Source organism: Salvelinus namaycush, chromosome 10, assembly GCF_016432855.1.
Source record: "Salvelinus namaycush isolate Seneca chromosome 10, SaNama_1.0, whole genome shotgun sequence".
Taxonomy (NCBI): Eukaryota; Metazoa; Chordata; class Actinopteri; order Salmoniformes; family Salmonidae; genus Salvelinus; species Salvelinus namaycush.
In genome coordinates, this window is record NC_052316.1 from 1,764,141 (window position 1) to 1,829,389 (window position 65,249).

Below are 65,249 nucleotides of genomic sequence, written 5' to 3' on the forward strand. Positions count from 1 at the left end.
AACCACTTCTGTGCAAATAAATCAGATTTGATCGTTCAGACACAAGTCACATGGCCAGGAATCATATTTGTACCCAACTTCAAACTACCTACGAAGGTGGTATATATCTGATTCCATATGCTTTTTGGGTGCTCAGACTGCAGGAAAAAGAACAGATTCTAATCAGATATGCCCAAAAAATGGATGAATCATTTCAAACTGCCAATTTGAACAAGACTTACACAGAAAGACTTACAGCTGTATCACTGACTCAGGGGGTTGAATACTTATGTCATCAAGATACATGTGTTTTATTTGTAATTATATATATTTTTTTTACAAATGTTAGAATTTTTCCACTACATGGACAGAGTATTTTGTGTAGATCGTTGACAAAAAAAGTACTATTAAATACATTTTAATCCTACTTTGTAACACAACAAAATGTGGAAAAGTCAAGGGGTGTGAATACATTCTGAAGGCACTATATCTGATGTAAGCATGTATTGTTTCTGATTGAAACATTCCTTTTCTAGTAAAAAAAAAAAATGGACATAACTCTCAACATAATCTTGAGAACTATCAGAATTCTGATCCACGGGTTATCAAAGAAATATATATTTCTAAGGCAAATGCTTACAGGTTGATAATTGAAAGATATGACAACATTTGTCAACTGACAGTTACTTGCGTAACTGCTAAAATGACAACAGGTAAGACCACCCTCTTTACAAAATCCTCCATCATAGCCAAATTCCACTCTTGCTACAAACAAGGACACTACAGGACATCAGGAGACTGGAGGAGGCACAGACACCATGGCAACTACCTCAACTCAGGTACAGAACTTTTTATCTTTTAGGTTTGTATGTCTTAAGTCAAGTTTGCAATTCTTGTTGTCTTGTTAACATTGACCCATTAGATTTCTTCAGAACATAAATACTAAGTATTTGTTGTGTGGGGTCAATGACCATTGAGCCAAACCGCTTTCTCTGTCTGACAATAGGGTGGTTACTTTCAACATAAAAAAAACTATTTGTTAATCCCCAATTTTAAATCCATTCAACTTTTACCAAGCCTTAAATAATTGTCATAATTCATGGAATTTTTATTAAAGGTGCATTCCATAACATTTTCATGTGCAAATAGCTCTTACTGTCTATGATAGCTTTCTACTGTCTATACAAGCAACCCTGTCCCTGGAGGCTGCAGCTACTGCAGGATTTTGTTCCAACTGGGCACCACACCTGACCAACTGAGTTATTTGATCAGTTCAGTGATTGCCAAAATTAAACACACCTGGTCTTCCAGGTCGGCTAAATCAAGAGCATGAAGTGCCTGCAGCACTCCAGGACCAGCGTTGCCTACTCCTGGTCTATACAGTTTCTTTAGTCTATACTATACTATTTAGTAGTGTTAGGTTCTGAGAATATGAAATATAATTAGTTATGTCACTGAGGGAGAGAGGGTAAAGTATAATATTTACATGATATCAGGATATGTAATTGTTAGCCATCAGGGATACTCTGGGGGTTGAAGAGACACAGTCTGGTATCAATAACCATGACAGCCTTGAGTTGGGGAGGAGTGAGCACTTTGGGGTAGAGGTCAGGTCAGATGAAGTGAGGAAGAACAGATATCACTAAGGTTCTGTCTAGCAACAGAGATGCATTGGCTGTTCAGATGTGTAGGAGGAGACAGCATAGGAGAAAGGATAAATTTCAGTGCTTGTGTGAATATGTTTTTGTCTAATGCAGCTGTATTGACCCTCTGGGAAGAATAAACTTGGTTTTAGCTTTCATAGTGTCCGTTGAGTTTTTACTTTGAGAATTAGACCCTAACAGTAATGGAATAACATTTCTTGAGTGTCCGGCCCAATGTAACACAATACAGTATAACATGTTGATATGCCACAAATATCAGATTGGTTTTTATCTCTTAGAATGTAGGGTCTTCAGACAGATTGTAGATAAACATTAGTATGCATCCAACATATTTTCATAGTAATAAGGCAGAAATAGTACCATTACACAATAGATACACAGGTGAAAAGTTAATTGTAACACTGTTGATATGCTGCAATAGGTTACAATCAATGTTTCCTCTAAGTTGCGCAGTTCCCCTTGGACTGCCACACAGAAGAAATATCAGCAAGCACAAAGAAGCAAGAGCTTGAACTTCATTCAACTTTCTAGAGTTCTCCCCTTTCACTCTACTGTGGGAATGATGCTCGAATCAATGCAATATTAGCCACTTTCAATGTAACAAACCAAAACAAAATGACCTATGCACGAATTAGTATGCAAAACTAACTATGCAAGACATTTTCTTGTAGGCAGAGCGCATTGGAGTACAATTCTATTGCAATGACAGGCCCGACTCAGGCCCATACTCTACACAGACCAGCGCGCCATAACCAATCAGAGCTGCAGTAGGCCTATATGCAAATAGCCATTGCCATATATGGATCTGTGCCATTCACTTTGAACTGGACTGTGTTCATAGCACTTTGTAGCCACGTGTGCACATTTGTTCATATTCTTTGCTAGTTACTGAGTTATTAGCCCAGTTATAGCTAATTTCTAGTCAACAATGGGGGAGTGGTTTCTTCTTCTACAGTATCTTTGAAAAGCAAATCAGGTAAAGAGCTTTTTATGTCTTAAAGTGTTGTATTTTGAGACAGTCTTGAATAAGCTAAGTTGCCAATAAGCAGGGGGTAGCATAATTTGTCTGTTTCTCTCTAATAATGGTACGGTAATAATAATGATTTTTATTTCGTAAAGTGGTTTCTTGTATCAAACAACACAACATTTTCAGTCACCTTGTCTGTAGGACAAGTGGATAGACAGGTTAATGTCAAGCCCTGCATGTTTTTTTCAAAAGTCTTTGATGGTAGGCCACTGTGGTGGGTCTACATTATGATCAAATAGTCACAACAGCCTACTTGGCTGTGACCTAAAGCGAGTACAGCCTCAGTGTTCACAGTAAATGTGCGTCGGAAGTTGCACAGATTTTTACAATGTTCAAGTTTCCGCTCAGCAGACCTGAAATTTGCTCAGTGCCAAAAATGTTTTGAGTTAACATTGGTTACAATGTCTACTGAATATGAACTATCAACTTCATTTTTGTTTTAAAAGCATCTTTGAGATTCTTCTTGTAATGAAAAGCGGTATATCAATTAAATGTATAATTATCATTATCACTGTCACAGCACTTTGTGCAACCAACCCCAATGTTCTGACGTTTCTGTAGAATGTGGAGTTTGTGCGGACCGGCTATGGCAAGAATCTGGTCAAGGTGCTGTATATCAGACGAGAGGGAACTCACCACTACATCACTGAGCTGACGGCTAATGTGGAGCTCACCCTCAAGTCCCGCAAGGACTACTTGACCGGTGACAACTCGGACATCATCCCTACTGACACTGTCAAGAACACTGTCCATGCACTGGCTAAGCTGAAGGGAGTACGTGGTTGTGCACTCACACCAGATACATAGAAAGAGTTTAAAGGTTTGGGAAGACAGCTATGATCATCTGAAAAGTAGACGGCAGAATGCTGAATGAATGAAAGCACTGCAAATGGAATGGGTAGCCAAAATGTCTTAGTGATATAGTTCACTTCAATATCAGTTTGTTAGACACCCCTAAAGGGTGGTCTAATGTCAAGATGAGTGCATTTCTCTAACCTGGAACCAGCCTGATTGCAGCGCCAATCTTTCTAAGAGGTTCCACCATGCTAGCATTTGTCATACTCTGTTGTGTAAATTCAACAAAAATGCATCAGTCTCACTTGAAATGGAAAGATAGGCCAAATCTAATTTCATATATTTATGTCTTTCCAATTGACTTTAATACAGGACACCTCAGTGATACTAAGTCTGTGTTTTTGTTTAGGTTTTGACCATAGAGCAGTTCGCCATGGACATCAGCAAACATTTCCTGACAGCTTTCAATCATGTGACCAGGGTAAATGTGAAGATTGAGGAGGCACCATGGAGGAGACTGGAGAAGGTACAGTAGAGTAAGGCTGGATTCAAAATCCAAAACACAAAGCCTTTCTTTGACGACGTGCCCTCATATATCTTAAGGGTCTAGATAGGTGAAAGCAATAGGGTGCAATCAACATTTAGTCTATTGGGGTGTGAAATAGGTTGCGATATCACCATACCGCCAACACTTCAGTCCCTTCAGCTCTGCGGGGACACTTTTCGAGGGGAGATGGAAGTTGTCTATGTCTATGATATAGATACGCTTTTGGATGTGAGACCCGTGTATACTCTGTAAAAGTATACATGGCTTAAGTGACATTTAATAGTGATGCATTTAAATGAGGCTCGTCTTTCTTGCACAGAATGGTGTCGAGCATGCACATGCATTCATCTACAGCCCTGAATCCTGGCGCTTCTGTGAAGTCGAACAGAATCACAATGGTGAGCAAAACACACACAAAGTTGATATGTCACAGACATACTCAAGATTGAATGAAAATGTCACAGTACCGTAACGTCTTATTTCAAGCACATAGAACTAGTGAGCTAATAACATCACTTTACATACTAGAACACAGCTATGTGAAAGATATCATACCATCAGAATCTACCTTTAGCACATTAACAACTTATTATCAAATCTGTATGAAGCTAAAATGTATGAAGGTTTACTTTGAATGATGAGTGGTGAACCTAAAAGCAACGTCATATTCATTAGGCACCAAACCGAAGAAAATGCTCTGAAACTGAGTAAAACAGGGAGGTACAATCTATACTTGTCCAATTAAGCTAGCTAGCATGAATGCCAGCCAATACTAGCTAGGTAGCTGGCTGTACAACAACCACAATGCTGCTCTGGAGAGGTCACTGGATGGCAGTTCAAATATCACAGCTAGCTAGCTAGATATTTTGCTTGCAATTTTTTTTTGTGTAATCATGTGTGAAAGTAACTCTCAAGAACCCAAGCCCATACAACAGTCAGTAGGGGAAGGGTGAAATGCTATAGCTACTGTAACTAGCTTTCCTATTCTGTATGGACTTCCATGTGGTCATTGAGTGCTAGCTACCTGACTATTACTAGCTGTCTGTAAACAAAGCTACAGACTCATCGTCATGGCTGGAAGAGGCAGGGGTCACATGACCTTCAACCTGGAGGACTTGGGCATAGGAAGGGGAGACAGCATGCCCCCCACCACCTTTAAGCCCTCACCCCTCTTCCTTCCCATGCCAGTCCAGCCTGTGCCCCTGCAGACAGGAGAGGAGGTGGAGTACATGCTGGCTCTGAATCAGGAGCTGAGGGCCACCAACAAGACCCTGCCCTTCTACATCAGACGGGCTGCTCCCAAAAGAGATGTCGATCGCTACTCTGATAAATAAGCACCAGATCGGAGAGCCCAAGGACAGTGCCATTGAGTGGAGTTCAGACTGGAGCAGATTGCCTAAAGAGCTTTGCATTAAAGTGAAGAAAGCCTCTGGCTAAAAGACATCCACTCCAAGTTAAACGACCAAAGAAACCTCTTGTGGGAAAAGAGTGAGATTCTCACCAAGCTGGAGACTCTCGGAAAGAAAGAAGAGGCGGCGAACTCTGAGGAAGAGTAAGACGGGGAGAAAAAGAAGACGAACGAGGAAGAAGAACAGGCAGAGGAAGAGGACTACAAGGAAGACTTTGAAGAGGATACTGACTACATCACCAGAGAGGAGTTTGGAGGGGACAGCGATGACAACATGGACGAAGCTACTTACTGAGAGACCGTAAGAGTGCTGATAACACTAAATAGACTAGAAGAGGAGGCCTTATTTAATCCTCCCTGTGGACGCAATTACAGTATTTTAATTACTTGTGGAGTCATTGGCCATGATGACAGACATTGAAGGGTTGCTGCTATTCAGCCTTGACAGCTATAGTCTAAAACATGTAAAGAATGGTGGAAACAGTTGCTCAATGAAGATGTCTAGAGCGAATACTCAGGCTTGTTGTATGTGGTGGTTTAAAGTGCCAAATATACTAATTAGTCATGCTGACTGTTCCCCTTTCTTCAGCTATGTTGAGGTAGTAATGGGAGCTGATTTATTTACAGGCCATTGTTTCCTTTTATAACTTCAATACTAGATTTTATGGTTTTAATTAACAAATAATGCGCAATTGCAGTGATCTAGGGTTTTTAGAGTAAAGGCATGTTTTAGAGAAAGGTATTTTATCTTTTACAGTTCCTTGGTGTAACAATATTTTTTTAAAGTGTATACGACAAAGGTTTTGATTACAGTTTTCAATGTCTTAGGCTAATTGAAAAATGACCTTTGTTCATTTTAAATATTTTATTTCTGTAATGTGACATTTCTGTTATGCGATTTGAAAATGTGAAAGTGTTGAATTTGATTCTCTAAATACATTTTAAAGAACCTTAGCAAATAGTTGTGTTTTGTATCAGCCAACAGATGGCATATTACTCCAAGGTAAATCAAGGGGTGGTTTATGTTCACTGTGTGTAGTTCGTAGGTTATGCAGAAAACAAAAAAAAGTTATTCACCATTGCCAAGTAAAGGGCCATTTATAGTGGAATAGTGTGATCCTCCACGGCGAAAAGAAAACCCTTGAAATCCAAACCTAATCTAGGGGCAGAAAGTTTCCATTGCATGACTAGCATTAAAAAAAGGCATTGTTTATTTCTTTACTCCCAAGTCTTCTGCTCTCTTACCGTTGGACTTTGAGAAATTCTCATCCAAACAACATTAATAACACTTAAACGTGGCGGAAGGTAGCCTCAAGGTTAAAGCGTTGGGCCAGTAACTGAATGGTTGATACAATCCCAAAGCTGACAAGTTGAAAAATCTGTCGCTGTGCCCTTGTTCAAGGCACTTGCCACTAATTGTTCTAGGGACGCTAGACAATGGTGACCCTGGCTGTGACCCCACTTCCTGTGGGTGTCTCAGGGGGTGTTGGGATAAACAAACACATTTCTATTACATACTTGTGCATAACAGGACAAAAATAAGCCCTCGCCTCAAATAATAATAATAATTAATATAAAAAACACGGTGCACAGTTTGTTTACTACTCATTTAACCAGAATTCATAGATCGGCAGGTAAGGGTGCTCTCGAGCGTCTAGATGTTCTTTACCATTCTGCCATCAGATTTGCCACCAATGGTTGACGCTTATTTACAAAACCCTCTTAGGCCTCACGCCCCCTATCTGCGATATCTACTGCAGCCCTCATCCTCCACATACAACACCCGTTCTGCCAGTCACATTCTGTTAAAGCTCCCCAAAGCACACACATCCCTGGGTCGCTCCTCATTTCAGTTCGCTGCAGCTAGCGACTGGAACGAGCTGCAACAAACACTCAAACTGGACAGTTTTATCTCAATCTCTTCATTCAAAGACTCAATCATGGAAAATAAAATTAAAAACAGGGATTTTCATTTTCCATTGCAAAATGCTTTAAAACATTTTTCGTTGTTGTTTGCCCTAAACAACCCTGGTCTTTACCTCTGTAACATTCCCCCACAGAGAGCCCTATTCTTCACAGTGGCGTGAAAAACATGAAGGTGCTGAAGACCACTCAGTCTGGCTTCGAGGGCTTCTTCCGAGACCGCTTCACCACTCTACAGGAGGCCAAGGACAGGTGTTTCTGTACCTCTGTCTACGCCAGGTGGCGCTACAACAAGGTCCAGAATGTCGACTTTGATAGCACATGGTAATTCCCTGAGTTAATGACCTGTGTAAAAGAACAGTTCAGTTCATTAATACTGTACATAGTGCCCCATAATACTCTTGACCTAACACCTGTGATATGTAAAACAGATATCATTTACACGTTGGAAACAAAGCTGTCGATTAACCTTTTACTGCAGTGGGCTAAATCAGGGTCACACAGAGGGATTATTGGTACTCTTAAACAAATCTACTTTGAAACAACAGTAAGCTGCAAGGTGGCGCCGATAGACATGGCAGCTCTGCTTCTAGCTCCTAAGCACCTATTCAGTATTTAGTTTTTTTGTGTGTTATTTCTTACATTATTATCCCAGAAAGTTTTTTGCGTTATTACATGCAGCCGGAAATAACTTTTGGATATCAGAGCGGCGGTAACCAGCATTGCGACCAGGAATACAACTTTCCCGAATTGGATCCTTTGTTTGTACCCCCCAGGGCAATTGAACTTACCCCAGAGGCTGCTCCAAGGCGCCACCGGCGGAGAAGAGGTATTTGGAGTGGACTTCTAGTCCAATTCAGGAGGCGTGCACACCATCCACCGCTTCCGAGTATATTACTCGCTAATGTTCAGTCTCTGGACAATAAAGTAGACAAGCTCAGGGTGAGGATCTCCTTCCAGAAAGACATCAGGGACTGTAACATACTATGTTTCACGGAATCATAGAACTCTCGGGAAATACTGTCCCCGTCAATACAGCCAGCTGGGTTCTCAGTTCATCGTGCAGACAGGAAGAAGAAAGGGAAGAAGAAAGGCGATGGTGTATGTTTCATGATTTACTATTCATGGTGTGATTGTGATAACATACATAAACTCAATGTATTTTGTTCACCCAACCTAGAATACCTCACAATCAAATGCTGACCGTATTACCTCCCAAGAGAATTCTCTTCGGTTTTAGTCACAGCCGTGTTTATTCCTCCTCAAGCCGATACCACTACGGCCCTCAAGGAACTACATGGGACTTTATGCAAACTGGAAACCACATATCCTGATTTACTGTAGTTGGGGATTTTAACCAGAAAATGTGTTAATTTCTTCGCCCGCTTTGAGGATAAGACAGTCCACCTACGTGGCCCGCTCCCAAGGACTGTGGGCTCTCGTTCTCCGTGGCCGACGTAAGTAAGACATTTAAGCGTGTTAACCCTCGCAAGACTGCCGGCCCAGACGGCATCCCTAGCCACGTTTTCAGAGCATGCGCAGACTAGCTTGCTGGAGTTTTTACGGACATATTCAATCTCTCCCTTTCCCAGTTTGCTATCCGCACTTGCTCCAAGATGTCGACCATTGTTCCTGTACTCCCTAGACCCACTTTAATTTGCTTACCGCCCCAATAGATCCACACACGATGCAATCGCCATCGCACTGCACACTGCCCAATCCCATCTGGACAAGTGGAATACCTACGTCAGAATGCTGTTCATTGACTATAGCTCAGCCTTCAACACCATAGTACCCTCCAAGCTCATCATTAAGCTCGGGGCCCTGGGTTTAAACCCCGCCCTGAGCAACTGGGTCCTGGACTTCCTGCGGGCTGCCCCTGGGTGGTGAAGGTAGGAAACAGCACCTCCACTTTGCTGATCCTCAACACTGGGGCCCCACAGGGGTGTGTGCTCAGCCTTCTCCTGTACACCCATGACTGAGTGGCCATGCACGCCTCCAACTTGTGAAATAATGAACTGATAAGCTTGGGGAAATATTCAATATTCTACTGTTTTTTGCAGGAACTCTGTCAAGGAGACAATAATTGAGAAGTTTGCTGGCCCATACGATCGTGGAGAGTACTCTCCCTCGGTGCAGAAAACCCTCTACGACACACAGGTCATAGTCCTGGATAGGGTGCCTGAGGTAGGTTCACGCAGAATAAACAAGAAGTCACTTTATGTCCAACATGATGGACATTCCACTCCAAAATGAAAGTTTGTCAGATGTTTTCAAACCTTTAGAGTAGTAGTGTTCTGTTGAGAGAAATTCATGTCCTAGGCCATCTGTTTTATAGATCATAGCAATGTAAACGATATGCCACAATCAAAAATGGAATGGAAAATATAAGCACTGTGTAATTTGTAGATATAGGGGGCTTATCTTTTCCATTCATTTAGGAATATAGCTAGATCTACACAACTGATGTCGAGGGATCTGTCATCTTGACATTAGGCTACTTTTGAGGTCTGAAAACACTGTCAATTTTGTATTTGGGCTTGTAACGTCCCTTTAATCTGACGGAAGCTAGAGTGCAAACTGCATGCTGATAAAGCCTATCTGCCCTCTTCCTCTAGTTTAGGGACAGTATATAGCCTAACTCTCACACACTCACACACATGCATACACACTTTTAAACAAAACAAATAGTGTTTGTATTTTTTGTGATTACTGATCAATTAATTTATACATTTATAATTATTAGGTTTTCTTATTTGTTATTTGGCTTCCAACCACACCTGCACAAGTATTTAAAAAAAAAAATAGCGGTATTGTCAATCACTTGTTTTTCCTTGGTGCAAATAAATAAAACTATTCATAAAGAATCTCTGATGTGGGATCAGATTCTCCCCCTGTCCATGCTATATCAATCATTATGATCAAAAAGGGAAAACCTAGATCAGCAGTCCTACTCAGAGACGCTTTAAGAATATGGGCCCTTGTTTCAAAACACTAAGTGTTACTGTGTATGTCTGTTTCAGATTGAAGAGATTGAGATAGTCATGCCTAACCAACATTATTTCACCATTGACATGACGAAAATGGGTCTCACCAACAACAACGAAGTGAGTTGCAACCGGAGAGATACTCAGATGGCCTGTTGCTTCGAGTCAATGCTTCTCCTTGACCTACCTTTAAGGAAGAGATAGAAAATGATTTGTTATGCGTTCTTCCTCTATTTCAATTTTTTTTACACTAAATTGTATATCGGAAAAATTTGAAAAAAGTGTGCTGTTACAACTATTACGACAACAGTTGGCAGCATTTCTACGATTTAACAACTTCATCACCACTGGTTGCTCACTGTGGGTTGAATATTTAGTTAACGCAGTGCCTTTTCCTTCAAGGTTCTTCTGCCATTGGACAATCCTTCAGGGAACATCATGGGCACAGTACGCAGGAAGCCACAAGCAAAGCTATGAAAAGGAACACAAAGCTACCCAAAAAGACTTTAATCACAGTGAGAAGAAAACGATAATTAATGTACCATCGGTTAAGATCTCTCCAAACATAGCATACTGATCAATCTACAAGGCTGTGTTCATTAGGCACCAAACAGAAAGAAAAACAAACTGAAACAGGGAGGACTAACCTGTCCACTTTTTTCTCTGTTGCAAATGTATTTCCATTGCGTGCCCTAATGAACACTACCCAGGCACATGTTAAGTGAAGTAAAACATGTACAAAGCTGTATCCTTGCCAACAATATTACTTCCCTGAAATTGCAAACAGACAAGTTTGTTCATGTTCTCCAATTAAGAATTTCAAGTGTAGAAAGTGATTCACCCCACATGGTAAATCTTATCCTAAAGACGAGTCAAGGTGAAACTTTTGCTTTACACCAATTGCAATTGATCAAATAATTGAGTGTGCAATTACATATAATTCATATTTTATAAGACAACAAACATAAATATACAGTTGAAGTCAGAAGTTTACATACACCTTAGCGAAATACATTTAAACTCAGTTTTTCACAATTCCTGACATTTAATCCTCAAAAAAATTCCCTGTTTTAGGTCAGTTAGGATCACCACTTTATTTTAAGAATGTGAAATGTCAGAATAATAGTAGAGAGAATGATTTATTTCAGCTTTTATTTCTTTCATCACATTCCCAGTGGGTCAGAAGTTTACATACACTCAATTAGTATTTGGTGGCATTGCCTTTAAATTGTTTAACTTAGGTCAAACGTTTCGGGTAGCCTTCCACAATAAGTTGGGTGAATTTTGGCCCATTCCTCCTGACAGAGCTGGTGTAACTGAGTGAGGTTTGTAGGCCTCCTTGCTCCTTTTCAAATTGTCTAAAGGATTGAGGTCAGGGATTTGTGATGGCCACTCCAATACCTTGACTTTGTTGTCCTTAAGCCATTTTACCACAACTTTGGAAGTATGCTTGGGGTCATTGTCTATTTGGAAGACCCATTTACGACCAAGCTTTAACTTCCTGACTGATTCCTTGAGATGTTGCTTCAATTTATTTACATAATTTTACTTCCTCATGATTCCATCTATTTTGTGAAGCGCACAAGTCCCTCCTGCAGCAAAGCACCCCCACAACATGATGCTGCCACCACCGTGCTTCCCGGTTGGGATGGTGTTCTTGTTATGTTTGGAGGAAAAAGGGGGAGGCTTGCAAGCCGCAAGCCTCCCCCTTTTTCCTCCAAACATAACAATGGTCATTATGGCCAAACAGTTCTATTTTTGTGTCATCAAACCAGAGAACATTCTCCAAAAAGTACGATCTTTGTTCCCATGTGCACTTGCAAGCCATAGTTTGGCTTTTTTATGACGGTTTTGGAGCAGTGGCATCTTCCTTGCTGATCGGCCTTTCAAGTTATGTAGACATAGGACTCGTTTTACTGTGGATATAGATACTTTTGTACCCGTTTCCTCCAGCATCTTCACAAGGTCCTTTGCTGTTGTTCTGGGATTGATGTGCACTTTTCGCACCAAAGTACATTCATCTCTAGGAGACAGAACGCTACTCCTTCGTGAGGAAGGTAGTCCTTGGAATACATCCACAGGTACACCTCCAATTGACTCAAATGATGTCAATTAGTCTATCAGAAGCTTCTAAACCCATGACATAATTTTCTGGAATTTTCCAAGCTGTTTAAAGGCACAGTCAACTTAGTGTATGTACACTTCTGACCAACTGGAATTGTGATACAGTGAATTCTAAGTGAGGTAATCTGTCGGTAAACAATTGTTGAAAAAATTACTTGAGTCATAAACAAAGTAGATGTCCTAACCGACTTGACAAAACTATAGTTTGTTAACAAGAAATTTGTGGAGTGGTTGAAAAACGAGTTTTAATGACTCCAACCTAAGTGTATGTAAACTTCCGACTTCAACTGTATAACAAATGTATATAATTTCTGCTCTGTATGTAATTGTATCTCTTTAAACTGTTTGGATTGTTGTAACACAGGGCGCCATTGAAAAAGAGACCTTGTTCTCAATTGGGAGTTTCTGTATAAATAAATGTACAAAGGAAAAGGAGTGCACAATCATGGCAACACACTCTTTGAAATAAACATGTTTGATAAATATAATAAATCTATGTAGCAAAAATAAAGACCTGCAATAATTAGCAGGTGCAGAGCATTTACCCCTCTCTAACAATACCGCTACAACATATTTCAATTGGAGTTTAAATGGCAAAATCAAAGTAATGTAACTAACTACTACAGAAAAAATACAGCTGTTGAATAAACAAATCAACTACCACATTTTTACTGAGTAAAAGTAATGCTTTAGCAGGTCTAATCAATCTGCAAATACAATATAATCATTCAGGTCTGAACTGTGAGTTGAAAAGAAAGATCTGACTGTATAGGCTAACAAATAAGCTGGATTACGTTAACTCCCAACATGCTATGAAAACAACAATTGTGGATGCAATCACTGTTTTAAGAAACTTTAAAAAAGCATCTACTAATCTAATAAAGCTAGGCGATGAACAGACAACTATCACAACGTTGACTCTAGCCTATTGCATGCAATACCTGTGCAGCTCTGCCCACACTTTACGCAAAGAATCCAAAAGACAGGAAAAGGAAAATAATAGGTAGCGAACCTTTTGGGAACAGGATTCATTACTACACTGAACAAAAATACAAACGCAACATACAACAATTTCAACTGAGTTACAGTTCATATTAGGAAATCAGTCAATTGAAATAAATTCATTAGGCCCTAATCTATGGATTTCATATGACTGGGCAGGGGCAGGGAGCCAGGGAGCCAGGGAGCCAGGCCCAGCTAATCAGAATTAGTTTTTCCCCAAAAAAGGGTTTTATTCCAGACATAAATACTCCTCAGTTTCATCAGTTGTCCGGGTGGCTGGTCTCAAATGATCTTGCAGGTGAAGAAGCTGGATGTGGAGGTTCTGGGCTGGCGTGGTTACACATGGTCTGCGCTTGTGAGGCCGGTTGGACGTACTGACAAATACTCTAAAACAAAGTTGGAGGCGGCTTATGGTAAAGAAATTAAAATTAAATTCTCTGGCAACAACTCTGGTGGACATTCCTGCAGTCCGCATGCCAATTGCACGCTCCCTAAAAACTTGAGACAACTGTGGCATTGTGTTGTGTGACAAAAATGCACATTTTAGAGTGGCCTTTTATTGTCCCCAGCACAAGGTGCACCTGTGTAATGGGCATGCTGTTTAATCAGTTTCTTGATATGCCACACCTGTCAGGTGGATGGATTATCTTGGCAAAGGAGAAATGCTCACTAACAAGGGTGTAAACAAATTTCTGCACAAAACTTGAGAGAAATAAGCAATTTCTGGGATCTTTTATTGCAGCTCATGAAACACGGGACCAACACTTTACACGTTGCGTTCATATTTTTGTTCAGTATAATTAGAATAAAATTAAGATTTTTAAGACTATAAGATTACCATTAATCATGGTGAGACTGATTGGAAAACCATCATGCAAAAGGCAAAATGTGTTTGTACATACTTACTTAGTCCTCTTCGTCCCGGCGGATCATAAGACAGCAATATTCTTATTCTACTTAGTCAGTCTTTGGCCACAGCTTGGGCCCTGTCCCGTGAGAGACCGATCTCTTCCACCTCAGCCACCACTGTCCTTCGCCATGTAGTTTTTGGCCTGCCTTGCTTGCACTTTCTGGTTGGTGTCCATCTGAGGGCAACTTTGGGGATCCTTTCTGGTGACATCCTAAGCGCATGACCAAGCCAACGGAACCTGCGTACGTTGATATCCAGGGCAATGTTCTTGCAGCCCGTCGTCCAATACAGGTTCTCGTTGGAGATCTTATTTGGCCAAAATATGTTTGAGATCTTGCGGAGGCAGCCATTATGAAAGGCCTCAACCTTGCTCATCTCCGTTTTGACTACCCTCTAGCACTTCTAACCATACAGAAGCAGTGACTTTACATTGCTATTTTGAGCTCAAGATGGGACAGAGTCTACTGAATGCACCTCTGGCTTTGTTCAGCAGGGTGTTGATCTCTTTTGTTGGCTCTGTTGTCGATGCTGATGAGGCTTCCAAGGTAGGTGAATCTGTCGACATGTCAAGTGCCTCTCCATGGATGATAATTGGAGGTGTTGGTGGTGTATTAATGCACATGACTTTGGTGTCCATATCAACATACAGAATACCCATCTATTTAGCATACATGCTGCATCTGTTATACTTTTCCTGGAGGTGGATGTCCTATAGATGTGAAAAGAGGTTCTACTGGATTCCTCAGGCATGGTCCGATGTTATTTCATGTATTACCCAGTTGATGGTGACAAAACAAGGATTGGAGAGAGGATGCAGCCTTGTCTTACACCAGACTTAACCTAAAGTGACTCTGTAAGAGAATCATCAAGGATGACACTATGCTCGAAGTGTTCATAGAACTTCCCAATAAAGTCGACAATATTTGGGAGGTATTCCGAAGGCTCAGAGGATTTTCCACAAGTTCTCACGGTGAACACAACCGAATGGCTTCTTAAAATCAATAAAGCTGATGTAAAGGGGCACTGCTCAATGATTTTGCCTAGGTCGAAGATCTGGCCGATGCAGCCTCTTCCTTTGCGGAACCCTGCTTGTTCTTGCCTGAGTTTATCATCGACAGCCGTATCAATCCTTTTGAAGAAGATTCTGCTGTGGATGGAGAGGAGTGTTATACAGTATCTTGCCAGTTGTCACACTCGCTGAGGTTTCCTTTCTTTGGCAGCTTGAATTCAAGGCCATTACTCCAGTCTTGTGGTATGACGTTGTGCTCCCAGATCTTACAAAAGATGCCAGTCAGCACCTTGGTAGCTGTGTTGACAGCAGCTTTAAGAAGCTCAGCCTGCAGAGAGTTAATCCCTGGAGCTTTGCCGCTCTTCATAGCCTTTATGGCTGCTTTGACCTCTGCTTCATCTGGTGGACTGGTATTAATGCAATGGATGTCATCCAATGGTGGTGGATCTGCTGGGTCATTATGCTTTGGCCAGTTGAGGACCTCTTCAAAGTGCTGGACCCATCTTGTAGCGTGTTCCTTTTTAGTTTGTAAAATGTAATGTAATGTAAAATGTAATAAAATGTATGCACCCTACTGTAAGTCGCTCTGGATAAGAGCGTCTGCTAAATGACTAAAATGTAAATGTAAATGTAGTTGTTATCATTTTACCTTGTTTGTCTTTGACTGGCATTGTGTGGTTGTTACCTCTTATACAGTTCTCCTCTTGCTGCAGCTTGTTCTGTTTCGCTGACCAGTTCCTGGACAAAGGCTTTCTTATCTCTGAGCGCTTTTTTCTTCTTTGTCCTTGGTCTTATATTCCTGCTGTGCTTGCTCGATCAGTGTAGTTGTTTTTTTCGTTGAGGAATTGCTGAAGATAAAATGCTGAAATGTGTTTGTGGTGAGAGAGAAACAACATTGCAAATGTATCCACATTCCAATGTAATCTCAAATTGGTCAGATACTATGACAATTCCTCTAAACATCATTGGTAAGAAATCGACAATGACTGCATTTGCAAAAGGCTTGAAAGTTGAATTTGTGTCTTTACACCAGGGTCAATTCCATTTAAATTCCAGTCAATTAAAAAAGTAAACCAAATTCCAATTCCAAATTGTCCTTATTTAAAACTTCTTATGGATGAGATCCCGTTAACGGGATCGATATGACAACAGCCAGTGAAAGTGCAGGGCGCCAAATTCAAACAACAGAAATCTTATAATTAAAATTCCTCAAACATACAAGTATCTTATACCATTTTAAAGGTAATCTTGTTGTTAATCCCACCACAGTGTCCGGTTTCAAAAAGGCTTTACAGCGAAAGCACCACAAACAATTATGTTAGGCCACCGCCAAGTCACAGAAAAACACAGCCATTTTTCCAGCCAAAGACAGGAGTCACAAAAAGCAGAAATAGAGATACATTTAATCACTATACTATGATGACCTTCATCAGATGACACTCATAGGACTTCATGTTACACAATACATGTATGTTTTGTTCGATAAAGTTCATATTTATATCCCAAAATTTTAGTTTATATTGGCGCGTTATGTTCAGTAATGTTGTGCCTCGAAAACATCCGGTGATTTTGCAGAGCCACATCAATTTACAAAAATACTCATCATAAATGCTGATTAAAATACAAGTATTATACATGGAACTTTAGATAAACTTCTCCTTAATGCAACCGCTGTGTCAGATTTCAAAAAAACTTTACAGAAAAAGCAAACCATGCAATAATCTGAGTACGGCGTTCAGAGCCCAAAACAACCATAAAGATATCCGCCATGTTGTGTAGTCAACAGAAATCAGAAATAGCATTAAAAGTATTCACTTACCTTTGATGATCTTCATCAGAATGCACTCCCAGGAATCCCAGTTCCAGAATAAATGTTTGATTTGTTCGATAAAGTTCATCATTTATGTCCTTTTGTTAGCGCGTTCAGTTCACAAATCCAAATTCATGACGCGCGTTCACTAGGAGCAGACAAAAAGTCAAAAGGTTCCATTACAGTCCGTAGAAAAATGTCAAACGATGTATAGAATCAATCTTTAGGATGTTTTTAACATAAATCTTCAATAATGTTCCAACCGGAGAATTCCTTTGTCTGTAGAAATGCAATGGAACAGAGCTCGCTCTCACGTGAACGAGCGTCACAAGCTCATGGCACTCTGCCAGACACCTGGCTCAAACAGCCCTTATGAGCCCCCACTTCACAGTAGAAGCATCAATCAATGTTCTAAAGACTGTTGACATCTAGTGGAAGCCTTGGGAAGTGCAATATGACCAATATCCCACTGTGTATTCGATAGGCCAAGAGTTGAAAACCTACAAACCTCAGATTTCCCACTTCCTGGTTGGATTTTTTCTCAGGTTTTTGCCTGCCATATGAGTTCTGTTATACTCACAGACATCATTCAAACAGTTTTAGAAACTTCAAAGTGTTTTCTATCCAAATATACTGATAATATGTTAGCTTCTGGGACTGAGTAGCAGGCAGTTTATTCTGGGCACCTCTGGGCACCCTATTCATCCAAGCTACTCAATACTGCCCCCAGCCATAAGAAGTTAAAAACATTGAGGATAATTGGAATGTCAGTGTACTTCCTGAATTGACTGGAATTTAAATGGAATTAATCCCAACCCTGCTTTACACATTACTATCTAATTTTGATTATACATTTTGATCATCAATTGTTTTAATCAATTTTGATAGCTGCAGTTTAAAAATGTATAGCAACAGAATATTCTGACTAATGGAGGAACTGTTTGATTCTATGGGATCTCAGCATTAGGGCTGGAAATTGGGATCATATGATATTATTGTGATACATAGGTGCCGATACAATATGTATTGTATTCTCACGATTCTATATATATTGCGATTCGATACTGCGATTGTATTGCAATTTGATGTTCCAAACATGTAACAGTATCAATTTTTCCCCCTTATTCTGATTTTTTTCTCACATGTTCTTGAAAAATGATCACAATAGTGATTGACATAAAGGTGTCGGTTTCAATAATATCAAAGGTATCACATAGGTTTTGGCCTTTCTAGGGAGTTTTTCCTAGCCATTGTGCTTCTACACCTGCATTGCTTGCTGTTTGGGGTTTTAGGCTGGGTTTCTGTACAGCACTTTGATATATCAGCTGATGTAAGAAGGGCTATATAAATAAATTTGCCGGCAAAGGAACAGTGGGTTAACTGCCTAGTTCAGGGGCAGAACGACAGATTTTTAACCTTCCGGTTACAAGTCCAATGCTCTAACCACTAGGCTACCTGTTGCCCCGGCATTATGGCCAAACAGTTCTATTTTTGTTTCATCTGACCAGAGAACATTTCTACAAATAGTACGATCTTTGTCCCCATGTGCAGTTGCAAACCGTAGTCTGGCTTTTTTATGGCGGTTTTGGAGATGAGGCTTCTTCCTTGCTGAGAGGCCTTTCAGGTTATGTCAATATAGGACTCATTTTACTGTGGATATAGATACTTTTGTACCCGTTTCCTCCAGCATCTTCACAAGATCCTTTGCTGTTGTTCTGGGATTGATTTGCACTTTTCACACCAACGTGCGTTCATCTCTAAGAGACAGAACGTGTCTTCTTCCTGAGCAGTATGACGGCTGCGTGGTCCCATGGTTTTTATACTTGCGTACTATTGTTTGTACAGATGAACGTGGTACCTTCAGGCGTTTGGAACTTGCTCCCAAGGATGAACCAGACTTGGCTGATTTTTTTTGATTTTCCCATGACGTCAAGCAAAGAGGCACTGAGTTTGAAGGTAGGCTTTGAAATACATCCACAGGTTCACCTCCAATTAACTCAAATGATGTCAATTAGCCTATCAGAAGCTTCTAAAGCCAAAGACATAATTTTCTGTAATTTTCCTAGCTGTTTAAAGGCAGTCAACTTAGTGTTTGTAAACTTCTGACCCACTTGAATTGTGATACAGTGAATTATGTGAAATAATCTGTCTGTAAAAAATTGTTGGAAAAAATACTTGTGTCATGCACGAAGTAGATATCCTAACCGACTTGCCAAAAATATAGTTTGTTAACAAATTCGTGGAGTGGTTGAAAAATGAGTTTTAATGACTCCAACTTAAGTGTATGTAAACTTCCGACTTCAACTGTACATATGGACGAGCGATGTCAGAGCGGAACGGACTAAGATACAGTAGAATAGTATTGGAAAAAAACAGTATATACATATGAGATGAATAATGCAAGATATGTAACCATTAAGTGAATGAGATACCGTAGAATAGTATAGAAAACCGTGTATACACATGTGATGCCAGATATGCAAACATTATTAAAGTGACTAGTGTTCGATTCCTTAAAGTGGCCAGTGATTCCTAGTCTATGCCTATAGGCAGCAGCCTCTAATGTGCTAGTGATGGCTGTTTAACAGTCTGATGGCCTTGAGATAGACGCTGCTTTTCAGTCTCTCCATCCCAGCTTTGATGCACCTGTACTGATCTCGCCTTCTCGACTTCCGGCGCCGACCAAGATGGCCGCCTCGCTTCGCGTTCCTTGGAAAATATGCAGTATTTTGTTTTTTTATGTGTTATTCCTTACATTGGTACCCCAGGTAATCTTAGGTTTCATTACATACAGTCGGGAGGAACTACTGAATATAAGAGCAACGTCAACTCACCATCGTTCCAACCAGGAATATGACTTTCCCGAAACGGATCCAGTGTTTTGCCTTCCACCCAATACAATGGATCTGATCCCAGCCGGCGACCCTATGCGACGCCGTAAAAGGGGCAAACGTAGCGGTCTCCTGGTCATGCTTCGGAGACGGGCACATCGCGCTCCACTCCCTAGCATACTACTCGCCAATGTCCAGTCTCTTGACAATAAGGTTGATGAAATCCGAGCAAGGGTAACATTCCAGAGAGACATCAGAGATTGTAACGTTCTCTGCTTCACGGAAACATGGCTAACTCAAGAGACGCTAACGGAGTCGGTGCAGCCAGCTGGTTTCTTCACGCATCGCGCCGACAGAAACATACATCTTTCTGGTAAGAAGAGGGGCGGGGGGGTATGCCTTATGATTAACGAGACGTGGTGTGATCATAACAACATACAGGAACTCAAGTCATTCTGTTCACCTGATCTAGAACTCCTCACAATCAAATGTCGACCGCATTATCTACCAAGGGAATTCTCTTCGATTATAATCACAGCCGTATATATTCCCCCCCAAGCAGACACAACGATGGCCCTGAACGAACTTTATCTGACTCTTTGTAAACTGGAAACCACACACCCTGAGGCTGCATTCATCGTAGCTGGGGATTTTAACAAGGCCAATCTGAAAACAAAACTCACTAAATTCTATCAGCATATCGATTGTGCTACCAGGGCTGGTAAAACCTTGGATCATTGTTACACTAACTTCCGCGACGCATATAAGGCCCTCCCCCGCCCTCCTTTCGGAAAAGCTGACCACGACTCCATTTTGTTGCTTCCAGCCTACAAACAGAAACTAAAACAACAAGCTCCCTCGCTCAGGTCTGTTCAACGCTGGTCCGACCAATCTGATTCCACGCTTCAAGACTGCTTCGATCACGCGGATTGGAATATGTTCCGCATTGCGTCCAACAACAACATTGACGAATATGCTTATTCGGTGAGCGAGTTCATTAGAAAGTGCATTGACGATGTCGTACCCACAGCAACGATTAAAACATTCCCAAACCAGAAACCGTGGATTGACGGCAGCATTCGCGTGAAACTGAATGCGCGAACCACTGCTTTTAACCAGAGCAAGGTGACCGGAAACATGACCGAATACAAACAGTGTAGCTATTCTCTCCGCAAGGCAATCAAACTAGCTAAGTCCCAGTACAGAGACAAAATAGAGTCGCAATTCAACAGCTCAGACACAAGAGGTATGTGGCAGGGTCTACAGTCAATCACGGATTACAAAAAGAAAACCAGCCCCGTCGCGGACCAGGATGTCTTGCTCCCAGACAGGCTTAATAACTTTTTTGCTCGCTTTGAGGACAATACAGTGCCACTGACACGGCCCGCTACCAAAACCTGCGGGCTCTCCTTCACTGCAGCCGAGGTGAGTAAAACATTTAAACGTGTTAACCCTCGCAAGGCTGCAGGCCCAGACGGCATTCCCAGCCGCGTCCTCAGAGCATGCGCAGACCAGCTGGCTGGTGTGTTTACGGACATATTCAATCAATCCTTATCCCAGTCTGCTGTTCCCACATGCTTCAAGAGGGCAACCATTGTTCCTGTTCCCAAGAAAGCTAAGGTAACTGAGCTAAACGACTACCGCCCCGTAGCACTCACTTCCGTCATCATGAAGTGCTTTGAGAGACTAATCAAGGACCATATCACCTCCACCCTACCGGACACCCTAGACCCACTCCAATTTGCTTACCGACCCAATAGGTCCACAGACGACGCAATCGCAACCACACTGCACACTGCCCTAACCCATCTGGACAAGAGGAATACCTATGTGAGAATGCTGTTCATCGACTACAGCTCAGCATTTAACACCATAGTACCCTCCAAACTCGTCATCAAGCTCGAGACCCTGGGTCTCGACCCCGCCCTGTGCAACTGGGTCCTGGACTTCCTGACGGGCCGCCCCCAGGTGGTGAGGGTAGGTAACAACATCTCCACCCCGCTGATCCTCAACACTGGGGCCCCACAAGGGTGCGTTCTGAGCCCTCTCCTGTACTCCCTGTTCACCCACGACTGCGTGGCCATGCACGCCTCCAACTCAATCATCAAGTTTGCGGATGACACTACAGTGGTAGGCTTGATTACCAACAACGACGAGACGGCCTACAGGGAGGAGGTGAGGGCCCTCGGAGTGTGGTGTCAGGAAAATAACCTCACACTCAACGTCAACAAAACAAAGGAGATGATTGTGGACTTCAGGAAACAGCAGAGGGAGCACCCCCCTATCCACATCGACGGGTCAGTAGTGGAGAAGGTGGAAAGTTTTAAGTTCCTCGGTGTACACATCACGGACAAACTGAATTGGTCCACCCACACAGACAGCGTTGTGAAGAAGGCGCAGCAGCGCCTCTTCAACCTCAGGAGGCTGAAGAAATTCGGCTTGTCACCAAAAGCACTCACAAACTTCTACAGATGCACAATCGAGAGCATCCTGTCGGGCTGTATCACCGCCTGGTACGGCAACTGCTCCGCCCACAACCGTAAGGCTCTCCAGAGGGTAGTAAAATCTGCACAACGCATCACCGGGGGCAAACTACCTGCCCTCCAGGACACCTACACCACCCGATGTCACAGGAAGGCCATAAAGATCATCAAGGACAACAACCACCCAAGCCACTTGGGGACACCGGAGTGGATCTACAGCTCAAAGAACAAGCGCGCAGGGCAACGGAGCTGCACAATGAAAAGGTGAAGGGAAATATTGAAAAGACTCATTGATTGTGTCATGTGTCACCTCTCCTTACAATGTCTAACTTTTCTTGAAAAGTTCGTCTTGAGAATGGCGTTATAATTATATCCTCGACCAAATCGATGTCTTCTCCTCCTTCCGCCATTGTGGGTTGAAAAAACAGCTTAGTAGTACGCGAATTAATTCGTTTATCAAATTCAGTTTCCTAGATCTCCATAGGACCTGCCTCTCAATATTGGTAATCCAATCAAAAGACGTGCACGCACTACGCCTGCTAGCTGGCTCCTGTGTAACACTGGAGCCAGCCAGCAGGCGTACAATAGCCAACTCTAAAGCTGATTGGTTGACACTAAATTTTCATTTCCATTCACTATAAGCTACAAGCGCCCGCACTGTTGATTCTGAAAGCCTGAGGGCAGATTTTAGACCCCTGGCAACACATGATGGCTGAATATGATTGGATAAAAGATCTAACATAAAGACCAGCCCTCCAAATCTCAACCTGGGGCTGGAAGCAGTGCAACCAAGAGGAAAGCTATGAAATGAAGAGTATAACTCTTACTCTGGGAATAATTTAATACATATTTGTGGGAAAATATATTTAAAAAAAAAAATTATATTCTGATGATGTTTAGGCCAGCAGAGAAGGCCTTGCAGGCCCTGACGGCCCACCACTGGTGAACACGTGGAGCCGGTTTGGTCATCATGTAAGGATGACATGGTTGTAAGTAGCAAAGTGTAAACATAGGTTGTAACATAGAAACAAAATGGTCAGGGACAATGATTTAATGTTAGAGATGTCAAGTGTCACAACCTGGACAACTGCTGGCCCTAGAGAAAAACCTAAGGAAATTGAATTGGGGAAGATTTCTCCCTATATTTTGAGAAACACTGAACAAAAACTTACAATACATAAAAAAAATGTAAAGTCCATTGAAACAAATTCATTAGGACCTAATCGATGGATTTTACGACTGGGAATACAGATATGGATTTGGTGGTTACAGACACCGTTTTTTTTTAAGGGTAGGGGTGTGGATCAGAAAACCAGTCAGTATCTGGTGTGACCACCATTTGCCTCATGAGGTGCAACAGACACATCTCCTTCGCATAGAGTTGATCAGGCTGTTGGTTGTGGCCTGTGGAATGTTGTCCCACACCTCTTCAATGGCTGTATGAAGTTGCTGGATATTGGCAGGAACTGGAAAACGCTGTCGTACACGTCGAACCAGAGCATCGCAAACATGCTTAATGGCTGACATGTCTGGTGAGTATGCAGACCATGAAAGAACTGGGACATTTTCAGCTTCCAGGAACTGTGTACAGATCCTTGTGACATGGGGCTGTGCATTATCATGCTGAAACATGTGATGGCGGCGGATGAAAGGCACGACAACAGGTCTCAGGATCTCTGTGTATTAAAATTGTCATCAATAAAATGCAATGGTGTTCATTATCCTTAACTTATGCCTGCCCATAACATAACCCCACCATGGGGCACTCTGTTCACAACGTTGACATCAACAAACCGCTCGCCCACACTACACCATACACGCCATCTGCCTGGTAGTTGAAACCAGGATTCATCAGTGAAGAGCACACTTCTCCAGCGTGCCAGTAGCCATCGAAGGTGAGCCTTTGCCCACTGAAGTCAATTACGAGTGGCGCAGCAGTCTAAGGCACTGCATCTCAGTGCTAGAGGCGTCACTACACAGACCCTGGTTCGATTCCAGGCTGTATCACAGCCGGCCATGATTGGGAGTCCTATAGGGCAGCGCACAATTGGCCCAGCGTCGTCCGGGTTAGGGTTTGGACGGGGTAGGCCGTCATTGTAAATAAGAATTTGTTCATAACTGACTTTCCTAGTTAAATAAAGGTTCAATTAAAAAAACGACGCCAAACTGCAGTCAGGTCAAGACCCTGAGGAGGACAATGAGCACACAGATGAGCTTTCCTGAGACTGTTTCCGACAGTTTGTGCAGAAATTCTTTGGTTGTGCAAACCCACAATTTCACCAACTGTCCTGGTAGCTGGTCTCAGACAATCCCACAGGTGAAGAAGCTGAATGTGGAGGTCCTGGGTTGGCGTGGTTACATGTGGTTGTGAGGCCGGTTGGACATACTGCCAAATTCTCAAAAATGTTCGAAGGGGCTTATGGTAGAGCAATGAACCATAGATTATCTGGTAATAGCTCTGGTGGACATTCCTGCATTCAGCATGCCAATTTCAGGCTCCCTCAAAACGTTACATCTGTGGCATTGTGTTGCGTGACTAAACTGCACATTTTTAGAGTGGCCTTTTATTGTCCCCAGCACAAAGTGCACTTGTGTAATGCTGTTTAATCAGCTTCTTGAAATGCCACACCTGTCAGGTGGATGGATTATTTTGGAAAAGGAGAAATGCTCACTAACAGGGATATAAACAAATGTGTGCACAAAATGAGAGAAACAATCTTTGTATGTAACATTTGTTTCAGTTCATGAAACCTGGGACCAACATTTTACATGTGGCGTTTATATTTTTGTTAAAAACAATGTAACAATCACATGACTTGCACTTTTAAATGAAAGGTTCATAAATGTCAGGATTTTCATGAAAATACACCACAAACATCAAATCAGTGGACAATTCCTTATAGCATACTTTGTGAAAGATTGGAAGAAAACAGGTAGCCTGTGAATTATCTATACAACCTTAAACAACATGAATTACTTGCATAAAATCTGGATTCACATTTAAACAAGAAAATAATCTCAAAATTGTGCACAACTTCAAGGTGAAACCAAAAAAAACATAAGACATTTCACATAATAATGTATGTTATTTCCAAGCATATCAGTAAGAGTAATGTCAATGTGATATTCAACAACAACAAAAAACATGACATCCAGCCTTTATTAAAACCTTATTGTCCATGAATGTCACTGCAGCATTTATTGCATACAGCATCTTTTCAGTCAAATTATATACAAAATATAATAAATGTATTATGTATTATAAATGTATTACAGTGACATCTTTTGTTCCATAAAATCTGATACAGCAAATTATGTTATACTTCTCTAGCAAACAGGTAAATATGGGTGGGAAAAAGTGGCCTTCTAAATGACATTGTGCAACATATCCCAAAAACTAAATACAGCGATTTTTCATATTATGGCCTATACTGGTATGCGTGTGACTATAAATGAGTTATACATTGAAACAATTTTCATCTGCAAGGAGTGTCTGGTAGCTCAGGAAATAGTGCCTTAATTTACAAGTAACTTTGCAACAGACATTACACACATCATTCAAACTTACAAGTTGCTGTAAATTTACCATACCGTTTTGGAAAATGGATTAACACATTCATAGAGATTGGATTGACACATGCTTAATACCCAGGATGTTAACAAGGCATAAGATTGCAAAGTAGCTTATTTCATGAAATATTATTTACCCATATATATATATATATATATATATATATATATATATATATATATATATATATAGGAAAATTATTGAATATTGAAAAATGTTTAGACAAACAATTACATATATATATATATATATATACACAATTGTTTGTCTAAACATTTTTCAGTAAATAAAACGGGCAGAACCTTCAAACATACCGGGAACTATGCAAGTTTAAACATAAAAAGATATCTAATATATGTATCTCTAATACGTATATATATTAAAAAAAATTGCCTACATAAAAAAACAATTGTTCCTCTGAAATGAGCTGAACAAAATGCCGTATGAAAAGGAGCTGAAACTCAAGAAAAAAAATTGCATGTGAAATCATGTTTTAGTTTGTGAGAATACAACATCTTCAATACCCACACAAGGGAGTCGCAAAAGTACACTGTTGTATGGAGGTAACAAATGGAAACAGACATGCAGGAGTAAAAAAGAATAAAAATAGAAATTGCAGTTACACAATGTCTTCTGAGTGCTTTACTAAATGATCACTTCAAACAAAAAGGTGAGACTGAACCTGCCCATGTAACTAACACTGCTTCACAGACACAGCTATGTAACCTCTGACAAAATTAAAGCAACTAAACCATTTACATTTGAACAGTTAAAGGAAAAAATGTATTAAAGGAAAATTCCATTTCATTACTCCATTGTTAATATAGTCCCAAAATGTTTTGCATGTCAGCAATGAAGTTTTCAAAATAAGTAACTTTCAAAATACAGAAATACTGCTGCATTTTGCATCATATGATGTTGCGCTTTGCATCATACCGGCTATATTTCTGCTGACATGGAAAACATTTTGGGACTGAATTAACAATGGACTAATGAAACAAATACCAAAATATAGTTTTCCCTTTTCCTTCAATTCAAAACAACTAAAAGCTTCTGCAGTTTTCGGATGTGCTACCAAAAAGACGACCTATTGTATAGAGCAGGGATTCTCAAGCTTTTTGGGTACAGGGACCCGTTTTGTGACAGCAAATTAAATAAACCTCATAAATCAGAACAACTTGAGTGCGATAAAAATAGCCTAAAATTAGTTTTACTTGGAGTATGTTTACATGCACACTAATAATTTGAAATTAAACTGCTTATGACAGAAGGCCGAGTATGGCATTAGTCATGTAAATGAACACTTTACTCTGCTTATCTGTGTACGGTCATAATCAAAGTAAGCACACGCAGAATAAAACCTGGTTTTCAGAGCAATCTTTCAAATAATTAGGACATTTAAACATCTTCATTGACGTTCCAGAGGTGTATTTGATCTGACATGAGCAAGTACTGGGTAGCGTAAGCTTCCCTCTTATGCGCGTGTTAAGTGAGTTCGGGAAAAACATGCATCTTAAAGTTTTCACATTCAAATTTACCATACACATGTCCGAACTCAGAATCAAATTGTCTTTGCATGGTCAGTGTGGTAGAACGTTTGTGAATGGCGATTTTCTGCATTTATTCAAAGTCCAGATGTGTCCATGTAAACAGCAAAATCGGTCTTGCAAAGCATGTAAACGTTATAAACAAACTATTATATTAACCTCACTATCCACAATAATCTGATCATTGTGTGCATGTAACCGTGCTCAATGACGTCTGCAGTGCATGGCTGGACGAACCGTCTCAGCCCGGGGAACTAACATTTAAAAAGGTCCGCCTCTTGGCATTGGAAAGAAAATGATCAGTTTAGGCTAATTTCTTGCAATTCCAGACAGTTTGTCATGGAGCAGAGCAATTTTTTGTTGTAGCAGCTTTAAATCTAATATTCTGCAATTCTACACATTTTGCCATGAGGCAGAGAGAAAACGTTGCAGTTTTAAAGCTTAAATTACACTGCATTTACGTACAAAAAAACTTTGAACATCTCATTTGAAAACCACAGATATTAAATATGGAGTTGGTCCCCCCTTTGCTGCTACAATAGCCTTCACTCTTCTGGGAAGGCTTTCCAATAGATGTTGGAACATTGCTGCGGAGACTTGCTTCCATTCAGCCACAAGAGCATTAGTAAGGTAGGGAACTGATGTTGGGCGATTAGGCCTGGCTTGCAGTCAGCATTCCAATTCATCCCAAAGGTGTTCAATGGAGTTGAGGTCAGGGCTCTGTGCAGGCCAGTCAAGTTCTTCCACACTGATCTCGACAACCCATTTCTGTACGGCTCTTGCTTTGTGCACGGGGCATTGTCGTGCAGAAACAGGAAAGGGCCTTCCCCAAACTGTTGCCTCAAAGATGGAAGCACAGAATCGTCTGGAATATAATTGATGCTGTAGCATTAAGCATTTCGCTTTACTGGAAATAAGGGGTCTAGCCCGAACCATGAAAAACAGCCCCAGACCATTATTGCTCTTCCACCAAACTTTACAGTTGTCACTACGCATTCGGCAGGTAGTGTTCTCCTGGCATCTGCAAAACCCAGGTAGTGAGTGTTGCAACCGAGACAGACCATTTTTACACGCTTCAGCACTTGGTGGTCCCGTTCTGTGAGCTTGTGTGGCCTACCACTTCAGAGGATGAGCCGTTGTTGCTCCTAGACGTTTCCACTTCACAGCACTTACAGTTGACCGGGACAGCTCCAGCAATGCAGACATTTTACAAACTGACTTTCTAGAAAGGTGGCATCCTACGACAGTGCCATATTAAAAAGTCACTGAGCACTTCAGTACGGGCAATTCGACTGCCAATGTTTGTCTATGGAGATTGTATGGCTGTGTGCTCGATTTTAAAACACCTGTCAGCAACTGTGTGGCTCTAATTTGGGATGTCCAGATACTTTCAGATATGTAGTGTGTACAGTGCATTCGGAAAGTATTCAGACTACTTCTTCCACATTTTGTTACGTTACAGCCTTATTCTAAAATGTATTAAATAAAAATACAAATATAAATCTACACACAATACCCCATAATTAAAGTAAAAACAGGTTAAGAAATTTTAGCAAATGTATTTAAATAAGTATTCAGACCCTTTGCTACTCGAAATTGAGCACAGGTGCATCCTGTTTCCATTGATCATCCTTCAGATGTTTCTACAACTTGGAGTCCACCTGTGGTAAATTCAATTGATTGGACATGATTTGGAAAGGCACACACCTGTCTATATAAGGTCCCACAGTTGACAGTGCATGTCAGAGCAAAAACCAAGCCATGAAGTCGAAGGAATTGTCCGTAGAGCTCTGAGACCGGATTGTGTCGAGGCACAGATCTGGGGAAGGGTACCAAAAAATTGAAGGTCCGCAAGAACACAGTGGCCATCATTCTTAAATGGAAGAAGTTTGGAACCACCAAGACTTTTCCTAGAGCTGGCAGCCCGGCCAAACTGAGCAATCGGGGGAGAAGAGCCTTGGTCCAGGAGGTGAACAAGAACCCGATGGTCACTCTGACTGAGCTCCAGAGATCCTCTGTGGAGATGGGAGAACCTTCCAAAAGGGCAACCATCTCTGCAGCACTCAACCAATCAGGCCTTTATGGTAGAGTGGCCAGACGGAAGCCACTCCTCAGTAAAAGACACGAAAGCCAGCTTGGAGTTTGCCAAAAGGCACCTAAAGGAATCTCAGACCTTGAGAAACAAGATTCTCTGGTCTGATGAAACCAAGATGGAACTCCTTGGCCTGAATGCCAAGCATCACGTCTGGAGGAAACCTGGCACCATCCTTACGGTGAAGCACGGAGGTGGCAGCATCACACTGTGGGGATGTTTTTCAGCGGCAGGGACTGGGAGACTAGCCAGTATCGAGGGAAAGATGAAAGGAGCAAAGTACATTGATCCTTGATGAAAACTAGCTCCAGAGCACTCAGGACCTCTGACTGGGGCAAAGGTTCACCTTCCAACAGGTCTACAACCCTAAGCACACAGCCAAGACAACACAGGATTGGCTTTGGGACAAGCTTCTGAATGTCCTTGTGTAGCCCAGGCTGAGCCTGGACTTGAACCCGATCGAACTTCTCTGGAGAGACCTGAAAGTAGCTGTGCAGCAACGCTCCCCCGCCCCAAATACAGATGTGCCAAGCTTGTGGCGTCACACCCAAGACGACTCAAGGATGTAATTGCTGCCAAAGGTGATTCAACAAAGTACTGAGTAAAGGGTCTGAATAATTATGTAAATGTGATAGTTTTTTATATATAATAAATTTGCACAAATGTCAACCTGTTTTTGCTTTGTCATTATGGGGTATTGTGTGTAGATTGATGAGGGAAAACAATTGAATACATTTTAGAATAAGGCTGTAACGTAACAAAATGTTAAAATGTTGAAAAGGTAAAGGGGTTTGAATCCTTTCCAAATGCACTGTGTGTGGATAAATATATATCCACACACTACCAGTCAGAAGTTTGGACACACTTACTCATTCCAGGGTTTCTTATTTTCACTATTTTCTACATTGTAGAATAATAGTGAAGACATCAAAAACTATAAAATAACACACATGGAATCATGTAACCAAGAAGTGTTCAATCAAAATATATTTTATATTTTTCAAAGTAGTCACCCTTTGCCTTGACAGCTTTGCCCAATCTAGCCATTTTCTCCACCAGCTTCATGAGATAGTCAGCTGGAATGGATTTCCATTAACAGGTGTGCCTTGTTAAAAGTTAATTTGTGGAATTTCCTTCCTTCTTAATGTGTTTGAGCCTATCAGTTGTGTTGTGATAAGGTAGGGGTGGTATACAGATGATAGCCATATTTGGTAAAAGACCAAGTCCAAGAACAGCTCAAATAAGCAAAGAGAAACAACAGTCCATTACTATAAGACATGAAAGTAAGTCAATGCGGAACATTTCAAAAACAGACAGTTTTATCAAGTGCTATGATAAAATTGGCTCATGAGTACAGCCACAGGAAAGGAAGACCCAGAGTTACCTCTACTGCAGAGGATAAGTTCATTAGAGTTAACTGCACCTCAGATTGCAGCCCAAATAAATGCTTCACAATTCAACAGACACATCAACATCAACTGTTCATGCTGTCCCTAGGAGGGGTGCGTCACTTGAGTGGGTTGAGTCACTGACGTGATCTTCCTGTCTGGGTTGGTGCCCCGCCCTTGGGTTGTGCCGTGGCGGAGATCTTTGTGGGCTATACTCGGCCTTGTCTCAGGATACTAAGTTGGTGGTTGAAGATATCCCTCTTGTGGTGTGGGGGCTGTGCTTTGGCAAAGTGGGTGGGGTTATATCCTTCCTGTTTGGCCCTGTCCGGGGGTATCATCGGATGGGGCCACAGTGTCTCCTGACCCCTCCTGTCTCAGCCTCCAGTATTTATACTACAGTAGTTTGTGTCGGGGGGCTAGGGTCAGTTTGGTAAACCTGGAGTACTTCTTCTGTCTTATCCGGTGTCCTGTGTGAATTTAAGTATGCTCTCTCTAATTCTCTCTTTCTTTCTCTCTCTCGGAGGACCTGAGCCCTAGTACTATGCCTCAGGACTTCCTGGCATGATGACTCCTTGCTGTCCCCGGTCCACCTGGCCGTGCTGCTGCTCCAGTTTCAACTGTTCTGCCTGCGGCTACGGAACCCTGACCTGTTCACCGGACGTGCTACCTGTCCCTGACCTGCTGTTTTCAACTCTCTAGAGACAGCAGGAGCGGTAGAGATACTCTGAATGATCGGCTATGAAAAGCCAACTGACATTTACTCCTGAGGTGCTGACTTGCTGCACCCTCGACAACTACTGTGATTATTATTATTTGACCATGCTGGTCATTTATGAACATCTTGGTCATGTTCTGTTATAATCTCCACCCGGCACAGCCAGAAGAGGACTGGCCACCCCTCATAGCCTGGTTCCTCTAGGTTTTGGCCTTTCTAGGGAGTTTTTCCTAGCCACCGTGCTTCTACACCTGCATTGCTTGCTGTTTGGGGTTTTAGGCTGGGTTTCTGTACAGCACTTTGAGATATCAGCTGATGTAAGAAGGGCTATATATACATTTGATTTGAGTTGAGACTGCATGAAATCAGGCCTTCATGGTCGAATTGCTGCAAAGAAACCACTACTAAAGGACACCAATAAGAGACTTGCTTGAGCCAAGAAACACGAGCAATGAACATTAGACCGGTGGAAATCTGTCCTTTGGTCTGATGAGTCCAAATGTTAAATTCTTGTGAGACACAGAGATGTTGAATGGATGATCTCTGCATGTGTGGTTCCCACCGTGAAGCATGGAGGAGGTGTGATGGTGCTTTGCTGATGACACTGTTTTATTTAGAATTCAAGGCAAACTTAACAGGCATGGCTACCACTGCATTCTGCCGCGAAACACCATCCCATCTGATTTGCGCTTAGTGGGACTATCATTTGTTTTCAACAGGACAATGACCCAACACCTCCAGGCTGTGTAAGGGCTATTTGACCAAGAAGGAGAGTGATGGAGTGCAGCATCAGATGACCTGGCCTCCACAATCACCTGACCTCAACACAATTGAGATGGTTTGGGATCAGTTGGACTGCAGAGTGAAGGAAAAGCAGCCCAGCATATATGGGAACTCCTTCAAGACTGTTGGAACAGCATTCCTCATGAAGCTGGTTGAGAGAATGCCAAGTGTGCAAAGCTGTCATCAAGGCAAAGGGTGGCTACATTGAAGATCCTCAAATATAAAATATATTAGTTTAACACTTTTTTTGGCTACTACTGTACATGATTCCATAGTTTTGATGTCTTCACTGTTATTCTACAATGTAGAAAATAGTAATTATAAAGAAAAACCCTTGAATGAGTAGGTGTCTACAAACTTTTGACTGGTACTGTATATGTGTATAAAACCTGGCTACGGACCCCCTGCAGTACCCCACTTTGAGAACCCGTGGTATACAGTAATTCTATACTGAACAAAAAGATAAACGCAACATGTAAAGTGTTTGTCACATGTTTAATGTGCTGAAATAAGTCCCCAGAAGTTTTCCATACCCACAAAAAGTTTATTTCAAATTGTGTGCAGAAATTTGTTTACATCCCTTTTAGTGAGCATTTCTCCTTTGCCAAGATATTCCATCCACCTGGCAGGTGTGGCATATCAAGAAACTGATTTAAACAGCATGATCATTACACAAGTGCACCTTGTGCTGGGGACAATAAAAGGCCACTCTTGTCACACAACACAATGCCACTGATGTCTCAAGCTGAGGGAGCGTGCAATTGGCATACTGACTGCAGGAATGTCCATCAGAGTTGTTGCCAGAGAATTGAATATTAATTTCCCTACCATAAGCTGTCGTTTTATAGAACTTGGCAGTGCGTCCAACCGGCCTCACACCCGCAGACCACGTGTAACCACGCCAGCCCAGGACCTCCACATCTGGCTTCTACACATGCGGGATCGTCCAAGACCAGCCACCCAGACAACTGATGAAACTGGGTTTGCACACCCAAATAATTTCTGCACAAACTGTCAGAAACCGTTTTAGAGAAGCTCATCTGCATGCTCGTCGTCCTCACCAGGGTCTTGACCTGACTGCAGTAACCGACTTCAGTGGTCAAATGCTCACCTTAGATGGCCACTGGCACGCTGGAGAAGTGTGCTCTTCACAGCTAAATCCAGGTTTCAACTATACCGGGCAGATGGTGTCGAGTGGGCGAGTGGTTTGCTGGCGGTGGGGTTATGTATGGGAAGGCATAAGCTACGAACAACGAACACAATTACATTTTATCGATGGCAATTTGAATGCAGAGATATCATGACAAGAGCCATTATTGTGCCATTCATCTGCCGCCATCACCTCATGTGACCCCATGTCACAAGGATCTGTACACAATTCCCGGAAGCTTGAAATGTCCCAGTTCTTCCATGGCCTGCATACTCACCAGACATGTCACTCATTGAGCAAGTCTGGGATGCGATGTGTACGAGAGCGTGTTCCAGTTCCTGCCAATATCCATCAACTTTGCACAGCCATTGAAGAGGAGTGGGACAAATTCCACAGGCCACAACCAACAGCCTGCTCAACTCTATGCGAAGTCAAATGGTGGTCACACCAGATTGGTTTTCTGATCCACACCATTACTTTTTTTAAGGTATCTGTGACCAACAGATGCAAACCTGTATTCCCAGTCATGTGCAATCAATAGATTAGTGCCTAATGAATTTATTTCAATTGACTGATTTCCTTATATGAACTGTAACTTAGTAAAATCTTTGAAATTGTTGCATGTTTCGTTTATATTTTTGTTCAGTGTAGTTAAAGCCCATACGTTTCCTACCCCTCTTGGCGTTGTTGTTCCTTAAAATATATAATCTCACGTCATCTTAATTTGAATACAATACCTACTCGGAGGTTAAAAAAAATTAAATAAAATGCCCCATGACCTAACAAGTAAAACATTGCTACAAATGATAAATTAAACATATCACAGGTGTTTGCTTTGTAATTAGGTTTGCTTTGCTACTACTGTACCCCTCATCAAGGACTGCATGCCAATGTGACTGTGGTATTGTAATGAGTATTTTCCTTTTCTGACATCCATTTCTTTGTAAAAAGATACTGTATATTTATATTATGCAGAAAGACACAGTCTACTTCTTAAGGACAGCAAAATGTCTAGGATTATAGACTGGGCCAAGAACGTTTAATTAAACCTAAAACAAACACTGACGTGTAGGCCTAACACACAAGAACTGGCAAGAGTCACTAGCAAGAACTAGAACTAGGAGCAACTTAAAAATCACAAAAATGTGTAATACCACCTACTATAGTCAGTAACTCTTTGTGCCACTGTAAAATGGCCATTTCATTGGTTTGTGTCTTGCTTTGCAAATAATCCCTTGGTTTAAAATGGAGGGAAGGGGGGTGGGGGGTTCTTTAAAGCAACAAATGTTTTAAAAACAAAACAGGAAACAAAAGACAAAAACGTGGCCTACCTAGTATTTTTGTGTCGCAGCACGAGGGGTGTCTGCATAATGTGCCTGTGTATACGTTTAGTGCTAACTGCACGCGAGGAGGATCATGGCAAGAAGGACCTCATTCAACCTTGTGGAATGAAGGAACTAGGCAATTGTTTTGAACGCGTCATGTCTCAGCTCCAACCCTCAACAGACTGATGGAACACCTGCCTCCCCTTGCTAGAATTCGGAAAACTCCTTCGCACACTTTTCTGTGTCGGACACACGGACATCCTCCTCTTCGTAGTCGTCAAAGTTGCTTGTGTCTCCTGGTCCTCTGCACTTTGGTATGAAGGGAGCTTCCACCTGAAAGGCAACAGGACAAGTGTGGGAGTGGCTCTAAAGACCACAATACAATCACAACAGCTACACATTGTTTATGTGGCAAAGGCAATCAATCTATTTTGGTGATGAGGGTTAGAGGGGAAAGCACTGAATTCCCAACATCTTTGCCTACAAGCCTTGCAAAGCCTTTATAGTGCAAATGTGTTATATCTGGCAGTGTTTTTATGACGGTAAAGTTCATACTTAATTACACCTGGAACGTCTATCTTTCTGGGGATACATAATGTGTTACCTGTTTTTTTAACTGTTCCAAACTAACCGTGGTTATTTCACACTTAAACAACTAACGATCGGGACATACCTTCCTCTCGTAGATTGCGATCCAGTCCGTTGTGGCGAACCACTTGTGGTTCTTGATGTCATTCACCCCATTCTTCAGGTTGCCGTAGCGCTTCGTCAGGTCCACCTGGAGCAGGTTCCTCAGCAGGTCTTTCAAGTCTGAGCTGAAGTGGGAGGGGAATCGTACCTGGAACACAGGAGAGGAGTTGGGCTTTAACTGTGGAGCTTATAAAATATGGATAAAAGTCACTGGGACGATAGAAACACGCACAGCAATGTTGGCAAATAACCAGAACATCAAGGGACACCATATAGGCTAATAGCTCTGTCGTTTTTGACAGTAGGGGCCGCAGCAAAATATATAGGCACCCCTGTGAAGAAAGTTTTGTAGGACACTAATACGTATGCATTAGTTTTGCATAACGTTCAAGAACGCATGGTGTCCGGTAACATGTCAGTCCAGACTCACATAACATCAATTCCTGCATACCTTGCCAGACACAATCTTCTCGTAGATCTGGATTGGCTGATCAGCGAAGAACGGAGGGTACCCGGCGGCCATCTCGTAGATCAGGACTCCCAGTGCCCACCAGTCCACAGCTTTGTTGTAGCCCTAGCAGAGTACAGCAGAGAAAACAAACTTCAGCGACTTTCTTTGCACATACTGTGCAAACAACACTGGCAACTAAGTCAAATCTACAGGTAGGTTGCAAACAGTCACACACACTATGTACAGCACGCTATATTGGACACGATGGCCCACCTTGCTGAGGATGATCTCTGGAGCAAGGTACTCAGGAGTTCCACACAATGTCCAGGTCCTGCCTTTTACTCTTTTGGCAAAGCCAAAGTCTGTGACCTGAAACGGACCAACAAGTGCGTTAGAACCATGTAATAATAGCAGTCCACATTTGCATAGGGCAAATTTGCATGCACTGTCAACGGTAATGTGACATCTAACCTCTCATTATTTGCTATTCAATCTCAAGACAGAAGTCTTCGATGAGAGTTCATAGACAACAAATGTGGATACGCTTTGGTTTGGATATCGCTGCATCCGTACCTGGATGTACCCTTGGTGATCAATGAGAAGGTTTTCAGGCTTCAGGTCTCTGTAGATAAGGTCTAGCGAGTGGAGGTACTCGAAAGTGAGTACTATCTGAGCTGCATAAAATCGTGCGTGATGTTCACTGAAGACAGAAGAAAAGTTTAAGTTGACTTTTGTTTGGAAAAAAATTCAACCAAAAGACAACACAGCACCATACCTTATAATTCATAGATTGTGCCCATTATTTCGTATCTCAAGTATACAGACATACCAGGCTATGAACATGGTGTCAAAACTTTTTCGATTCACCTGAACCTCCCGATGCGTCTCAGATGCGAGAACATTTCTCCTCCTGGAACGTACTCCATCACCATGTAGAGGTTGGAGTTATCCTATGGTTCAAATAAAGTTGGAACACACACACTTACCTTGGGTTGAAATTGAAACGATATTATTGGTCAAAATGTACAAGGACTATTCCTACATATTTGCAAGTAGAGCGATAAATTACAATAAATATTGGAATTAAATTAGGTCTTTCTATAAATAATTAACACAGCCGTTCAAAGGAGAGATGTTACTGCAGCACTGACAGATAAGCGACCTCTGTTGCTGGGTGGGATGGGAGGAATGCTTTCTTTTAGGAGGTGGGTCAGGGTTATCTTCGTATGCATCTATTTGATTGTTTTTGGACCTGTAAACCCCCCTCTGAAAAAAATACCAAAATAAAGTTGGTCACCAACTTTTTTATGATAAATTATTTTGGGGGGAGTTGCTAGAGCTGAGCGTGATGGACAAAAAGTCATATTGTGATAAATGTAACTATTTTGCTGGATAACAATAAATACAACAATATTTGTATTGATTTCAATAGACAGTTACTTTACATTCGCATCAGGGCTATAGACAATTTTCCAGTGCCAAGTAAGACAGGTGAGATGGTAGCCTATGATTAAAAAAGTAAGCCATTTTATCTAACATTTCCAGGGAAAGCATGATTGTGCAACTGGTTAAAATAGAATCCATTATTATCAGATTTATTTTTGGCTCTTTGTGAATATTGGCCTATAGGCTATATTATTTACCACCTGAGGAAGTGGGAACTCAAAACACTTATCTAGACAGCTAACTCTAAACATGATATTGTTGCTATATAGCCATGTAGGCTAATTGATTAATCTATCCTACAAAAAAATTCCAGCGCTAGGCTTAGGCTACTTGATGTAGGCCTATTCACTGCAAATGGCGCACTACGCGGGCGCATCAAAACCAAACCATACTACAACTTACTCCAGTTGTAAAGTGGTGCCATGATTTCAATATTAAGAGGTGAGAAATAAAATATACTCACAGAAAGCTGTGACTCTCCTCTCTAACTGTAACAGTAGTTGCTCTGAAAATTGCATTTTGAACAACGGTCATATGCTTGTGTTTCTCAGAATGCATCTCTCCCTCCTCCAGGCGCACAGTGGAGAGCGAGAGAGGCTCGCTAACACAGCAGCCGACAGGAAAACAGGGACAAGCAGATACCTTTATAGCAGGAATCAACATACTCTCCCGGGTTCGATCCCAGGCTGTGTCACAGCTAGCCGTGACCGGGAGACCCATGAGGCGGCGCACAATCGGCCCAGCGTCGTCCGGGTTAGGGGAGGGTTTGGCCGGCCAGGATTTCCATGTCACATCGTGCTCTAGCGACTCCATGTGGCAGGCCGGGCGTCTGCAAGCTGTCTTGGTCGCCAGTTGTACAGTGTTTCCTCCGACACATTGGTGCGGCTGGCATCCGGGTTAAGCGAGCAGTGTGTTAAGAAGCAGTGCGGCTTGGCAGGGTCGTGTTTCGGAGGAAGAATGGCTCTCGACCTTCGCCTCTCCCGTACAGGAGTTGCAGCGATGGGACAAGACTAACTACGAATTGGATGTCACGAAATTTGGGAGAAAAAGAGGTAAAAAGTACCCAAAATAATACAGGAACCAACATAATGCAAAGGCTATTACTGTTGACCAAATAACGGTTTTAGAACAATCTACAGCACGTGTCCAAATCATTCCACGGAGGGCCGGGTATCTGCAGGTTTTCTTTGAGACCCCTGATTTACAGTAACATTGTGTTGCAAAATCACAGACATACCAAGGAAGGCCATTTTTGGTTTATCATCCAAGCTCTATTAGCAGGATAACACTGCTTATCTTTTTCACCAATTGTATGGTGCACATTTTAGGACATCCTACTGCTGCTGACATACCTTGAAGGAATAATCTAGTCTCACGAGAAAGGGGAAGGACACCGCCTGCAGTATTCTCTTTTCGTTTAGCGTGTGTTCTATCTGCTTCAGCTTCACCACCTGTGAGAGCAATGAGAGAAGAGGCATAACGATGAGGAGAGGATCACAATGGTACAGAGAAAAGTCACCAGTCATCTGATAAAACTAATGCATGTGAGCGTACCACTAATGAAGAATATGTGAACACATCCCAAAGAATAATTTATGGTGGTGGCTAACTTTGGAGATCAAGGAATGAGTGCCTGGGCAATAGGCAATGTTTGTAGTACTTTAGTCTATATATATATTTTTTTTTTTACATGGATTGAACGTGCAACTGCACATCTGTAGCATATTTGTTATCAGGATGCTAGTAGTGGGAACTTGTGATGCTTACAAATCTACACGCGAGAATAAAGAGAACAAAGTGTTTGCCTTTCCACTTTAATTCATTTGATACACAGCAAAATATCAATGTAAGAGACGATATCAAGGGAACATCCTTACTACATTTGGTGGCAGCCAATGCGATCTAGTCACCACAAGGCAGCACCATTTACGATGATCAGGGCAATTAAATATCCATAGGCCAGTCCAATTGCTAATCTTTAACAGCTTTAGAATACAGCATTGTGTTGTAAAAATACCACAGTGTAGGTTTAAAGCCAAACTGTCAAGAGGTCATTTTCAAAATGTCAAATGGTCATAGGTTCAAAAGGCACGTCAGTCACTGTTTGAAACCTGGATGGGACTGACATTTCATAAAATACCCTTCAAGTTAACAGACCCAAAGCAGTCAGCTGAAAAAAGGGAGAGGCAAAAAAGTTACTTTGTAGCTAACAAAATATTGTTGCCTCAATGACTGGTTTACATTTTTCATTCGATTTAACTTTTTCCCCCTGCTCTCACTGGGCCTAGCAAACACATTAAAAAGGTACAAACACATTAATTTTAGCTGAAACAGTGAAAACTGTTTAGTACTGACTATCATGTGCATTGATGTAGGATCAAGTTAACCCCAAAAATATACCAGTGCAATAACAAGGTACAGGATCTCTCATACTGTGTCTCATTAAGTTTCACTTTAAAAATGTCAGGCAAAAAAATACAATGTATTTTGTGGTTAACCAAGCCTTACAGTACCTGAGAAGAAGTATTTCCATTTCCTTTTGAACTAGTGTAAACCCATGCTAGATAAAGCCAGGCTTCCTCTGACACCAGCCAACTTTACTGTGCTAGGTGATTTAACCGGCCTAGGTTTTGTTCAACTTCATTCAAAACAAAACAGGGTCATGTTCATTAGGGACTAAACGGAAGAAAGCAAACTGAAACAGGGAAGGACTACCTGGACTTACCCAATAAGGAACACTCATTTTCTTTTTCCGTTGCCTAACCTAATGAACACAACCCAGTGCATGTTAATGCATGGTACCCACTTTCTGTTTGTCCAGGATCTTCATGGCGAAGAACTGTTCTGTTCCTTTATGTTTCACCAACATAACTCTACCGAACGAGCCCGTGCCCAGAGTCTTCAGCCTGTCAAAGTCATCCAGTCCAGTTGTGCTCTGAGGAGGAAAACACATCCTTAAAATGTGACAGCAAACAGTGAGCCGACATTAAAGCCGAAATTCAATACAGGGCAGCACACTTTAATGAAGGTAACTGTCTATGCGATCTCTGCAAAGAACGGGTGGTCACCCCATCGTTTACTTTGTGACGTCTCAGTGGCACATTTGAAGATCAGCGTGTTGCCATCTTGCTTCATGAAAGAGTTTTTGTAACATTGCATGCGCAGTTTGAGCTACTCTAGAAAGTGATGTTCAGGGTTCTTCCAAGGATTTTTTTAACAAGGTGGTGCTGCTGAGTACAAAGGCCAGAGATTTTTGAATTTTTAAACACCTGTAACTGCAATTTTGTATTAGTAATTGTATCTTGTAATTAGCCACTAATTATATCCTTAAAGTTAAGGTTCAGCCATTTTTAATGTTGTATTGTTTTTGTGCATCTCTGAGTGATGTTCTATCGATTCTCTGGGTCATTTCATGTTTATGTGAGTTATTGGTGTTCAAGCAGGCAGAAAAATGGCCGGTATTACGTAGCAACGTAAGTAAGTCGCTCTCACAACATTGTAAGTTAAGAATACGACTTTTAGATTGCGAAAACGTCTATCGTACATGTCAGATTTGAATGCTGGCCGATGTCATAACTCGGGAGGATGTCTTCTCTCGAATGAGCCAATGAAGATATTTTTGCGATATTCCTACGTCGAGAAATGTGTCATTTAACGGAGGGTCTAGCACATTTTTCCTATTTGTCTCCCTCTTTAGTCCAGGGTGCATTACATGGTACAGTTGCCAGAGATACAGTTGAAGTGGGAAGTGTATATACACTTAGGTTGGAGTCATTAAAATTTGTTTTTCAACCACTCCACAAATTTCTTGTTAACAAACTATAGTTTGGAAAGTCGGTTAGGACATCTACTTTGTGCATGACAAGTAATTTTTCCAACAATTGTTAACAGACAAGATTATTTTACTTATAATTCACTGTATCACATATCCAGTGGGTCAGAGGTTTACATACACTAAGTTGACTGTGACTTTAAACAGCTTGGGAAATTCCAGAAAATTATGTCATGGCTTTAGAAGCTTCTGATAGGCTAATTGACATTATTTGAGTCAATTGGAGGTGTACCTGTGGATGTATTTCAAGGCCTACCTTCAAACTCAGTGCCTCTTTGCTTGACATTATGGGAAAATCAAAAGAAATCAGCCAAGAACTCAGAAAAATAATTGTAGACCTCCACAAGTCTGGTTCATCCTTGGGAGCAATTTCCAAACACCTGAAGGTACCATGTTCATCTGTACAAACAATAGTACGCAAGTATAAACACCATGGGACCACGCAGCCGTCATACCGCTCAGGAAGAAGACGCGTTCTGTCTCCTAGAGATGAATGTACTTAGGTGCGAAAAGCGCAAATCAATCCCAGAACAGAAAAAGGACCTTGTGAAGATGCTTGAGGAAACAGGTACAAAAGTATCTATATCCACAGTAAAACTAGTCCTGTATCGACATAACCTGAAAGGCCACTCAGCAAGGAAGAAGCCACTGCTCCAAAACCGCCATAAAAAAGCCAGACTACAGTTTGCAACTGCACATGGGGACAAAGATTGTACTTTTTGGAGAATGTCCTCTGATCTGATGAAACAAAAATAGAACTGTTTGGCCATAATGACCATCGTTATGTTTGGAGGAAAAAGGGGGAAGCTTGCAAGCCGAAGAACACCATCCCAACCGGGAAGCACGGGGGTTGCAGCATCATGTTGTGGGGGTGCTTTGCTGCAGGAGGGACTGGTGCACTTCACAAAATAGATGGAGTCATGAGGGAGGACCAGCAGACGCCCCACCCAGCAGACTGTCGACCAATCACTTTCACGTTGTCATGCAGTTGCTAAGCTAATCGTCACACAATCCTTTCTCAAAGTCAGTGTTTATGTCGAGAAACCTGCCCATTTTCCTCAAAAGCACGTAATGCCACGATTCCAAAGCTATACAATACAACAGATAGCAAGTTGATTATCTCTGTTGTACTTCTTGTTGACGAGATTCGTGCTAATGTTTCACTCCATGGAGTGCGCTCTTTGTCGCAAAATCGCCCAGAATGCACCGCACATTGACGTAGCGTGGGCACCGTTTCCCTATCTCCTCAAAAGTATGTGCCGTTGCGAATGTTAGACTTCACTCTGGCTGGGAACGAAAGATGGCAGAAGCGGATGATGAAGTGGATTCCGAATACAATGGCGGTAGAATCAAGCAGAATTGGAGTATTGTCCAAAAGAATGGAAAACAGAGCAAAGTAGTGTACAGTGATGAGAATGACCCTTTGTATCTAGTAGGAGTACAGTTTGTTAATGAGGAGCAGCTGAGCAGAGTGCCAATCTTGAAGAAAACATTGGAGTTAACCAAAATGGTGGAGAGAGTGCTGGGTAAAATGAAGGCTGTGAGGATCACGGGAGGCGGGCTTATTTTGATTTAGAAACATTCTCAGGGAAGCCTTTTGTGTCCTTACCAGGTCTTAACCTGACCGCAGTTTGGCTGATGTTAACATTGTGAACAGAGTGACGGAAAACAAACCCAATTGCATTTTATCGATGGCAATTTGAATGGACAGAGATACCGTGACGAGATCCTGAGACCCATTGTCATGCCATTCATCCGCTGCCATCACCTCATGTTTCAACATGATAATGCACGACTCCATGTCGCAAGGATCTGTTCACAATTCCTGGAAGCTGAAAATGTCCCAGTTCTTCCATGGCCTGCATTCTCACCAGACATGTTACCCTTTGAGACCTTATGGGATGCTCTGGATTGACGTGTTCCAGTTCCCGCCAATATCCAGCAACTTCACACAGCCATTGAAGCGGAATGGGACAACATTTCACAGGCCACAATCAACAGCCATATGCGAAGGAGATGTGTCACGCTGCATGATGCAAATGGAGGTCACACCTGATATTGACTGGTTTTATGATCCACGCCCCTACTTTTTTTTTTAAAGGCATCTGAACAACAGATGCATATCTGTATTCCCAGTCATGTAAAAATCCATAGATTAGGGCCTAATTTATTTAAATTTACTGATTTCCTTATATGAAGTGTAACTCCATAAAATCTTTGAAGTTGTTGCATGTTGCGTTTTATATTTTTGTTCAGTGTAGTATTTTGTTACTTATGGGAAATACGTATTTTGTTATTGATCTCTTACCTGTGGTGGGCACTCCCATTTTCGTAAAAAATCTTCTTTGGCTTTGGCTAAGAACTCTTTCACTGAAAGGTGAAGAAAGAAGACAATTAGCACAGAATAAACACAGGTTAGACAGGTCTATAGACCTATTGTCTTTCTACTTAGATCAGAGTTGCTGGGTATCTAACAGTCAACATGTTCAGGGGATCACAAACTCCATAAACCGATAGTAAGGTCAGGCCAAAGTCAAGTACCAGGTAGAGAGGTACTGTACTTAACATCTTTATTAGTTAGCAATTTACAACGAAGAGATGCAAAGAGCACTCACAGGCTTTATAGATAGCCAATTCAAAGAGAAACAACAGTGCATTAATTTCAGAGGGTTAACACTATTCAAGGGGGGAAAAATACAATTAAATTCAAAAGTTTTAAAAGCCACAGCAAACTCACTACAGTGCAGGCATAGGAAGTGCTTTGCGGAAACCACAGCAGACATGAGCAGTCCATAGTCACAGAGGAATGACAAAGTAATTGGCTAAATCCATGAGTTAGTCATGATGTTATTACTATTGAAGAAAAGCCACAAATGCTAACCATTTGCAATATTTTCGACTGTTTTAGCAGCAGCCAGATTGTAGTCCTAGCCTATTTGTTGGGTGATATCTAGGCTATTGGCTGTCTGCTCTCTCTGTGACTTAGGACAGCTTATGGAAGAGAATGCGCATACCAAAAGTCTCTAGTTCACCAAGGGTTTTTCAGGAACATTCACCCACATGGATGGAAATGACGAAGAGGAGAAAGAGGGAAGAAATGTTTCATGTAAAAACAAGAACATTAGCTAGATACTTAAGTGGGTTAGATGTAACAACAAAATGACATTGGAGAAGACAACATAAGACTGTGCAATTTCAAATAGCCTAACTCCAATGGATTAGCCTGAAACCACTGAAGTTGGGGGGGAATCTCAGTTTAATAAATAAACGTGGATTTAATTCATGAATTGAAAGTCCACAATCTTCACAAAATCTACTCTCAATACATGAATGAAACTTCAGTTCATTCCCTAACTTGACTGGATTTGAGCCCAACTATGTCTACATATCAGAGTTGTCTAAATCTCAATGATGTCTCTAAAAGGCTATACGTTAAGACTGAGCTAGCTGTTGAGCTGACAGGGTTTCTGCATGCAGCCTAAGCCATGTCGTTGGTCGTTGGAGAACTTCCTGTCTGTCTGTAGCAGGAGTTGTAGCTCACTGCTGCAACTACAAGATAATAGGGGCGTCTATTTCCATGGGCCTCTCATGTCTGACACGATAGTAGGCCTAACTGGTAAGGGAGACGACGTCTCTCACTAGCTGTTCGAAAGCTCACTGACCCCTCTAACTGACATTGAACGTAACATAGGACTGTTAAGGCCCAATCATTAGAAAGAGAAAAATAAATAAAAATAAAAATAATTATTTCAGAATAGAATGCAAACCATCCACCCTCCCCGACCAAGAAGTGGCAAAAAGAAAATGACTGGACAGAGAGATCTCATTCAGACGAGGCAACAGAGACTGACTGCAACAATGTTGCTGCGCATTTACAATATACATTACACGTTGTTGATGACAGTGCAGTTTGTGTACGATGCATCTTTCGAAGTTACAAAGAAGGTTTTAAGAAGAACAAATAGTTGCATAGACCTAGTTACTGGTGTGTTTTTTTCCTGGTGAATTTAACACATTATCTAATAACCTCCTGACTTTGGGCACTGGATTCCAGGGCACGTAGCATTAGGTAGTGTTTTACGGGACTGACTCCGTGTAAGACCTAGCCTAACTCTCCATGCCATTTTAGATCCACGGTGAAGCTCAACCGAACACTTCTATAGTTAGTAACATTGAGGAATCAAGAAAGTTCCATGGTTGTCATACGACAAGAAAAAAACCCCCCAATGAAAACAAGTTTCAAGTAGGTCCCTCCTGGTTTCATACCATTTGCTTCTGTTAAAACTTTAGTGTGTTTTAAGATTCAGCTCTTGGTTTTTCAGACCCTGTGTCCCTTTAGTTTAGCCTAAACCACCAGTCTGGTCTCACCTCTGGTTTAATTATCAGCCCTGACAAGTTTGAAGGAAACACAAGGCTCAGTTAAAGGGTATAGACAGATTGAGAAAAAGCACCAAGAAGTCAAGTGTTTCTGTGTCCATGTAGCCAGAGATACCAGGGGTGTATTCACTAGAAATTTAATATTTACTGGTTAGGGTTTTGTCGACATCAGTAATTTTCAAATAAAAGCAGTTACACAAGTTGCGAGTTTGAGCTCGTCTAATAATTAGACCCACTTAAATCACACCTGCCTATTTCGATAGCTACAGCATGAAGAGCACACAGTAACTTACTCAACTTATCCCAAATGATGGTGAACTCTGAGACATGAGGCCCCTCACTCTCCTGGGCTTTTTGCTCTTGGTTGCCTTTGCGATACCTGTTGAAGAATCGGCTGGCAAGGTCGTCCAGCTTTAGGAAGGAATGATCCTTTCCCTGGGCCATTTAGAATTGAAATGGCGTTTTTCCCTTCGCAACTAGATCAAACTTACAGCTAAAAAGGTAACCAAACCGTTTTTCAACTGGAGGTCATACAGAGTGATATACACTTCCTGTTTGTGATGAATTGCAAACTGCGATGCTTGGCTAACCACATACTAAAATGGTATGGGCTTCCTGTTCAAGTGTACTTCAGTTCTTGTAAAAGAAAGCTGCATCAGAACTCTAGACCACTGTCTAAACTATTTTCACTTTCATAATAGACATTAACAGCACTCATGCTTTTTTTTTTTTTTTTAAATAGTAAAAAAAAAAAACTTACAAAAACATTGTATCGCAAAACAATGTACTGTGTTCAAGAACGTTCAATATTTTGTAAACAACAGATCTAGGTCTATGATATAGGCTATTCTAACAAAGGTGATATTGCTCTCTAGTGGTAATGCATAAAAGTTCTCCAGAGTTTTATAGTCTGTTGCATGCCCATCACTACAACTTGATAACCTTATTTTTATTATATTACATTGTAGAATGGACAAATAATAAATCTGGCACCTGTAGAATATGTAGAAAAAATATACAGTACCAGTCAAAAGCTTGGACACACCTACTCATTCCGGGGTTTTTCTTAATTTTTTATATTTTCTACACTGTGGAATAATAGTGAAGACATCAAAACTATGAAATAACACATGGAATCATGTAGTAACCAAAAGTGTCAAATCTAAATATATTTTAAATTTGAGATTCTTCAAAAGTAGCCACCCTTTCCCTTGATGACATCTTTCCACACTCTTGGCACTGTCCCCCAGTCATAACGCTTTGCGTGGAACGTGGTTTTCAAAATCAACTTTCTTTTATTGTCAAGCAGTCAAAGGCAATATCCTAGTCATATAACCAAGCAATGATAGTTTTTTGCATCTTTAGATCTCCCCTCTTTCTAAATTTGTAAAAGATATTTCCATCTTCGTCCATGAAACCAATTGCAGGTGCATTTTAGAATGGCACTTTCCCACAAATTACATTTTGGAACATTTGCGCGTACCGCCATGTGGGCACATTCATACCTTTTGAACCATTTGGGCTAGAGACACACGGTTTTCAGTAAAGTAATGGTGAAACCATGACAGTGACGAAGCTGTGCCCAGTTTTTATCTATGGCACTCAGGCTGCACTAGGAAGGAACACAGTTTGACTGTGGAAAAAGTTGCCGGCTGAAAATGAGTCTTACAGGCTACTTGACCAGTGACCGGCACTTACAGAACACAGAGCCGTACGTCCCTACGCTTTTGGGCAGATTCAAACCCTACCGTTACGCTTGTTTACACTGAGCTGCACTGGGGTCGGAACGCAATCATGGGTACGTTAAGACACCGTGGACCCGGCGCGATATATGGGTAATGGAGTACAGTGGCATATCAAATCCCTTCATTGAGGTACATTTTCTGACAAATCTTGTGCCAGCTCCATGGTGTCTTAAGGGCCAGGGCCCAATTTGACAAAACACCTAAAGTTAAATTTCCCCCTCATCTTTCCCTTAAAGTTTCCTTAACTTTAAGTCAGTTGCACAAAACATGTTAAGGTTAATTTCCCCCTTAAATTAAGTTAAAAAATTAAGGGTGCCAATGAGGTCCCTTAAGTGCTTCATTCAGTATGGATATCAATGTAAACAGCATTTGTGGAGGTGAATGTTGTTTTCATCTGCTCTGGTTACAAAAGGAAAACATCAACCAGCTACCTCTTAACAGAAACACGTACAATGTTTTATGCAACCGGGTCCAGATCAAAATTTGGTTCAAACTAGGAGAGGGTTGTCCCTTTATGCACTACGCTTTTCCCCACATTAACCTTTTCTATAAATTGGGTGGTTCGAGCCCTGAATGCTGATTGGCTGACAACCGTGGTATATCAGACCGTATACCACCAGAATGACAAAACATTTATTTTTACTGCTCAAATTACGTTGGTAACCAGTTTCATAATAGCAATAAGGAACCTCAGGGGTTTGTGGTATATTGCCAATATACCACGGCTAAAGGCTGTGTCCAGGCACTCCACGTTGCGTCATGCTTATAAACAGTCCTTACAGTCTACCAGACTGTCTATTCTGCCCTCTATCCAACATTCATAGAAACAATAGTGGTAGGTGTATTTTGTCCAGATCTGCAACAGGCTAAGTAGCAATCATGCCACACAAAAGCATTCAAAGCTACATCAATTTTTAATATGAATCCACAAGAACAAATAGGAGTAGCTGATCGGCAGTGGAGGCCAGGTGCATCATCGTGCATGAAAGAACAGTGAAGACATGAGACACGCAACTCAAAAAGCTCCCCTATTGATCTTGTTGAGGGACAACACAATTATCCTACTTAGACTAGCCTAAAACACCACAATGCCAACCATGCACAACTCCGGATTTCGCTTAAACGACTTAAGTTAACACGAAACAAACTTCCAAATGGGCTGACTGCCCAAATTTAGATTGCTTGAGAAAATGTTTTTGATAGCATTTATACTTTTTGTACTTCAACATTAAAATGAGCTCCCAATGCATTTCAAATGGCAATAAAAATGCCATAGACTTTGAACATTTGGGCGAGTATCTCCTACACCATTTGTGACCATCAGGTCTTATGTAGCAAAATTTGAAATGGTGTTTTCTATATTGGATAAAATTAGAGGCTCAGAGGTAGAACATGTTATATCATACACTACAGTTGAGGAACAATGGGAAAGTTATTCTGCTTTGAATGTTGATAAACTTGTAACCTCACTTTTGAGAAAACGGCCCTTGAATGTTTTGGTACTTACTGAAGAGCTCATCTTTGTCAACACCTATTCAGCATCGTTCACACCCTCTTAAGCCTTAGCTCCACCCATCTCTAAGGATTCACATGTGAGGCTATGTACTAAACAACCAAAGATTTCAAGACTAAAGGCTGGTTTACACTACGGGCGTGTTCTTAAATTTAAAATCTGGAGTGCCAGAGTGTGCTCTGGGAGTTCGTAAACTCAAGAGCGTTTTGCTCTCGGAGAGCACACAGGACACTCTGTCCGAGGAGTAGGGTTGATCCGAGCGTTCTGGCCTAACAGCAGCAGTCACGTACCCAAGCTAACTGGATCATTTTGGCTAGCTTGCGAGCTACTTCCAGACACAAATGAGAGAACAGCTCACTCTGACCATTTTACTCAACCTAGCAGAGGTTGGCTGTTTTTATATTATCCAGAGCGTTGGCCACTGTAACTGTGCTGCTGGCAACAATTGAATTACGCTTTTGTTGCCAATGCTTACTGACCCTGGCCATACTCAACGGGTGTTGAGCGTTCATAAATTTGTCAGTTATTCTGCACTCTTGCACTCTAGGACGGGAGTGCTCTGAAATCAGAGTAGATAGCCAGAGCAAATTGACCAGCTACATCTATCGACAGTGACAACCATTATATTGAAATAGTTACTTGCATAGTGGAGTCTTTTGTTTATACATGTAACTAGCTAGCTAAACAGTGAACCATAATCCCAACTCATAACGTTACTACCCTGCATGAATCGGCAGGTAGCTAACTGCTAGCTAGCTAACATTAGGCTATAACTAGCAATGCAAATGGCTCTGAGATGCGAATAATATTACTACACAGATCATACACTTAACGTTTACAAGCTAACTAACAGTACACTAACTTGAAACGAAAATGACTTTTACAAAATTAAAAACGTGTAATATCTGAAAATGTAGCTAGCTCGACTCGTACCCATTTACATGGATGGACGCTTCTCCCTCTCTGTCACGGATGCCCTTAATTTGAAGATGTAAGCCTTTTGGGTTCTCTTTTCGACTCTGGATAGTCTGGATAGTTGCAATCAAACGGCAGTATTTTCTCCATCTCCTTCGCTATCATACTCTAATTCCACTGATTTCAAAACTCGGTCCTCCAGAAAGTGGAGAGCAACACTTATGCAGTTCTACTACGTGATATCTTTCAAAAAAGAAGCGTTAGAAAGGATTACCTACACATACTGACCAACTCATATTATAGACAGAAGCCTGCTACATGGCAGACCAATCCGAACTCATCTCTCGGGCACACATTATCTCAGCCAATCATGGCTAGCGGGACGGTTGCTGTCTTTTTCCATGGATCAACCAACTAGGCTCGTAATTTAACAATTGTATTCGTATTTACATATGGAATAAAAGTTTTATTATCACACATGAAAGTTCACATGTTCCAGAAGGCATTTCTGCCAAAAGTTCAAATGGCTCTCCTGTAAAGTAGTAACGTGCGACATACGGCTAGTTTTTTGAAACGAGTCACAATAACGCTATCGACGCTAAACTAATGTTGAGATGTTCAGACTGACCCAACTTAAATTGCATTCACATTTGATACTATTTATACTTAATCATTTGACATTTGCATAAATTAACATGGTTTGAAGTAGAACCACAGTAATACAGTGGTAGCTATTTAAAATAGCCCTGCTCCTTGGTCAGTTAAGTTACAAAACCAACTTTAAACCTTTCAGGCTATCCTAACATACAATTCTTAACTTTTTACAACTATTATTATAATACCAACAGTAACTCTTGAACCGTTTCAAGCTAGACACACCAAACCAACTTTCTCGTGTTCAGGCTAACTTCAAATTCATAACTTTAAAAAATATATAATTTTACTTCTGATATTGAGATGTGCCGTCTCTTTCAGATCATCATTCTCACAAGTCGTCCTATAATAAATATGGCCACATATGCTCCCGGCAGGCCCAGTTATTCAGGAAAGCTTAACACATGCTCTGCCTCCTCTCCAATCAGTGGCTATTCCTTGCGCACCTAGACCATAATGCTGCAAAATTGCCAAAATGTGTATAATTGAACTTTTTAAATGTATTACCTGTTATATGTGGCATGAACATTTACATTACATTTACATTTAAGTCATTTAGCAGACGCTCTTATCCAGAGCGACTTACAAATTGGAAAGTTCATACATATTCATCCTGGTCCCCCCGTGGGAATTGAACCCACAACCCTGGCGTTGCAAGCGCCATGCTCTACCAACTGAGCCACACGGGACCACAAGTGAACAACAGTCACAATGTTTTATTCAGATTAGGTTACTTCAAAAGTCTGTAGGCATGTGCACATTAGTCCAAAATATAAATTTCAGCATCCTCAAAATGGATTGACATTAACCAGGTTTCCATCTAACCTTTTTATGAGAGTAAAGTACATACTGGATTTTAAAAAAGTCCCAACATCATGGGAAAGCATGCCGTTTACTAGGCTACAGATGAAAAAAAAAATATGATGAACTTCACAAGGTGGAGAAAGGGCCCGGTGATGAACTTACTCTGGTGACATGATTGATGCTTGGATGCCATTTGACAAATCTAAATAATCTTGCACTTTTGTCCATAATAAATCTCATGTAGTAGGCTATACTCACACTGTATCTGCGAGCTGTTGGCTATAATGCATGTGCCAGAGTGGGAATATTTGACATACCTACTCAACATTTTTAGTGACAAAACCATCAGTAGGCCTAGAGTTGAAAATGCGATAAATGGGTTTCTAACTAAACTCAGCAAAAAAAGAAAATGTCCGCTCACTGTCAACTGCATTAATATTTAGCAAACTTAACAAGTGTAAATATTTGTATGAACATAACAAGATTCAACACCTGAAACATAAACTGAACAAGTTCCACAGACATGTGACTAACAGAAATGGAATAATGTGTCCATGAACAAATGGGGGGGGGGGTCAAAATCAAAAGTAACAGTCAGTATCTGGTGTGGCCACCAGCTGCATTAAGTACTGTAGTGCATCTCCTCATGGACTGCACCAAATTTGCCAGTTCGTCCTGTAAAATGTTACCCCACTATTCCACCAAGTTCCCGGACATTTCTGGGGGAAATGGCCCTAGCCCTAGCCCTCACCCTTTAATCCAACAGGTCCCAGACGTGCTCAATGGGATTGAGATCCGGGCTCTCCGCTGGCCATGGCAGAACACTGACATTCCTGTCTTGCAGGAAATCAAGCACAGAACGAGCAGTATGGCTGGTGATATTGTCATGCTGGAGGGTCATGTCAGGATGAGCCTGCAGGAAGGGTACCACATGAGAGAGGAGGATGTCTTCCCTGTAACGCACAGAATTGAGATTGCCTGCAATGACAACAAGATCAGTCCGATGATGCTGTGACACTACGCCCAAGACCATGACGGACCCTCCACCTTCAAATCGATCCCGCTCCAGAGTACAGGCCTCGGTGTAACGCTAATTCCTACGGCAATAAACGCGAATCCGACCATCACCCCTGGTGAGACAAAACCGCAACTCGTCAGTGAAGAGCACTTTTTGCCAGTCCTGTCTGGTCCAACAAAGGTGGGTTTGTGCTAGAGGTCGACGATTAATCGGAATGGCCGATTAATTAGGGCCGATTTCAAGTTTTCATAACAATCGGTAAATCTGCATTTTTGGACACCGATCATGGCCAATTACATTGCACTCCACGAGGAAACTGCGTGGCAGGCTGACTACCTGTTATGCGAGTGCAGCAAGGAGCCAAGGTAAGGTGCTAGCTAGCATTAAACGTATCTTATAAAAAAAAACTATCAATCTTAACATAATCACTAGTTAACTACACATGGTTGATGATATTACTAGTTTATCTAACTTGTCCTGTGTTGCATATAATTGATGCAGTGCCTGTTAATTTATCATTGAATCACAGCCTACTTCGCCAAACGGGTGATTTAACAAGCACATTCGCAAAAAAAGCACTGTCGTTGCAATAATGTGTACCTAACCATAAACATCAACGCTTTCTTAAAATCAATACACAAGTATATATTTTTAAACCTGCATATTTAGTTAATATTGCCTGATAAATTAATGTTATTTTAACTAGGGAACTCGTGTCACTTCTCTTGCGTTCTGTGCAACAGAGTCCGGGTATATGCAGCAGTTTGGGCTGCCTGGCTCGTTGCAAACTGTGTGAAGACTATTTCTTCCTAACAAAGACAGCCAACTTCGCCAAACGGGGGATGATTTAACAAAGCGCATTTGCGAAAAAAGCACAATCGTTGCACGAATGTACCTAACCATAAACATCAATGCCTTTCTTAAAATCAATGCACAGAAGTATATTTTTTTTAAACCTGCATATTTAGTTAAGAAATTCAGGTTAGCAGGCAATATTAAACTATGGAAATTGTGTCACTTCTCGTGCGTTCATTGCACGTAGTCAGGGTATATGCAGCAGTTTGGGCCACCTGGCTCGTTGCGTACTAATTTGCCAGAATTTTACGTAATTATGACATAACATTGAAGGTTGTGCAATCTAACAGCAATATTTAGATAAAATACAGAACAGCACACAGTAAGCATTCATTCAAACAGCACTTTACTGCGTCTGCCAGCAGCTCTTCGCAATGCTTCAAGCATTGCGCTGTTTATGACTTCAAGCCTAGCAACTCCCGAGATTAGGCTGGCAATACTAAAGTACCTATAAGAACATCCAAAAGTCAAAGGTATATGAAATACAAATGGTATAGAGAGTAGAGGTCGACCGATTATGATTTTTCAAAGCCGATACCGATTATTGGAGGACCAAAAAAAGCCGATACCGATTAATCGGCCAATTTTATTTATTTATTTGTAATGATGACAATTACAACAATACTTAATGAACACTTATTTTAACTTCATATAATACATAAATAAAATCAATTTAGCCTCAAATAAATAATGAAACATGTTCAATTTGGTTTAAATAATGCAAAAACAAAGTGTTGGAGAAGAAAGTAAAAGCGCAATATGTGCCATGTAAAAAAGCTAACGTTTACGTTCCTTGCTCAGAACATGAGAACATATGAAAGCTGGTGGTTCGTTTTAACATGAGTCTTCAATATTCCAGGTAAGAAGTTTTAGGTTGTAGTTATTATAGGACTATTTCTCTCTATACGATTTGTATTTCATATACATTTGACTATTGGATGTTCTTATAGGCACTTTAGTATTGCCAGTGTAACAGTATAGCTTCCATCCCTCTCCTCGCTCCTACCTGGGCTCGAACCAGGAACACATCGACAACAGCCACCCTCGAAGCAGCGTTACCCATGCAGAGCAAGGGGAAGAACTACTAAGAACTACTACTACTAAGAACTACTACTACTAACAACTACTACTAAGAACTAAGTCTCAGAGCGAGTGACGTTTAAAACGCTATTAGCGCGCACCCCGCTAACTAGCTAGCCATTTCACATCGGTTACACCAGCCTAATCTCAGGAGTTGATAGGCTTGAAGCACAGCGAAAAGCTTCTGACAAAACGCAGGAAAGTGCTGTTTGAATGAATGCTTACGAGCCTGCTGCTGCCTACCACCGCTCAGTCAGAATGCTCTATCAAATCATAGAATTAATTATAACATAATAACACACAGAAATACGAGCCTTAGGTCATTAATATGGTCGAATCCGGAAACTATCATCTCAAAAACAAGACGTTTATTCTTTCAGTGAAATACGGAACCGTTCCGTATTTTATCTAACGGGTGGCATCCATAAGTCTAAATATTCCTGTACATTGCACAACCTTCAATGTTATGTCATAATTACGTAAAATTCTGGCAAATTAGGCGGCCCAAACTGTTGCATATACACTGACTCTGCGTGCAATGACCGCAAGAGAAGTGACACAATTTCACCTGGTTAATGTTCCCTGCTAACCTGGATTTCTTTTAGCTAAATATGCAGGTTTAAAAATATATACTTCTGTGTATTGATTTTAAGAAAGGCATTGATGTTTATGGTTAGGTACACATTGGAGCAACGATACGCACCGCATCGATTATATGCAACGCAGGACACGCTAGATAAACTAGTAATATCATCAACCATGTGTAGTTAACTAGTGATTATGATCGATTGATTGTTTTTTATAAGATAAGTTTAATGCTAGCTAGCAACTTACCTTGGCTTATACTGCATTTGCGTAACAGGCAGGCTCCTCGTGGAGTGCAATGTAATCAGATGGTTAGAGCGTTGGACTAGTTAACTGTAAGGTTGCAAGATTGAATCCCCCGAGCTGACAAGGTAAAAATCTGTCATTCTGCCCCTAAACGATGCAGTTAACCCACCGTTCCTATGCCGTGATTGAAAATAAGAATGTGTCTCCCGGGTGGCGCAGTGGTCTAGGGCACTGCATCGCAGTGCTAACTGCGCCACCAGAGTCTCTGGGTTCGCGCCCAGGCTCTGTCGCAGCCGGCCGCGACCGGGAGGTCCGTGGGGCGACGCACAATTGGGCTAGCGTCGTCCGGGTTAGGGAGGGTTTGGCCGGTAGGGATATCCTTGTCTCATCGCGCTCCAGCGACTCCTGTGGCGGGCCGGGCGCAGTGCGCGCTAACCAAGGGGGCCAGGTGCACGGTGTTTCCTCCGACACATTGGTGTGGCTGGCTTCCGGGTTGGAGGCGCGCTGTGTTAAAGAAGCAGTGCGGCTTGGTTGGGTTGTGCTTCGGAGGACGCATGGCTTTCGACCTTCGTCTCTCCCGAGCCCGTACGGGAGTTGTAGCGATGAGACAAGATAGTAATTACTAGCGATTGGATACCACGAAAATTGGGGAGAAAAGGGGATAAAATTTATAAAAAAAGAAAAAAGAAAATAAGAATGTGTTCTTAACTGACTTGCCTAGTTAAATAAAGATTAAATAAAGGTGTAAAAATATATATTTTTTTTAATAATCGGCCAAATCGGTGTCCAATAATACCCATTTCCGATTGTTATGAAAACTTGAAATCGGCCCTAATTAATCGGCCATTCCGATTAATCGGTCAACCTCTAGTGTAGACCAATGCCGTTGGGAGTACACCAAATAAAAATGTTTAAGTTTTTCTTCACATTTTCCAAACAGTCCATTTATATTTTCCAACTAGGCTATACATTTGGTCGAGGTTTCTCTTGCCTGAGTAGTTTCACTGCCAAAAATAAAAGTTATACCATCTAGTGTTCAGCGAAATAACAGAATGACAAATACAGGTAGCCTAGTCAAATAATTTAAATCCAATCACATTACCCTTTAATCTCTCGCAAGGGATTCCACTAAAGGTCTGTATGTAGCCAAACGTAGCTGCTGCTCATGTTGGTATCTGTACTGATGGCGCAAAAGCCATGGCAGTTGCTCCCGACGCCACTTGGGTACACTGCAGCATCCACCGAGAGGCTCTTGCTGCCAAGGGAATGCCTGACAGCTTGAAAGACGTTTCGGACACTACAGTGAAAATGGTTAACTGTTAAAGCAAGGCCCCTGAACACTCGTGTATTTTCAATAATATGTGCAGTTACCATGTAACGCTTTTACAACATACAGAAGTGCGCTGGTTATCAAGGGGAAAAGTATTGACACGTTTTTTTTAAATTGAGAGACGAGATTAAAGTTCTCTTTACTGACCATAATTTTCACTTGTCTGACCACTTGCGTGATTACGAGTTTCTCACATGACTGACCTATCTGGGTGATCTTTTTTCTCACCTGAATGATCTGAATCTAGGATTACAGGGACGCGTCACAACTATATTCAATGTGCGGGACAAAATTGAGGCTATGATTAAGAAGTTGGAGCTCTTTTCTGTCTGCATAAACAAGGACAACACAGGTCACAGGTCTTTCCATCATTTTATGATTTTCTAGGTGCAAATGAACTCAAGCTTATGAACAATGTCAAATGTGATAGCGTAATTGCGCACATAGTGAGCTGTGTGCACAATTACGCAGGTACTTTCCTGAAACGGACGACCCATACAACTGGATTCAGTCCACTTACAGATAACTGAACAAAAGAGTCTCACCGAAATTGCAACAAGCTGTTCTGTGAAAATGTTATTTAATCAGAAGCCACTACCAGATTTCTGGATAGGGCTGTGCTCAGAGTTTCTTGCCTTGGCAAATCGCGTTAAGACACTGATGACCTTGGCAACCACGTACCCATGTGAGAGTGGATTCTCGGCACTCACTAGCATGAAATCTAAATACAGGCACAGACTGTGTGGAAAATGATTTAAGACAGACTCTCTCCAATACAACATTGCAGAGTTATGTGCATTCTTTCATGCACACCCTTCTCATTAACCTGTGGTGAATTATTCGCCATTTTTTAATGAACAAATAAAGTTTTACATGTAAGATGGCTAAATGAAGAGCAACATTATTGATTATTATTATTTGTGCCCTGGTCCTATAATAGCTCTTTGTCACTTCCCAAGAGCCAGGTTGTGATGAACTCACACTCATTCTTACGTGAAATAAATATATTGTATAGTGTGTGTGTGGCAGGCTTACAATGACAGCACAAAACTAAAATTGAGAGTGCGCTGACCCTGGTGCTAGAGGGAGTACGCAACTGAAGGTTGAATGTTTGAAGTGGTAAGGGACTATAACAAGTTTGGGAACCACTGGTGTAGACAAAGAAGAGCTCTCCAGTTGGTGTACCAAAACATTCAAGGGCCATTTTCTCAAAAGTGGGGTTACAAGTTTATCAACTTTCAAAGCATGCAATGTTTGATAAACCATTTTCTAGTTCCGAGTCTCTACTTTTATAACAATTTCAAGTGTTGCGGCATAAGACCGAATTGAGGCAGTCGGTCACATATGTCAACACTCTGGGAGTCCTCTTATATTTGGGAACTTTACAGTGCTATAGATCAAACAACCATGGCAATGTAGGCTCTCTTATTCTACGCTCTGGCACCTTCAGACAAGAGTGCTCTGAAATCGGAGTACATAGCTTGCCAGAGTGAATTTGCAAACACAAGCGATATGCTAACTGGACAACAGTCGTTCAGTATAGCTAGCGAGCAAAGTTATTCACATTTCTTGCTAGTTAACAAAATGACACGTGCATCTCTAGCTGTGTAGCTACTGAAAAACGATACAAGGGGGGAAAAATTCAGTCAGTCATCCACTCCTCCAATGACATTACGCCCTGCTAGCAGCTAACAAACTCACCCCATTCCGTACAAATGTGCGTAACCGCGACATTCAAACGAGGCTACAAAGAAAACTAATGGGACTGTAGCGACTGTGTTGACTTCAAAATCGGGGGTGTGAACTAGGTTTCTATTCAAGCGTTGATCGACATGGTAATGGCTCTATAGTATTGGAGAAAAGTTGACTGACCCTCCGTTACATCTTGACGTGTCATGTCGTAACGTACAGCACGCATAAAGCAACTATTTCTGTCTTACAATCTCTCTCCACCAGGTGTAGCACTTCTCTCATCGTTTAAAAACAAGAAATGGACAGTGAGGGGGATACCTAGTCATTTATTTCGTCATCATTGCATGCGATCATCATTCTCAAAGCCGATGTTTACTTCTAAGATCACTTTAGCACCGCCCTAAAAACCCGATTCAAATTCGACACAAACCTTCAAATAGGTATGTAATGACACATTATATAAACTCTTTATAGTGTTTTATTTACATTTTAGAGGCTATAAGGTGATAAGTTGGACAGATCGAGTGAAAAACGCAATTTCCCCACACGACATCTGTCCTTCTCACTATAACGCATTAGTTTCGCTTCCCCACCCGCCATTTTTTAAAAGACCAGAAGGAGCTCGTTGCCTTCTTGAATTATGCAGAAACGGGCAGCGTGAAGGTCTCGGCATGAATTCTGTTGGAAAGGGGAGAAATTGTGCTTTACAATGGTATTGAAATTACAGTTGATCTGGAAGTATTACGTTTTTGGGGCGCTAAAATAAGGTCAATTGTACGGACCAAGGCGATGTACGAGTTTACGTTAGCTAGATAGCTAACATTAGACTCTGTTTTTAGCTTGCTACATAAATATATACTAGCAAATTAGTTATGACTGACTTGGGATCATTGCCCTTGCTAGTTTGATTAATTGACATTCCCTGCCTTAGTTACCTTTGTCCATGTTATTGAGTCATTGAAACTTTAACAGTACATCCCGATGGGAGGCAGCAAACAATGTACCAGGCCAGCTGTGATTTACAACCTGAAAATGTATTGGTGAATATGAATCATGCATTGAACTGCATCCATTTATTCTGTCACTAGACTAATGCCTTAGTGTAGCAGTAACTTACATCATGGAATGTTGAGTTAAATAACCTATTTTTAAAACTTCAAAGTTGGTTCTGTATTATAAACTAGGAATGTTATATTTTTTTACTGAAATTATGATTGTCTGTTTCATATCGGCAAAGTAGTTAAAACGCTGCCAGTTCCACTTTGTCAGCGGTTTTCTGAAATAAAACGTTAGCGAACAGTTAGTTACCTAGCTATAGTAACGTTAACTACTTTACTTACGTAGCTGCTAAATTAGGTAGCTGGTTAGCTAACTACAGTAACTGGACAGCCAGTGTCTTTCCAGATTATCAACATTAAAAATGTAAATTATTATTTACTGTTTGACACTTTGCAAAAATGTTTAGCTAGCTAACGTTACTCAAACACAAATGAATTAGTATACCCTCCCTCCCCCACCCTGTTGCACTGCTGGTAGTACAACGGCAGCATCATCTACCAAACTGTCAGTGTAGCTAGCTAGTTAGCTCGTTAACGTTAGCGCACTGTTGCTAACGTTTGTTACGTTAGTTAGCTAAGCCAGTTCGTCCCCTAACGTTAGCCTGCAATCCTTTATCAACTTGGCTCTTGAAATAACGAACATCATTAGTTAGCTTTGCAGGCAAGATAGCAATAATCACTTACCGCTCTCTTGTTCGTTGCCTTTCTTAGCTGTAGCAGCGTTTCCCATCGTACTAAAATGAAGACACGGCGATATATTTGAAACGATGATGGTGTTGATGGGTCCGTAGTTAACAAGCTATTAGTCTTCAGACAAATACTTAATGGTCTGCTTATTAGCCAGCGTTACTGTAGCTGGATGGCTAACTAACATGTATTCCGTTAGTTGCACTACCGAATGGGACTCTGCCAACCCCTTTGACCTTTCTTGCAGTTTACTTTATCGTTTGATGCAAATTAGTGTAACACCTCTATGTCACTGACATAAAGACATAGTCAGGCTTTTCACCTCAGCCTGTCGTTCCACCAGCGCAACAAAAAAAACAACAATATTTTTGCTAACACCGGAAATTACGAACACTTAATCTTCTTCTATAATATTATGGCGGTCCGCAAACAAACGTTTGAGGTGAATGCCGCCACCTACTGTACTGGAGTGTGTAGTCAATCACAGTTTCGACTAAATTAATAAAGAAACCTTAAGAGAAACTAAACCCTACTATCTAATATTGTACTACCAAGAAAATAAAAAAGAGCCCTACTAACTTCAAACCCTCCCTCATCCCCCAAATCCCTACACATCTATATTTCCCTCTCTTCCACATACCGGTACTTACAACAATACATCAGCACATGCTTTACTGTTTCATCAACCATACACAAACCATTTGCATGCTTGTCAACCAGATATAAGGATATAATAAATTCAATGTACAATTTCCGAGCAAACACTACCTCTTCCTTCCTAATCTTACCCTCGAATCTTAGTCCACCAACCTTTCTTTGGAGGGCATAAAAATGCCGCCATTGGGCTCTGAGTCCTACCTCTTTTGCCATACATCTATCATAATGGCTTCAATTCTACCCAATGGAGCACGAATATAAATTGTATATATTTTTAAAGCTCATTTGACGCACTCCCGAATGCACTACACCCTGTCTCTCGATTCTCCATAATAACAATAATGCCTCCAATAGTAGGTCACGTCTATTACATTTGCCAGATGACAAACTATTCAGTACAGAATCTGAGACTACTACAATTCTGACAGGTTAAACGTCCTGGAGGGCAGCTACTACTATCGCCAACAGTTCAACAGAGTATACTGACAGTTAATCTGTTAGTCTTCAACATAACTCCACATCAAATTTCGTAATGTAAATGCCTGCTCCTGTACGACCACTAACTTGGTCCTTGGAGCCATCTGTAAAAATCTGTAAACTATAAAAGCTTCTACCAATGTAATTATCAACCGGTTCCCCTATATCACTCACTTTGGTCTCTTCACCAGTGGTTAATGCTTCTGACCAAGGACTTGGGCATGTCCTATGTCGACAATTTTGACTCCTTCTGGAATAGGCCTGGCTACTTTGTGGAAGACGGAATTCACCTGGGTGAAAATGGCTCCCGGCTGTTGTCATCATCAAACACTGGAAAGGTTGTTGGTCAACCAAATTGATGCGAGGACAATATTAGCATTACATGTAAATCAGTTTTTACCATCTCCTCTTTGGTCTCTATGAGAGTTCCACATGTATCTGAAAGTGGTGACATGCCAAATGGTGCTAACTGGATAAATGTAATTGTTATTCCTACTTTGTTTAATTTTCCTAATAGGTATAATCCGATCTTTGAGTCTCCTGTTGTGCTGAACAATCTCAAAGTAATCTGACTTGTATTGAAACACGTATGATTTTAAATGCAGAAATAGTTTGACATTTTTACATCTTAATATTTGTAGTTTATTACCTAAAATGGATCATGTCAAGATCTGGGCCTCTCAGGCTACCCTTATATTTTCATTGATTTTGAGACATGGTTAAATGATAAAACCCTGGACTCTGAGGTTTCTATGGATGGTTACAATGTGTTTAGGGCGGATAGGAAAGGCAAAGGTCGTGGTGTTGCTATTTACACAAGGAATATTCTTCCTGTGTCTCTGTTAAAGACTACCTCCAGTCCGAAATGGTTTGAATTGTTGGCTTTAAGTCTTCAGTTGGGTTCAAACTCAAAAATAACAGTTATAGGAATCTATCGTCCACCCTCCACCAAGAAGTGTGTACTAAACAAACTCACTGATTTAATTGCCATTTTTACTACCCCAGAGGTGTTGATCACCGGAGATTTTAATCTTGCATGGGGAACGCAGGATGCTGACTATTTAAATTATTTTTGTACTAATCTAAATTTGACCCAGCTGATCACAAAGCCCACTGGTCCAAACATAAAGGACCCTACGAAATCGATTTTGATTGACCTCATATTTACAAATACTCCATAGAAATATCCTGGGAGTGGGGTATTTGCTTTGGATATTAGTGACCACTGTCCCATTGTATGTGTCAGGGATATACAGATGTCTCGATCCAAACCTTGTTTTATCAACAAGAGGAATTTAAAAAAATTCAATGAACAGGCTTTTTTTGTGACCTTTATTTTGGTGACTTTGATTGTATTGCATCTATACCTGACCCAGAGTTGTCTCTGAACCACTTCTCAAAGGTTTTCAATTGCGTTGTAGATAAACATGCTCCCTTTAAAAAACTGAGAATAAAAAATCGGTCTTGCCCTTGGTTCAGTCCAGAGCTATCTGAAGTCATGTTCGTTTTAACACTATTTGAGAAGGACTGTGTTAGACAGATAATTTTTTGTGACATTTTTATATATATTTATTTTTCACATTTAATTTAACCTTTATTTAACTAGGCAAGTCAGTTAAGAAAAAAAGTATTATTCATAGTGATGGCCTACACCGGCCAAACCCAGACGACGCTGAGCCAATTGTGCGCCACCCTATGGGACTCCCAATCACGGCCAGTTGTGATACAGCCTGGAATTGAACCAGGGTGTCTGAAGCACTGACATGCAGTGCCTTAGACCGCTGTGCCACTTGGGAGTAATGTCATCTCACATAAATTTTTCCAGCAGCAGATTATGATCGATAATGTCAAAAGTTGCACCGAAGTCTAACAAAACAGCCCACACAATCTTTGTATCATCAATTTCTCTCAGCCAATCATCAGTCATTTGTGTAGGTGCTGTGCTTGTTGAATGTCCTTCCCTATAAGCATGCTGAAAGTTTGTTGTCAATGTGTTTACTATAAAATAGCATTGTGTCTGGTCAAACACAATTTATTCCAAAAGTTTACTAAGGGTTGGTAACAGGCTAATTGGTTGGTTATTTGAGCCAGTAAGTGGGGCTTTACTATATTAGGCCCAGCCTTTGTAACGTTGGTTTTCCTAGATATGGGTACTATATTGTGATCACTACATCCGATGGATCTGGATACTGCTTTCAAGCTAATTTCTGCAGCATTAGTAACTATGTGATCAATACATGATGATTTCATTCCTGTGCTGTTTGTAACTACCTTGGTAGGTTGATCGATAACCTGAACCAGGTTGCAGGCACTGGTTACAGTTTGAAGCTTTTTCTAGAGTGGGCAGCTTGATGAACCTGCAGCCATATTACTTCAACAGTATTTAACATGAGATCCTCTAATCTTTACAGGAATGTGGTTCTGAATATAATCAGCAACACCTCCACCATTGGCATTTCCATCTTTTCTGTAAATGTTATAACCTTATATTGCTACCACTGTATCATCAAAGGTATTATCTAGGTGAGCTATCAAGGTGAGCTGCACATAGTGGACTTTCTCCTAGTGCACACCGGCTCAGTGTTAAGTGTAAATCTGGTTCATAGGCACATGATTACTGCATACAATAGCTGTAGGTTCAACAAAGGCATTCTGGGCACTTATAAGGACATAAATTAGGTTACTTATATTGTGTCTACCCTGGTGTAATGTAAATTAGCTGAAGCATTATGTGTAACGATCTTCGTTGGGAGTAAGAGAGGAGTGTAACGTTCGTCTTCCTCCTTGTCTGAGGAGGAGCAAGGATCGGACCAAAGCACAGCATGGTTTGAATACATATTATCGTTTATTAAACGAAGACGAAAAACACTTGAACAAACTACAAAACAATAAACGACGTGAACAGACCTGAACTTGAGAACATATAAAACATGAACGCACGAACAGGAACAAATGAACGAAACAGTACCGTGTGGCGAACAAACACAGACACAGCAACAATCACCCACAAACAAACAGTGAAAACAGCCTACCTTAATATGGTTCCCAATCAGAGACAATGACAAACACCTGCCTCTGATTGAGAACCATATTAAGCCAAACGAACAAACCTAAACATAGAAACAAACAACATAGACTGCCCACCCCAACTCGCGCCCTGACCATACTAAATAAAGACAAAACAAGGGAAATAAGGTCAGGAACGTGACAGTACCCCCCCTCAAGGTGCGGACTCCGGCCGCAAAACCTGAACCTATAGGGGAGGGTCTGGGTGGGCATCTGTCCACGGTGGCGGCTCTGGCGCTGGTCGTGGTCCCCACCCCACCATAGTTAATCCCGGCTTCCGTGGCCTCCGCGATATTATCCAGCTTGTGCCCAGGGTCCCTTGCCGTCCAGGATCTCCTCCCAGGTCCAGGAGTCCTGTGATCGCTGCTGCTGCTGCCCGTTACCACGCTGCTTGGTCCTTTGGTGGTGGGTGATTCTGTCACGATCTTCATTGGGAGAAAGAGAGGAGGACCAATGCGCAGCGTGGTAAGTGTTCATGATGAATATTTAATGGGTCAAACTGAACACCGAAATACAAAACAATAAAGTGAACGAACGAAAACCGAAACAGTTCTGTGTGGAACACACAGACACAGAAAACAACCACCCACAAAAAACAATAGAAAACAGGCTCCCTAAATATGGTTCCCAATCAGAGACAACGACTAACACCTGCCTCTGATTGAGAACCATATCAGGCCAAACGAAAAACCCAACATAGAAAAACAAACATAGATAACCCACCCAACTCACGCCCTGACCATACTAAAACAAAGAAATAACTAAAGAACTAAGGTCAGAACGTGACATTATGACAACTCTGCATCAAAATGGTAGGCATTAGTTGAGCTGGGCTTGGGTAATTGATAAGTCATTGTCTCAACGCAGCCATATAGTAATGTGAAAGGATCCAGGAACCCAAATGATTTGCGTGGATCCCATCCTCCTTATAAAACGTGTTTTGTTTCCAAAGGGTATTGAAATTGTCAACAAAAGTTACACTCATTGAGTTGCAATAATCA

At 41.3% G+C, this 65,249-nt stretch overlaps 2 protein-coding genes and 1 pseudogene across 5 annotated transcripts; 2 read left to right on the forward strand and 1 right to left on the reverse strand.

The window, feature by feature from the left end:
• Positions 1-684: 684 nt before the first annotated feature.
• Positions 685-11,076, forward strand: uox (urate oxidase). The gene is made up of 8 exons (XM_039002052.1): positions 685-818; positions 3,232-3,444; positions 3,875-3,991; positions 4,332-4,410; positions 7,481-7,667; positions 9,407-9,530; positions 10,367-10,450; positions 10,733-11,076. Exons 1-8 carry the CDS (start codon positions 798-800, stop codon positions 10,805-10,807), a joined length of 900 nt encoding a protein of 299 aa, XP_038857980.1. The 5' UTR covers positions 685-797; the 3' UTR covers positions 10,808-11,076.
• On the forward strand, positions 4,417-6,374 carry LOC120054594 (annotated as a pseudogene).
• Positions 11,077-34,359: 23,283 nt separating the features above from the next.
• Positions 34,360-60,411, reverse strand: prkacba (protein kinase, cAMP-dependent, catalytic, beta a). 4 transcript variants are annotated; one of them, XM_039002056.1, is made up of 11 exons: positions 60,046-60,411; positions 44,504-44,512; positions 43,798-43,859; positions 40,464-40,592; positions 39,010-39,108; positions 37,079-37,161; positions 36,785-36,911; positions 36,485-36,580; positions 36,212-36,334; positions 35,744-35,908; positions 34,360-35,403 (listed from the first exon to the last, which is right to left on the reverse strand). In XM_039002056.1, the coding sequence occupies exons 1-11, from the start codon at positions 60,089-60,091 to the stop codon at positions 35,278-35,280; spliced, it is 1,065 nt and encodes a 354-aa protein (XP_038857984.1). In that variant the 5' UTR covers positions 60,092-60,411; the 3' UTR covers positions 34,360-35,277. The 4 variants fall into 4 exon arrangements, with proteins under 4 accessions (XP_038857984.1, XP_038857981.1, XP_038857985.1 ...); XM_039002053.1 differs by lacking the exon at positions 60,046-60,411 and adding an exon at positions 46,160-46,449; XM_039002057.1 differs by lacking the exon at positions 44,504-44,512.
• Positions 60,412-65,249: the final 4,838 nt, after the last annotated feature.

Coding starts and splice junctions, on each gene's coding strand:
- uox (XM_039002052.1), top strand. CDS start 798: ATGGCAACTACCTCAACTCAG. Junction 4,411..7,480: donor AGTCGAACAGAATCACAATG/GTGAGCAAAACA, acceptor ATTCCCCCACAG/AGAGCCCTATTCTTCACAGT. Junction 9,531..10,366: donor TCCTGGATAGGGTGCCTGAG/GTAGGTTCACGC, acceptor TGTCTGTTTCAG/ATTGAAGAGATTGAGATAGT.
- prkacba (XM_039002053.1), bottom strand. CDS start 46,310: ATGGCCCAGGGAAAGGATCATTCCTTCCTAAAGCTGGACGACCTTGCC. Junction 40,593..43,797: donor AATGGGAGTGCCCACCACAG/GTAAGAGATCAA, acceptor TTTCCTCCTCAG/AGCACAACTGGACTGGATGA. Junction 35,909..36,211: donor AGAAGATTGTGTCTGGCAAG/GTATGCAGGAAT, acceptor CCTGTGTTCCAG/GTACGATTCCCCTCCCACTT.